This window comes from Serinus canaria, chromosome 5 (genome assembly GCF_022539315.1).
Source record: "Serinus canaria isolate serCan28SL12 chromosome 5, serCan2020, whole genome shotgun sequence".
Taxonomy (NCBI): Eukaryota; Metazoa; Chordata; class Aves; order Passeriformes; family Fringillidae; genus Serinus; species Serinus canaria.
The window spans coordinates 48860546-48932634 of NC_066319.1; positions in this window are offsets into that span (position 1 = coordinate 48860546).

Here is a 72089-nt window from a genome sequence, read left to right on the forward strand (position 1 = left end):
CTGTCAAGTGTGATCTCTTGTATTTATACTGCTGAAACTAAAGGTGTAGGATTTGACAGTGAGTTGCTGAACTCACTCAGCTTTTTCTCTGTTCATTTCAACTTAAGTCTTCCAAGGTGTATGCCACAGTCACCACTTGTAATATTTCTGCATCTATATAGCACACATATACTTTTCATCTTTAATAATAAAAATTATCTTTGATAGGAGCAAGCCAATCTGTTGTATACCATTATTACAAATAATCTACACTACAGAGAAACTGGTTCATGAGTCAAGTGAGTCAGAAAGGTAATTTACCTTTATTTATTATCACTCTGCCAAACAGGCCTTTGGTACATTGAACCCTTTAGTGTTTTAATTAAATAACCTCCAGTGAGAAGCTTCAAGTCTTCAGCATTTTTCTCAAGACTCATCATGTCAGGGGTTAATCTGAATTTCAGTATGTCATAGATTGCATGAAGTTTGAATGGAAGTTTTTTGGCAATAGGCCTGATTTTGTAGCTTGCCAGCATGGATAGAAATGTTGTGTGTTGTAGTTCACACTGCTGCAAATAAAGGTGGCTCTTTGGAAAGCAACCTTTTGAGGAAACAGCTATACAAGAGAGAAATTGTAAAAAAAAAATTGAAACTAAAGCACTTTTACCAGTCCAGCTCTGTGAAATACACAAAAAATTACTTCACTACAATTATTGATGTTTAACATCACTTTTAATGGTGAATAATACCATACAATGCATACCTCTGGCTGCTGGCCAGGTAAATGATTCGTGCTGTACACAAGCATGGGGCACAAGTTTGTTGGTCCAACAAGCCAAAAATATGAAGATTGGGTAAGACATCATAGAGTCAAGACACTGTGCTGGAATTATTATGCAAGCTGGAGTGGATTGCAAACTTTCAGACTTACTTTATATAGAAAGACCTCATACATAAAATTATGTGAAATATATATTAAAAAAGCAAACCAAAACTACTAAACCTTTAACAAATATTCGCTGATGATGTGTAGATTGCTCATGTGATGCCCAGTTTGACACACAAACTTATAAAAGGGAATCTCTAAACAGGGGTTCAAAATTTTACGGAGATACTTTTCAAGCAATGTGGAAGTAAGAATCACAAAAATGTTATGTCACTGCTCTTTAACTTAACAGGGAAATTCTATAATAAATGACTAGATATTAATTCCCATGGCAAGTGCATTTCTGTAGAAACCATTGTATTATTACAGTGGCATACACAAAGAAAGTGGGTTACTGCTGGTCCAGCAGTGATAGCTACCCCTTAGGTGGTGTTATCATAAAGTCATTTTGACAGTTTTCTTAATAATAATTTTCTTTGAAAATTATGTGTGGCTTTTTTCCCACAACTTATATTGTATCTAATAAGATATCATTCTCTTCCTCCATTGAACATATACAATTATACTGTTTGAACTTTTCTAAAAATCCCACTGTATATCAAAAGTAAATTTTTTGAGTTCCGTATCAATCATACTTCATCATATATCCTGCTCTAGTTTTAATTCATTTCAGTGTGTGCCTATTCACACAAGGTGCTTTATTTTTGACATTCTCGCCTATATTAATGAGTGATTGATTTTTAAACCAAGTTCAGAATCCATTCAGACTCAGAGGAATCTTTCCTTTTGAAGATTTCAGATCACGCTTAATCCATGAGATAATTTTTTAACATTTCTTTTGCTGGTCTTATGTTAGTAGACAGGCTGCTTCCAAGTAATTTGTTTGAAGAGATTGTGATCGGCCATTTAACAGCACTCTTCATCTTGCATTCTGGGTCAGCCACATCATGGCACAGAAAGACAACAGTTGCCCTATTTCTGTGGCTATCTGGCACACCATTACCTCATGTAGACAAATGTGAAGTGTTTGATCTTCTCTGTTCTTAAATAGAACCCAAAGGGCTGACGTGAAAAGGAATAACTGATGATTTAAAAAAAAAAGACATTATAGAGATTTCAAAACAGCCTAAATTAGAAAAGTGCTTGTCTGCCAGGTGGGTTTTGCTTTCTGCTTTTTTGGTAGGAAAGATTTGATACATACCTTTTGTAAGTAATTCAGAAGGGATTTGGATAGACTTCACAGCCTTCTGCCACTTTTCCTGACCTGTCCAAACTTCTGATGAGAGGTGCCTAGATTGCAGATTTCAGTTCTATCCACTCAGCAGTATCTTTTTTTCCTTAGATTATGGTATAACTCCAGTTATTTTCCAAAGGTCAGTGCTAAGATCAAGCCTTGAAGAGAAATTCTGCATATATGAATCTAAGACTATTCTCTTGACACAAAACATATAGATATCTTACCAAGCAGTATACAACTTTTTGCAGTGTGAGGGATTTGGGATAATTTTTGATCTTTGTTTCCATTTAACCTCATTGCTCACCCTCTCATCATGTTCATAACAAAGTTGGGTTGATGCTGTGCTTTTTATCTCTACCTTTCAATATAAGTAGCCTTGCTGCTTCATTACATCAGCATTCCAACGTGACTTTTTACTCACATACTCAAACAATACTTGTCTTTCTCCTGCTCTTCCTAACCACTCACTTCCCCTCATTTTAATACTGCTCTCTCAAATTTCAGGAAGGTAGGTTGTGTTAGCACAGTGCAGGAATAACATAGCTATTGAGCTAATGGGTCAAGAACAGTCCATGACCAACAGCTCTGAATGTGGATAAATGAAGATAAGTGCTCAGAGGTCCCACATCTGGTTTTGTTTCTTGGCCTACTAGAAGTGCCATGCAAGGAAATTGGGATCTGGAATAGAACTATTGAGGAGAAAAGTTACAAACTCTGATGTCAAAGAGGTGATTTGAAGTAAAGTGGGTATGAACTTCAGGGCTTTGACTGCTATTAAAATGAAAAGACATAGTGTTATGGAGTAATTATTAAAAGAGTAAACATCTCAGGTCTCTATTTAGCCTTGGAAAGTGAAAAAAATATTTCAAGAGAAGGGTAAAAATAAAGTGTAACTGTATCCTTGTGATATGGAAATTATCGGCATTATGTTCTTCATCTTCTAGAGTGAGACATCTGGAGTTCTGTCTTTATGGTGTGATTTCTCCCAGTGCATTTTTTTTTTTTTTGGGGGGGGGGCTGTCTCACTCAAAAAACAATGACTGAAGTTTAAAAACAATGTTTTTATTTAGCTGCACCTATCCATATTTACTTTTTTCCACCTGGCATTCAGTCTTAGCATTAAATAAGTGTAACTCTGACATTGTTATTTTCAAGGGACACCCAGAGTTCACCCAAGGATCACCACTGTCACCCATGAACCACAAGCCTCCAGCCTGAAACAAGCCTGGCAGAGCCAGTTATGGTTGTGGTCAGCTAAGGCAGAGTATGGCCATGCTCTAGTTTTATCACAGTGAGCAGATGGCTGTAATGCTGGTGAAATGTTCATACTGGTGAAATGCCTCAGGCTCATCCCTTCACCTCAGCTCAGCTTCCTTCCTTCCCTTCAAAGTGGCCCAGCTCTACAGACAGAAACACCCTTCTCACACTGTGTTTCTGATAGATCACAGCTACAGCAAATAAAAGCAAAATCTTTGAATACAGTAGAAAAAGACAAGGGAACAATATAAATTATTTTACTATTTCATAACAATTTTTTGAACACAATAGGCATCTTCAGTTCACTGGGTTTAGGGCAGGTCCTAGTGAAAGATCTACCATTGAATTCAGTGTAAAAAGACACAGGCTCTGCTCTTTAAAGCTATCATCCTATTAAGACAAATGAGAAACACAATCAAAGCTTTGCTGCTCCCATTGTCTCACTGTCTTTGAACACAGCCTCAGCGTGGCATTGTTTTAACAGCGAAGGCCAGACTTACATTTTTAAAGAAGTTTCAGGTGATTTTTCTTTTCATTTGAAAGAGATATTATAGAGAATATTAATAAAAGTTATAAGAAAAATATAGTCCTAAACTTTGTTGTCTCAGATTTCCTTCTAGTAATTAGGCTCCCTCTGTAGCCTTAACTAATAGTAATCACAATAGTAATAATAATGCTTAGAAACTATATAGAAACTATATCTTTGTTGCAGAGATTAAAAACCCCAAGAAACTATGCAATATTTTCTAAAAACCTTTGAGTTTGGATATGTAAGGAACAGCTGTGTCATGATACTCCTATCTGAAATTTCTCCTATTGTACACTGGGGTTTCAGAATATTCTTTGACCTTTAGTTCATAAAGCACTTGGAAGCCTTTTGTGAGAGCAGGTGCTATGGGATGATAATTTTTAACATGTTAAATTGTTTTTAAGACAAGTCAGATTTTACTCTTTTCCCCCACTGAAACCCCAAATCTATGTAATTCAGGGAGTAAACACCAATAGACTGACTTTTACTGATCTTGGGTGATTTTGCAATTTGTCTTAATCTTCCAAGAAAAATATGGTCTCATTCAATCTTTCTCCCACATTTGTTCCCACTAGATGCTGCAAGCAAACCTCTGACTTGGGAATTTTGCTTTTAGGGCAGTTTTTGAACTACAAACTGAAAAAGTAACCACTAGAATGCATAAAAAAGTTGGAGAGCCACACAACTTTTCTTCATGGAGAAATTCCTAGAATACTGGGCTATAGCTGTGTTCCTCCTTCCAGGAAATTTAAATATGGGTCTCTGTATCTAAAAGAAAGCTGAATATGAGGAGGCAAGGGGTTACTCAGCCATGCCTGAATGGAGAGAAATTTGCAGGACTGAGCAGCAAGGCAGAGCTCCTCTGATTTTGGCAGTGTGGTTTAATTTAAGCATATGGTTTTTGTGCGTGAAGAGGTAGGAAGCTACATTTTTATGGAATCAACTCTGATCTTTAACTTTGTCTGGGGCTCTAGGAAGCAACAATCTATGTAGAGAAATGTTACTTATGAAAATCTGGATCAAACTAGTCAATTCATACAGATGTGAGGCAGCTAAAATGCAGGAAGCTTTGATAAAATAAGGTGGAGTATATGTTTGGCAAGAAATTGGGGAGACCTAAGATCACTGGTCTACAGTCAACATAATATATTTAGGAATAATCAGAAGTCAGCTCTTGGAGCTGAACCCTTACAGTTTTCACTGAAGCTATCATGGATTTGGAGGTGTTCAGGAACTCCTGGGACCAGACCCATTGTTTAAGTTACTTTTCCCATGCTTCTCATTTAAAGGGAGATCCGGAATAAATTAGGGCTCAGAGAGTTAAAAAAGAAACAAACTAAACTAGATTGGCAAGCTGGTATTGCATTAAAATTGGGAATCTGAGATGAGACAAAGAGCTTCAGTCTGGCACTACTGGGAGATGGAGGATATGAAGAAGAGGTCCAGTAAAAAGAAGCAGCTCCAATATGTACATTTTCAACAGAGAATGTGTGTTCTAATGAATAGAAAAATATCTATAGGGATTTTTCTGATCTGTGGTTCATTACTCATATTCCCTCCTCAGATTTCACCCATATTGACAATAAATTTATGAGGAAGACCAAAGAGTCATGTATTTGTTAAAGTTTCATGCCATCATCAACATATTCTGCTCTAAGACTTAAGTTACTTCTCTCCAGTGCAAATAATAGTTTCCATACTTTCAATACCTCAAGGGAGTTTGAAAATGACTAATTGATGGTTTTTCCCTGCTTAAAATCATTACTGTATTTCGGACTTAGAAATGTATAGCTAAGTCAGCCAGTTGTCAAGTGAGGAATTAGTCTCCCCAGCACCAGCAGTAAATTCTCCAGTTTGCCCAGCAACCAGTTGAACAAGCTCCTCAATATTTAACCATGTCAATTGTAAACAGGCAGATTCTTTGCCTATGTTGTTTTCTCAGGAGAACCTAAACCTTCCTTGTCAAACTATGTGTTACAATGGACATTCATCTTCCTCCCTCCTAATGATGAAGTTTTCCACATTGTGTATGACAATGCCTGCTGTCATGCATCCATTAAAACCCCATCCATAGAGCCATGTGCAGAACAGGGTGGCTGGCCAGGAGTTGCAAACTTCTAAGGAACTTGTTTGTTGTGATGTGGGGTTTTTTTCATTCTCTTGAGTGTTGGATGCATAATATTTCCAGGTAACTCTGACTGCTGTGTGATATTTAATCACCTCCACTGCCTCCCAGTAATCACTTTTATTGCGTTATGCTAGTCAGCATATTCTGTGCGCTTTAATATACATGAGGTTGAGGGAGGAATATTTTTAACTGAAGGCTTTACAGAAAATTTTGCATTTATTGATTTCTGTTAAAAAAAAAAGGCAAACTGTTATTCTTAGAAAATCGATGGAAATGATTGCTGTGGCCATATTTGTTCAAACAAACAAATAATACAGTATAATGACAACGCTATCTCTCATTTCCACATTTCACCTGGAGAAGGAAAACATTTGATCTGGAAAGCCTGTGTACTATTTCAGTCCACAGGAATATCTTTTATTCATGTGTAGTAAAAAAATATGCAAAGAGTTTGTACAAGCTGGATAGGGGGGGAAAAAGTTTGACAAAAATAAAACAAATTCCTCCAAACAAGCATTGCAGATTTGGGACTTCTGGGGCCAACCTGGCAGAGGCAGTCTTGCTATTCTTCTTTGGATATATACTGGAAATTTTATATGTATAATTTTTCACAAATAAATTTTTGCATTCCAGACAAAGCTTTTCATGGGAAAACTATGCCATGCATATAGAGCAACTCTCACACAGCTGATGATTGCAAATCATCCATTCTCAGTGTTTACCTATTAAAAACTATGGGAAAAAAAGGAATAAAAGGAACTTATGAATTCAAATCAGGTAGCTCCTCTGGCTTCCTATAACACTGTACATGCTTTTTTCCAAGCTTTGTGAACACAGGAATTGCTCATTCAAAACTATGTTCGCAGAATGAAAATCACAATCAAAATGTAATTATTGATATAAAAACAAGAATCTGCTTCATTGCAACACATTTTCTTATCTGAGAATGAACATGTCTCAGGAAGCATTGCATTGCAGCACAACCAGCTCAACATGTCCCTGTTACAGGGCCACCAATTAAGAAGGATTCTTGGCATGAATGATGTTCTGCCCGAGGCCAGGTCATTGTCTGATGTAAAAGATTGGAGCTTCGGGGCACTGGCGGTTCTGATCCTCTGTTCTGTACAAACTGAACGAGCTGATCATTACAGAAACCTTGTGAGCCAAGGCGCTGTTATCATCTCCATTTTACATATGGGGATTGAGGTGCAGTCAAAAGATTTCTTTGAATGTTCACAATGAAAAATCTAGACTCTGATTTTTTTCTGAAGGCTGAAAATTTTTCACTACTTTACACATTCCCAGTGCAGTTCTCATTGACTTAAACTTGGCTTACCTGCAGTTACACTTGATATTACAGCGAGCCCATTTGTGGTGTCAACAGAGTGTTACAACAGCAACACACCCCTGATCATAAACCACAGATGCAGGAATAAGCTTGCTTTCTCCTTGGAGGGAAAAAAAGTTTTCTATTTTTAAACAATAGAATGATTTTGATGCATCTTTTAACTAACCAAAAGTAGCACCTTGACAATTTTAATGGACTAATTATACACTGATGGTCATCTAGAAATGTGCTCATTTTCAGGTCATTATGTCCTGACAACTCTAAGAGTTATCAGCTGGAAAATTGGCATGCAAACGCAGAATTTCAATCACTAAAACCCCGCAGAACTGGATTTGACTATCCTGAGGTTCTGCCTGCAGTGTCAAGGGAGATAAAAGGTTTTTGATTCTCTAGGTGTAGGATCCAGTCAGTGTCCTGATTAGTTCTGCTAAAGCTAAAACCTTTCCAATATATTAAAATGCACAATCAGAGCCCTGAGAATCTCAGAGATTAACAGTAGTTCACAAGGGTTCATACTGACCTTTGTTTCAGTCTCAATTTGCATGAGTTTGCAACGTCTGCATTTTGCTTTGTGTTTCTGGTTGGAAACCTTGAATCCCCTTGCCAGAGCCTGGAGATGGTGAGTGTGCTCATCTTAACCCCACCGTGGCATTCACAGTGTAGCTGCCAGTATCACTTATGCATGAAACCAGTCCTGACAAACAATATTGCTTTAAGCCTCCTGACAGTGTTCTCCTCATGAAATATTGTACCTGTGAGGGCTCAAGCCAATCCCTCTGGCTTTGTGTCTGCCTATTAAGTCTGGTACAGAGATGGCTCTTAAAAAGTTCCAAGGCAGCTCTTGGTTAGTTAACATCTTTATGGTCCTACCTGCAAGATTCCCATCTGCCCCACCGCAATGTTTTCACCACCTTCAGGAGGAAAAATGAGTTTGCAGAGATAACCTTTGTGAGGCACTGACATTTTCATTCACATTGTCCTGGTGAAGCTCCTGCCTGCAGGTGACAGCTGCTTTCCAGTTTACTACAGCAAACACAGAAGGCAGTGGAGGGCTCTCTCATATCCTAACCATTTGGGGCTTTGCATCACTATCTCCTGATTCTGCCAGTGTGCAGCATCCTTTCATGACCATTCAGGCAGTGCCATGGAACTTGGCAGCAACCACAATAATTCCTTCAGAGGGGAAACAGGACACAGAGGAAACTCCCAGCAAGTGTTGACAGTGAATCTGGGGCTCACCAGATTGTCCTGCCTGGGTCTCCCTCAGCAGTTTGGTCTGTGACTAAAAAATGCCCACCTTTGTCTCACATGCCCACCTGTAGAACAAGAAATGGGCTCAAGTACAGGGGTCACAGAGCAAGACAGAGATTGTGGCAGTGGCTGAGGCAAGTCTTGTTCTGCCGTGTCCTTTCCAGCAAAGTCTTGACAAGCTGGGGAGAAGGGCAAGCAGGTTGAGAAGAAAGACTAAAGGGAAGAAGCCTCACCAATAAGGAATAAATAGAATTCCACAGATCAGAAACAAAAAGGTAAAGGAAGGTCATGAGAAGTGTGGGCAGAAAAGCCCTTCATTTCTATGTGTTGCTAGGTCCCTTTTTTCTCCTGGTAACTGCCTGTCACCATAGAGTGGCAAGGTAGGGCTCCTTCAAAAATGAGAAATACCTCTAAATCTCTTTGAATGTGTTAATCATGTAATATAGATTACAGTAGCCAGAAATTGAATGTTGATTCAGATGTTTACAAAATAAAATAGTTGGGATTTTTTTCATCCACAGCTCTTAGAATGAAATATAATAATATTGCTATGATAGAGTCACATCATGAGTTCTAGTTCACTCCCAGTCACATTAAAACCACAGCTTGAATTGGCATCACTCAGCAAAATCAACCTCCTTCAGGAGGTGAAGTGGTGGGGAGAAGCACTGTGTGCAGGTCTGTGAAGGGCAAAATAGGACATAGTGACAGAGCTTATGGAGATGCTTTTTAGATACTGACTACAGTACCCTCGGCCACTGGAAGTTCCCTAATTCCCATGCACATTAGAATTCACCCACAAATTTGGAAAGAAGAAAAAAGAGGAATGGAAAAGTAATCTAATACAGTCTGATATTCTTTTCCATGTTACATTATCCTGCCAACCAATGCCATCAATCATATTTTTTAAGAAGCATGATGACATTCTAAATGGTCTATGAATATTACTTTGAAATTGAGGCTAATTCCTTGGATGAATTTTAACTTTGCTTTCCACCTCCCCCACTAATTTTTTTTTTTTTAGAGAGAACTCTGTCTCTCTCTCTCTTTCTCTCTTTTCCCCCTCCGCTCTTACTCAGGATTTCCATGGCCACTGACATCTCAGACTACTGCAATTAAACTAGTGAAATAGCAGGTAGAAGTACTATAAGAAAGTTTCTGAATTATATTTTAAACCTTTATTGGAAAGTATTTAAGGCTGAAGGAAAGATATAAGTGACCACAAAGCTACCTGGCAATATTTTTTACTGCTCTTCAGTAATTTTGAGCCATCAATTAATATAATGCTTCTGAAAGCAAGATTTTAATTGAACTGTGTAAAAGGTGCATGACTTATGCCTGGTATATGACACCATTTCAAATTAAATCCAAACCCAAAGAGCCCAGGATGGAGGGCTTGCCTGCCAGCTTGTATAAGTCCTCTGCCTTCCCATAAACCAAATATAGATGCTAAGGTGGTGTGGGCATACACATCTCTCTACACATATTTGCATGATAGACACATGTTTATAAGGTATGATTTTAAGAAGGGTGGGCTCTTTCAATATTCAGTCTTTGATTTTGAATAGCTTAAAGCCAACTCACTGGCTGAATAGATTTTTCATATGAGCAAGGTATGACAGGACAGAGTTTGCAAATTTTGTGTGCACAATCTGCAAATTGTTTGAACCACAAAGTATTTTACTGAGCAGGCAGTCTAATGGCTGGGTTGCTCTCTAAGGACAGATATGCAGAAGGAATTTTCCTCTTTTGACACTGAACAAATATAGAACTATGTTACTTAATTTATTGCAAGCTACAGCCAGAGAGGATTTTATAGTGTTTGCAATCTGCCTGGGTGAGTGATAAGCTAACCCATTTCATAATTTTAAGCCTCACCTTTCTGCACAGACACAGTGTGATCCATCCTTTTCTCCTGAGGGAGGCTTGCAGGCAGCACCATTTTCAGATGGGAATTCTGCAGGTACATGTTCCTGCAGCAGTCCCACTTTGCCCCATATCACTCTTTTTTGCACTAGTTTTGATGGAGGGCAGCAATTTTTCCCACAGATGCTCATGGATAGTCCATGCACTTGCATGTGTTTCTTTCAGACAAATATTTAAAATAAGCTGTCCTTCTCAATCATCAGTCAACTTTTAAAGATTCCTAGCTTTATTAAATCTAAATCTATTTTATCTGAATGCACTGTCAGATACCAACTGATGGATAGGCCATTTTTTAACATTTAATTTTGGATTGACTTTTGTGACCTGTGCTTAGACATCTTAAGGTGACAAACTTAAATTTGGAAAGACTTATTTGGCAACAACAAAGAGTATATTATTTCAGGGCCTCAAACCTATAGTAATTATTTGCACTACCTGAAGGACTGAGTGAAGTGTTTTTTAGAGGTCAGTGTATATAATTAGAGAGTACATGATCCCTCTGGCCTTCACTATCCCTTAAGAGGGTGCAAACTGTCATAGATCCACTGAAAGCCTTGAATTGTTATTATTTATAGAATATCTGAGCCATGAAGTCCCAACTGAAATTAAAACCTAACTTTATTATAGACTGTAAGTGCAACAAGGCAGTTGCTCTCTGAAGAATGTCCCTGTTTAAACATATGAGGGGAAAAAAGGGAAATGTACAGGCAGGTACAGAAGATAAAAGAGCCTTTCTCAGGGGATGCCCCAATTTTCTGAGGCTTGGCACAGAATCTTGTTCACTGGGCAATGCTGCCTCTTCAGTAACTTTGCCACTCTGCACCAGTGCAAGACTTGATCTCATGGATCTGTTTCTAGTCCCTCTTTACATTCATGCTGGCAAAATTAAGTTGGTGGGAGTTGAGGGGAGGGAACACCTGGACAGGACCCTGGGGTCCCAGGATAATCCAGACTAGCATGAGATTCAGAAGGTCCCTATTCAACCTGCTGCTCAGAGTAGGCTCATCCATGAGACCAAGTTGTTCAGTTCTTTGTCCTTTTTTGTCTTGAAAGGCTCCAAGTTTGGCAACTGTACAACCTGTCCAGACAGCATCTTCCACTGCCTGGCTGCCCTCATAGAGAAGTTCATTCCAGCATTCATCTGGAGCTGGTGTTTGCCTACAAATTTCATTTGGTAACATTTTTTTACTGAAAAATTAAAGAATGAGAAACCCTGAAAGCAGTTTCCTTAAGTTTTTCAGAATTTGAGTCTTTTTAAGGCCAAATTCATGAACGAGTAGAACATGTGACCTGGGACAGACCTCACTGGAGTGGGGAGACTGCACGTGCTCATGTGCATGTGCCAGGAGAAAGTGGGGACAGGCCTAACATTTAATACTTACTGCACTCAGCAGGGTACAGAAGGGGCAGAACTGTGCAGGACTAAACTAGCTATGGGACAGATGACTTTCAGAGGTAGCAACCTGCCATCCCACCTGAGAGGCAGAACGTAATATGTCAGATGCATCCTGAAGATAGTGTGACCACGCAGCTTTCAGACCCTGAGAAAGCATCTCTGAATTTAGGATTGTACCTTCCCATATATGAGCTGTCACTGGGCTTGGCTTCACTAGCCAAAATACTCCTTTCTTTTACAGTGCACCTGAATAGCAAAATTCAGTAATACAAGCAGCCCTAAGAGATGAGCATGAAAAATACCGACCAAAGGTGGCTTAAGGAATATTTAAATTATATAAGTAACACCCAGAGTACTCAAGAACCCAAAGTCCTGTGCTGAATCATGCAAATAAAGGTTTGAAGCATGGCTCCCCCACACCACAGAATAACTCCTCTGAACTGGCCTCACTGGCAGAAGTATAGCCCTTCTTAGTCCTGTGGTTAGTTCTTAAATCTCATTATGAGAGTAGCCTTGCATTTCCTAAATTGTTTGTTTTTTTAAATTTAATTTAAAATATACCAAATTTAACTGACACATTTTGTTCCAGACTGAGGAAACCTTTTGTTTCAACCAGAAGTACTGTTATGCAAACCAAGTGGAATCCTGAAAATGAAAATTTCAGAATGCTCCAAAACAACAGAGCATGTACATGTGAGCTGTGATGAATTTTTGTGTAACAGCCAAAGAACTGAAAAACCAGTTACTTTCACAGACTTTAGCCTCTGTCTCCTTGAAACATAAATTTCCTGCAGATCAAAGGACAATATTGAAAAGTATTAGTCTCAAAATAAGCTTTCAAGAATATATAGCTATGCCAAAAACATTAGCTATAGTGGGCATTACTTAGCCCACACTGTAAATGAAATATATGCAGGTACACCAGATAGCAGTAAAAGATAGAAACATGAGGACTAGATTAGTATTAATGAGAGGTCTAACCTTCTAATCCTTTATTTCTCTAGTTAACCACTTTGTGCATTAATGACAATGGAATATTTTATGATCAGCTTCTACTACCTATGTTCACTTAATGCACTCATCATTTTTTCATCTAAAGGTAATTGTTTTCATACACATGTGGTTTGCTGGGTGCTGAAATAACACTCAAGCAACACTGATTTTTCTCTCCCCAATTTTATTCCCCTTTGAGAGATTAGAAATAGGAAATTCAGTTGTTTCAGGGCCAGTGCAAAACATTACATTTTCTGACAGCTTGTGCCATATGACTCTTGTAGCAGGGCCCATAGAGCCTCTAGAGCCCAGTGAGGGCTCTGATGGGGAGCAGGAGTTACTGTCTGGTTGGTCTGGAGTGGCACTTTGCATGCAAGGACAGAGCTTGGCATCTTTGCTCTCAGAAGAGGGAGAAGATGTTTTTGGGCTCATGGTTTGAACGGCAGCCATCAGTTTTTGACTTCACTGGAGAGTATTCAGAATCTCTTTGCCCATTCCCATCGCATCATCCTGTGAACAGGGGGCTTGCACTGGTCCCTTTTAGTTGGTCCCCAGCCCCTCCAGCCTGATCCATATCTCCATCCTGCTTTGTGTAATGCATCAGGAGATGCTGGACTGTTTTGAAAGACAGAATATATATATGACAAATTGTTTAAAATGCTATTTATGAGCGCTAATATTATGAAAATAACACAGATAACCACCCAGTCTTTGAGATTCTGTGAGCCCTGAGTGGTGCAAGACTTAACAGCACTCTTTTCTTGAGCAGCATGCCCTGCAGATCCAGAGAAGTTATGGATGACCCATGTCTGGAAGTGTTTAAGACCAGGTTGGATGGAGCTCTGAGCAGCCTGGGCTAGTGGAAGGTGCTCCTGTCCATGGCAGGGGGGGTTGGAATTAGATGATCTTTAAGATTGCATCCAATCCAAATAATTCTATGATTGCAAGGTTTCTCAAGTTTTGGTCTGTCAAGTTACTACAGAATCTTCTTAGAAGGAAATGACTCTACTTGTCATTTTTGCAGTCAAAAGGAAAGGAGTTTCCCATGAGAACTTCTTGCTGCACTGTGAGATAAAGGCAAGGCCAGGCAGGTGGTGAGGGGGCCAGGCCAAGGGAGCTGCCCACGGGTTCCTGTGGCACAGCTCTCTGGTGGGGGCTGACTTGCAGCCAGGGATTTGGCAGCAAAGGACCATGCTGCCTGTGCCTGGGTACACTCAGGCCAGCTGTGCAGTGGGTCACTGACTCCCCCAGGTACAATGGCCCTCCTATCAGGATCACCACTCTTTCCTGTTTACATCCCTCAGGGTGGGTGAAGCTGCAATGCTTACATGCCTATTAGACAATTTTCTTATTTCTTTTTCTTCTTTTTTTTTTTTTTCTAATCCACTGAAACCAGCCCCTTCACACACACTCTTTCTTTAAACCCTAATATCTGCCCTCTCCCCCACGAATTGTATTTCAAGGCAGCACTAAAGGAGGCAGTGCCTTTTTCACAGGTGTTGGGTGGCCTTGGCTCTTCTCTGCATCTAGAAAAAACTGCAAAAGCAAAGCCCACAAGGACTCTTACAGCAGGAACACAGAGCTGCTCAGTAAACTGCAGATTAAGAGCCTAAATGCTGCCAGGCTTTTTCCAAGGCCCTCTTATTCTACATGAAAACAGGTTAAAACAAGTTGAGCAGTTAGGAATAGTGGACTTTATGATTGCCTAGTATCACTGCCTGGTAATACAGATGTTAACTGCTGCACTGTTTTCTTTTTCTAACCAATTTGTGATACCCTAGAAGTGCCTCATAATAGCACTTCTAGCAGTTTGTCCTACTTTTGAGGTTAACGACCAGTGAGATGGTAGGAAGTGATAAAAGTACAAGCATGTAAGAGCAGCAGCACTGAATATCCTTCCTTTACCAGACTATGTGCAGCCCTGCTCATACCTTTCCCACGAACCTCTTGAGAAGAGTTTGCTATGCAAACCTGCAAGATGTTCACACGGTACTGAATAAGTCAGTTAAACTTCAGGGTGTGTTATTTTTGCAGTTACTTACAAAGAAAACTCTTCTTTTCTTTTTTTTTTTTTTTAATGGCACATCATACATGAGAATGTCCAATGGAAGTGCAGCAGAAAAAAAAAAGAGATAAATTACAGAAAAAGTTCCTCTTCACAGAAAAGCTATTTTCAGGTATCATCATCCAAGTTTTTCGTCGTAGACCAAAAAAATAAAACAATTTAATATTTTACTACCAGACCTTGGACTTTGAAGTAAACTCATAGCATTTGCCAAAAGCAAGGAAAAAAGGCTGTTCATGAACCTTTTTTTTAGGACTCCATAATTAACAATGCACAAATACTTGGCAGATGCATTTGTAATAGAGGTTTGGTGAAAGATCTAATGTAGATAAGAAAATAAAAATCAAGACAGAGAAAAAAAAGAAGAAATGAAAGAAATACAGTGTTTAGACCCTTATCAACAAAACAGAACAAATATAAATATGTATTTATATACTCAGCATATTTCTGGAAATTTAGAGGGCACGTTCCAAAGTTAAGGAAGCAAAAATATCCAGGTGTAAGGTGAAATGCCTAACAGAGTGTGCAAAATTTACAATGACTTTAATAAAAGCAACAAATTGTCAGGCGTTCATCATGGACTTTGTGTAGTCCATGATGTGTAGTGGTTGAACTGGGTTTTTTCCCTTATTTATGTTCATGTTGGGGCACAGGGTAGTACTGTTTATCAATGAAGAATTTGTTCTCACCTCCAAAAAGCAGAGGTATATAAAGGAATGTAGCAAGCATGACTGCGCTGCATCCAAGCTCTGAGTTCAAAAATAGAGAGTAATGGGTCAGGAAGGATTATTTGGGTAATACTGGGCATTTCTAAGACACTACTGTAATTAAAGTACAATACACCCAGTCTTTCAAGGAATCAAAAAAAGAAGCTTATTAATGTCTTCAAATTAATTAAATTTTGCAAGTTTGCCTGCCTTCAGAAGTATTTATACATTTTTTATTACAAATGCACATTGATGTGTGTTACAAGTATTTACAATCCGGAGAGTGAAATATGGAAAACTCCTGGAAAGTCTCCACCAGCTCCTGCAATCAGGGCATTTTGAGGATTGTCAAAGAAACAAATGAAAACCGTCCTGATTTCCATCAGCCTAAAGGAGCCAATGTCAGTCTCACAGTTGGGCGCTTCTCTGGCTATTACACTTCCACCCTGTCATCAGGATGAGATTGTTAAAATGTGAAGTTCCTTCCATGTCTGTATTAGCAGTTTCACTAGCTCTAGAATTTGCTTTTGTAGAAGCTTCACTACCTATTATGACAACTAAAATATTTTAATGAAACCTCTTAAAGGCAGATTAAAAAGCATAAGTTTTTTTCAGGCCACTTGTGGAAATTAACTTCTTAGCCTGCTGATTTACTGTCACAGTTTCTCCCATGGTTAATAAAGGGCTAACAAGTCCTTTCACTCAGAGAATAATTGTATGTGCTATTGCTGGTTATGCCTTTATCTTTAAAATAAATGTTTCCCCACTTATTTTAAAGAGTAAGAGAAAAGAGGAGAGAGTAAAAAGGAAGAAAGAAAGAAAGAAAGAAAGAAGAAAGAAAGAAAGAAAGAAAGAAAGAAGAAGAAAGAAAGAAAGAAAGAAAGAAAGAAAGAAAAGAAAGAAAGAAAGAAGAAAGAAAGAAAGAAGAAAGAAAGAACGAAAGAAAGAAAGAAGAACAGAAAGAAAGAAAGAAAGATAAAGGCAGAGTTTTTGTTGCAATCCCTTCTTCTCAATGTGTTTGCCAAAGTTTCCAAGTGATGCATTTCATGGTGACATGTCACATGTTGTGTCAGTCATACTGTATTACACTAGAAGACGTGACTGACAATGCCCAAAGTGACAGCACAATACAACACATCATCGAGGAAATTAGAAAAAAAAATGTTTCCCCAAAGTATAATGAAAAGAATGCTTTTAAATATTCCTCCTAATTGTTCTCTCTTTGCCTGCTAAATTCTGTAGGACTGGTGAGGCTTTTGTGAATCAGGCAAGGGAAAGAGTATAGTTTTATTTAAATCTGAGTGTCTGGGAAATGGATAAAACTATGGGTATGTGATCTGGGGTGGAGATTAGAGCTTTAAAAAACTGTTCTTTCACACAGTTGCATTTGTGGCTGGCCTGAAACACACAGGTAAGTTGTATATTCTGCTACAATTTGGTCATATTTCATCTTTTTTTTCTTGCTATTTAATGAAAGATGGGCTGTCCTAAGGTAGTGTGAACAGATGTGCTCTCCCACTGTCCTAGTTTTAAGCTGCCCAAATATAGTGTATTGTAGCTTGGCCTCTGTTTTGTTCCACACTGTGAAATAGCTGCTCAGCTTTTGCTCAGCTTTTGCACAGCTGTGAGCACAGGAAAACTGAGCCTGTACTTTTGTGCTGTTATCTCGGCTAAATTCATCTCTGTGACCAAACTTTTCTCCTTTTGTCTCATTCAAAAGATATGCTTAGCTGCAACCTAAACCAGGCCTGAAACAAAGACCTGAGTAAACTTAAGTATTTCTGGTAGAAGACTGTTGATTTTTTCTAAGCCAGACCACATTGCAGGAACTGTATTTGTGGTCAATGGAATATTTTGTTATTCTGCCACCTCTCAGACAGGGCAGTGGGTAACATTCATTAGTCCCTGTACTATTTTGGCACTGCTCCAGACACACACCCTTGCCTAGGACTCTACCTGACAGTTGTAGCATACCTAGACAAGGAGGAAAGCAAGTCAGGGTAATGTAAATCAAAAAAATGACATCTCTCTCAAGAAAAGTCCAAGATGGAAATGATGTAACTAAGGGGGAACAAAAGAAGGATGGACACTTTTCCACTTGATTGAAGTCTGATTACTGTTGACAGAGATTAAATCTTAATTTAACAGGGTTAATTTAAATTGACAAATGTGACCTTTAAACTGAAATAACAGGGGTCTTTAGCTGAATACAATCAGTTAAAGTAACACCATTTGAGACTTATACTCTAATATATTTCTGTTATATAATAAATAACATAAAGTGAATTGCCACAACTACGCTAGGACACAACTAGACCACACTAAATGTAAGTGAATGAGATATTTTCTCAAGATGTAGTTGTGTCTAAGTCCATACACATATCTAAAAGCAAACATCATGTACATGGCTCAGCTGATCTGACACACATTAACATGTTAAGCTATGATTACTAAACCATATGTCTGTGGTTTCAAAAGAAGTATTTTCCTGTATGAAGGCTCGATTTATACAGTAAATATTGCAGGTAAATTGCACCAATAGGGTTTAGTGGAGAGCAATGTAGTAGATCACATCAATGAGAATTTCAGTTGGTCACACACAGTCAACTCTTGAACTCTTACAATGATCATATGGTAAAAAGCATAACCTGCAGTCAAACTTGGTCCATAATATATGTAAAAAATTACCTTACTTTTATATTTGTTTCAACACCTTGTTGCTTTATGTTGCTCCTTGCTGCTTTCTGTTGTACTAGACTCATAGAGTATGATTTATTTTAGTTACTGGGATGTTATGGGGCAGGCAAAGCACAGAGGATTTAGGAGGCTGTAGAAAAGGCTCATCCATTTTCCAAATCAGCCAGGAATAAAACATAATGCATGAAAGTTCCTTCTGTTCTTGCATCATCCTCTTCTGATTTACTGAGCTGGGGCAATGGACCTAACATTTAAACATAGGTATTATGATCCCGTTAGACACGTCTAAACTTTTTGATGCACATGCAAGTAACGGGTGGGATATGGAAGGATTAAAATGTAACATTCAGCTGCCTGAAATTGATGTGGGCAGATGCCTGGTCTTAATTCTACATGCCCTACTTAATCTGTGTGAATATGTGAAAACTTCATTCTTCCCATTCTTGCTGAAAGTCACTCTTGCTCAGGTTTCACTGAGAGGAATTATCACTGACGACTTTGCTTGAAAACATCTGGCCCAAAGTTTTCTGTTAGAGGTGTGTTTTATTATGAAAATATGTTGTCCTCTGGTTTATAACAGGAACTAATAAGCATTGGATATAACACACGCTTCCTAAGCAAAACAGGTTCTTTTTGGCATACACAGCCTCTCCCTTCCATCAGTGACTTAAACACAGACAGTGTGCAGTCTTTCATTTATTGTGCTGGACGAAGCCCACACAGGCTAAAGGACCGGTGAAGTCGTTAAGAGGTGCACGAATTCAGGGGGAAAAAGGGGAGAGAAGAAAAGAAAAGCTGCTTCAGAAGACCTTTTCTTTCAAGTAGTCCCTGTTCCTTGTCAAAAGCTTTTGGATGTATGGCCTGCTCCAAAATCTTTTCGTGGATTTTGCATACAAATTCTGAAGAGAGCAGAGGGAGAGGGGAGGAGGGTCAACACAGCAGGGCCTGAGATGTTAAGATGAATCTAAAGTTCCATTGAAACATTTTGCCTGTCTAAAATAGGATTTTTATTTTTTCAAACTACAGAGGAATAAATGGATATTAAAAAAATACCTACTGCTTCCTTTTTCTTGTCACTCTGCAAAGAACCTGCATGGCCGTAGGTTGACATGTGACAGATAATTAGTGTTGGGCAGACTTAAAATGTTTGCAATGTGAGTCTAAAAACTTTGCGTGTTTACACAAACTTCTTTGGTCTAGAAACAAGCTTGAAAGACAAGCTTTATTCTTAGGAGGTTCTTGCCACCACCCAATTGTCAAAGAATCTAAAATGTTGCAAGAATAAAGTGCTGTGTGATGATTCTGTAATTAGGCTTTTCAGTTTTGTTTGGATTGGGGTCATGCACATCAGCATCGCTCTAATGACGTCAGCTCAGGATCTGCCTCATAAAATTCAAAGGGAAGTTAAAATAAGTCAGCATCAATGTGGTTCAGTCCTTCTTTGTCTTCAAGGAGTGATCACCCTAACTTGGGTTTAGTTTGAGATTTCAGCTGCTTGTGCTGATCATAGAACAAGCATGTGATATAACCCTTTGATCCAAGTACCTCACAACTTCAGTAAAGTGCTAATCTAAATCACCTGAGCCACCTTGGCCACAGTGGCCATTGGCTACCATGGATTTATCCATATCACATGACTGTGCCAAGGTTCATTCTGTCTGGTTTTTCTGTTTCTGTTTGCTAGCTAACCACTCCTGGTTTTGCTTTGCATCATTTCTGCAAAAAAATAATTAATTGAAACATCTTCCTTCATCTTATACTATGCTCTGAATGACATGACTGTGACTTCATACTGACTGAGAACCTTCTTTTCTCAGCTGCTGCACTGTTTGGGTACACCACTAAAGAAAATAGCTGGGGTTCCCCTAGAAGAAGCCAAAGCACCCCCAGTTTTAGCCACTTGAAGAGAAGATGAACTCTAGAGCATGAGCATCTTAACTGAGGGTGATGGATGTGCTTTGCAGACAAATATGAGCACCATGAAAACAGAGGAAGATGTGAGATTAGTGAAGAGGTAAATTAGTGTGGTAGAGTAAGGATTTCAAATTTGAAATAAATTTTCTGCAACTATTAGGAATAATGACAGCAAAGGACATCTTTCTCCCTTGTCATCCCAACAGTGCTACAAATATATCTGTAGCCCCAAAGCCCAGGTCTACTGGGACATGAAGAAGGGGAAAAACCAAACATTTCTATGCCCAAAGTATGCTGGCAGACTGCTGGCAGGGAATGCCACCTTGGTCATCCTGCTGACTGTCCTCCTATTGAGCATGAGTGGAACTGAGAGCATCACAATGGCCACAGTGAGGCTAAATCTGACTGGAGATCAAGAAAATCTAAGTTTATCTTGATTCCACATTACTCTCTGGAATTTGGCTCAGCTGAATGTACGCACGTGATCCTGGGACTGATTTCAAATTTGTGGCTGCTCTTTTGTCTGATTTTGTTTTCCCTCGGAAAAGTATCCATGCTTTAGTTCCTAATGCTCTTGCTTGGGGACAACATAGCCACAAGGGAAGGCTACCTGGTTTGCTGTCAAAATGTAACATAAAAACTGTTACTTTCATTATATGTGTTATATAATGGGGTAGAGGTTTCATCTGGGTAGGGTTCAGTTTAAATATACTTTAAAGTGGTCTTTAAAGGGAACGAACTCCACTGTGAAGCACTATTATAACACCAGGGAGTCCTCATTTTGTGACCACTCTGCTTGATGGATGTGAATGTTCAGGTCAGTATCCACAGAAAGCCAAATTCAGGGCTTTGAAAAGAAGCTGTGATATCTTTAGTTTATTATTTAATCAGTGCGCCAGTTTCAGGCTTGGTTTTATACTCATGACTGACTGTTGAAAGCCTGAATGATAATGTTCAGGGGTAGCAGAAAGGGAAGCAGGCTGTCATTTCTCCTATCCATTCCCCTGACCCACCACATGCTCAGACAAGGATGAGATAGGCTTATCTGCATTTTGATTCTATTCAGTAGTCATTGTCTCTGAAAATGTGCAAATAAAATAATGAAGACCATGATAAAATAGAGCAGGAAAAATATCTCTCTATTTAAAGCAGCTGTTTGGGTGCCAGCTGCTTAGTAACAAATACATCTTTAATGAAATCAAACAATCCAGCAGGATTTATTGATTGCTGACAATTGTTTTAAATACAGTCTGGTAGGCTGGGCTGTTTGCATCCTTTTTTGTCCAATTAGTTCAGTTGGTTTGAATTAGACATACTTTGCTATTATCTTAAAAAATATGGCTCACTAGACAGTGCATTATTTTCCTTCAGGATAAAGTGTGGGAGAGATGCGTAGAATGAAAGATTTTTGACACTATTCCAGCTGTTTAGAGGAAGGCAGCAGTGTGCCTTGTCAAGCTCTTTCACCTCAGCAGCTTCAGTTCAAATCCATCCTGAGATCTTGAATGAAGAGGATATGGTATTCGCTCCTTGGAGCCTGTTGAACAGTGGAAAGAACAAGAACTCCTGTGTTTTTGTGGCACTTCAGAGCCAATTTCTGCAAGAACGATAAGAGAGTCCTGCGGAAACTTAAATCTTAGGGCTGACCTCTATCTGCCTGTAGTTCTACTCTTGCTAACATCGAGGGGAAATAAATCAGCAGTATTGCAAGCTGATAGACTAGATGGCAGAAGAAGTACTTTCAGCCCTTTTTTCTAGGAACTTGGGAAAATCTGCCATTGACTTCAAGATTGTAGAAGTTCTACTCCAAGACAAAACTGTGATCTTTCACAAAATACCAGTCATCAGTCATACCAGTACTGGTTGGAAATCTCTAAGCACCAAGTTATTTTCAGTATGCCTGCACAGCCACTAAAGTATTCATTGTGAGCCTGATCCTTAATGATCCCTGATTCTAGGGCTTTTAGATTCAGTAAAGACTGTCACTGATTTGCTGGGAATTTTTATTATGAAAGAATGGCAGACTCAGATCCAAACATGCATGCTGAATGAATTGGTGCTGATTTCAGCTCTTTTTTCTCTGCTTCAGTGAGCATGAGAAATAGCGTTCTAAGTGTTGGACACACCTCACAGAACCACAGTAGCATGCTAAGATAACCATTCAAAAGCACATGCAGATAAGAAACAAATGGAATAGATAATTGACTAAAAACACTAATGTGTTTTCTTGAATGATGTGTTTAGACAAACAAGTGCTGGCATATGATGTATTGAGACTAAATGGTAGTTTGAAACTGCAGATATTTGGGCCCCACACTGTGGGGTAATACAATCAAAATGTTGACTGTTCTGCCCATTTAAAAACTATCCACAGAAACAGACCTTGTGGCATTACAGCTATTTCAGTGTAAGCATAAGGACTGCTGATACCAAGTGTGCAGGATGGGGCTCATGTATACCAATGGAATGGTTCAAATGAAACATCCTGCCTTATTTGAGACTTGCCATCCTTTCAGAGTGCATTGTGCTTAATTCTGCACCCCTATATTACAGTACCTTTTTGATCTGTATGTGAAGGTGGAAACAGTATACACCAGAGAGCACCCTGAAACTTCATCAGCAAAACAACTTCTATTATCTTTATATCTAAGATCTGAACCCTCCATGTATTAATCTGCCCCTGTAGTGAAATACAGAAGTCCTTTTCTTCATGAAACACATAAATCCCTGCTTTTTCCAGGCATTTATCCTAATAGATTGCATGGCTCAAGTTTTTATATTTGTTCTAAAATGGGTGGCAATCTTTTCACTACTACACTACTGGCCAGGGTATTGTGGTAGAAAGGTATAATCATTATATGGGCAAAAAGGGTGTACCCAGACCTGTCACCACTGCAGCGAGGTTGGAACAGTGGGACAGCCTCTTGCCCCTCAACAAAGTTCCAGCATGTCTTCCAGCAATTTAGCTGTGGTGAGAAAGCAGCCACTTACCAGGTACAGCTTTTGCTTAGCAGTTAGCTGACACTGCAAATCAGTAAGACCACTAAAACCACCAGCCTAGATCAGCACCTGATAAAAAGTCATTGGCTATTGGTTTTGATATGCTTTTTAAAGGCTGTGCAGAGCAGAAAATCATCTATTAAAATATATGCTACTAGCAAGGAAAGTCTTTTTTCACAACATGAGCTGATGTTCACAAGGAGGAGTAGCTTTCCATGGGCTGCAGATGTTCCTACTTTTTTGCTAATGCCTTCTCTTTCTTTCTTTCAGATGGAAAGATGCCCCTGAGATGCTGCTCTTTTTAAGATGTATTCTTGTATTCTTGTCCTGGCTTTCACTGTATGGGATTTGTGGCTGCTATGAGATCAGCTGGCATGTCACTGCATGGTGGCAGGAGCCTCTGAGAAGGTGAGGGTGCCCAGGTGTGAGTGAAAAACTTTATGACCATCTCCCATGACTGCTCAACATCACAGTGGTAAAAGGAAACCTTTGCAGCTAGTGCTTGATACAGCTGCATTTTGTATTCCAGCAATCTAATTTCATTACTTGAGTGACTTGTAAGAGTGTACACTGCATCATGGTGTTCATTCACTGATACTTCACCTCCATTCAGTGGCAGGTCCTGTGATAGATTTTTAGAAGCAGTTTTGACTACAGAAGAGGTGAAGGATGGCCTCCTTGAGCCAGGTGCTGTATAAACACTTGACATTAGGCAAATGTTGAGTTCCAGTTTGTACACATTAACTAGATGAAAGTTGGGGTGTGAAACAAGGGCAAAAAAGACTAAATTTCTTTTCAGACTCCCACATTGAAGGGATGCAGAGTCCCTTTTGAGTCTCAGAACTAGTAGCTCAAAGGCATCTCTGAGGATCAGTTCTAAATTTTATACAGCATCTTACATTGTCACCTTATCACTAATGCCAGCATATAAACCTGTAAACAACAAAAGCCTTCTCTAAACAGTTTAGAATAGTTGGAAAACTGTTCTAAAGACACTCCAGAATTGAAGGATGTAGCAAAAGCAAGGCTTTCACTGTATTTGAAAGACTGAATGGAAGGATTGACTTAATATTTAAAATTCCCATGATGCAGAAATAGAAATTAGTGGCCATAGACAAACACATCTTAAAGAAATATTATTTTTATTCCATAACCCAAAGAACTGAACTACAGTTGAGTCCCTGCTGTGCTATGTGTTAGATATAAACATATTCTTACTCCTACACAAGCCAAAATCAGAAAATATTTATTTTCCATTCTATCAATTTGTTTAAAAATGAACGCAAATTAAAATTTTTACTGACTTGCAGGTAGTACATTTGTGACCTGCTCTCCAGCTGAATAGAGAAAACAGCTAATCTGACCTTGTGCAAACCAGCTGCATTTGGTAGCACTCATCTTTTCTGCAGAAAAGTCCAAATAGCAAAGTCAGGTAAAAGCAAAAGAAAAGGCCCAAATACATAGAAAATCCAGTGGTGGAAGCAGTCTGATAAAGTGCATACTTCTGAAACTGACACAACATAGCTCCTCTTGAAGAAGAAACTCAGCTAGATTAAAAAAAAGAAGAAAAAATTTGTAAAGATACCTTTTTCTCTTAATTGACATTAAAAAGGTCCATGGGTAACTGGCTCAGGTGTGTACACTGCAGAGCTTTAAAGTTAGATGAGATCAACCTCATGAGACATGAGGTCTCAGGTCACAGCAGAGCTCTCTGGTAGGATAAGGACAGAGACAGATCTGTAGTTCAACTTCTCACCAGGAACCATGAGATTGTCCTTCTGTGCTTCTAGGAACATAATCTTATATTATTTGCATCACCTGGAGAAAGGGCCAAACTGAGCTCCTATTTGCTTATCTTTAACCATAGGGATCCTGACTTCCCTTTCATGAGAGACAAATCCAGGAAGGTCTCCAGCTTTCTCCTTCCCTATTTCCTGGATGTTTCCTTCAGTGCTAGTACTAAAAACTGTGATGAAGGGAGAAGAGTGACCTGGAGAAAGGTAAATGATTTTAGAAGTGCTTTTGATACCACAGTCACAAAGAGATTTTCACTCTCAAGTGTGTGGGGGTGGACTCTAATCAGAAAGTTTTCACATTCCTTAAATGCATGACTCTGAGTGAAGCCATCTTATGTTAGAAGTGGTTTTGTCACTTGGTGGGAAGTCCCCTGCTCCTGATTTCCTAATTTATTTTTTTTTTTTACTTAATTCTCTGCATCAGTCATTTCCCCCAAGCACATTTGTTTCACAGAGTCATAGAATAGAAAGGAACTCTAAAGATCATCCAGTTCCAGCCCTCCAGCTGTGGGCATAGACCTTTTGCACTAGGATCTGATTACTCAAAACCCTGTCCAGCCTGAATTTTTTCCCCATTTTCTGCTGAGATGCCCTTATAATTTCCATGGCACAAAATTCCCCCCAAAGCTGGCTAACATGGCAATCAGGAGGCTCCAGATAAATGGAAATTGAAAAGCCCTCGATTGCCTTTGGGTCATTATTAGATTAAGAGGACATTGAATTGTATATTTTTATATTACATTTTGCAGCTTTAATGGGATATCTGGAAACTGCTGTTCCAACATTTTGCCATATCCCATCAGTGCAGTGGACGTGAATCCCAGTGTTTATTAATAATTTTTATCACTGTCTAAAATTACTTAAAAGAACTGATGAGCACTTTCAGATGGATTGGTTTATAGCACTGGCCCAGGCTGGAAAGTGACAGAGGGTTTAAGTCCTTCCTATCTTTACTCTTTTTGGGTTTTTTTTAACCTGTGATATGAAAAGAAAAGAAGTAAGCATGTTTCATTTTAGGTGTTCAGGCATGTAACAGCTAGTCATGCACATGAGACTGGGGATCTATAAAACCAGATGTCTCTTTTAAAAATCAGGTCCAAGTATTTTATCCAAATTCTTATGAAATTCTCTCAGTTTGTCTACTTAAGGGCACTTAGCATTGCAAATTCACAGGAGTAAAATTCAGTCTGGCTTCAAAACCTTGCAATGTAATTAACTGAGACTTTATAAAAAAAACATAATTTGCAAGCCAGCACACTATTAACATATTAATACTCTGACCCTTTCTGTATGAGGCTCATGAATTCAGTTGTGCTACATCTATAGGATGCTGTGACAGAAGTAGAAAAGTGAGGTAATGTAGCTCAATTACACCAATCAAAAGGTTGCTGTGTTCAAAGACAAGGATTAGTGTTAATAATTTTTCTCCAGGGAAGAAAATGCTCGATCCAGGTTCCTTTAGGGCCTGTAGATCCTTGTCAGGATGCAGAAGGGAAAGAACTCACATAACTAGGTCATTTCTGCTCTTTTGTTTGTCAAGGCCTATGAGATAAAACATTAGGAAAAAGCCTTTCCTCCATAATTGTTATTTTGTTATCATTGACTACATTTACTGAGGTTGTATAAATACATTAGTAAGTAGATATTGCTTAAACCTTTAAAAATTGTCATTAAAAACGCATAAGGATTCTTCAGTATTGGTTCAAGACTCTCAAATAACATTTATTATTGTACAATGAAATAATAAGACAGTGCAAAAATGCACAGGTATTGTTGCATTTCTCTTTGTATATGCTATTTTTAAATTATTACAGTAACACAATGCACCTGAAACTGGAACAATACATCTTAGACATGATATTCACATTTGAAATGGAAATAAATATCTCTGCAGTGAGTTTATAACAAGTTTGCCTCCCTTTTTCATCATTACAATAATTTTATTACAGGAAGGAGGTGCAGGCAGTATATGAGATGCGTGAGTAGAACTTGCAGCTCCAGCAGATGAACAGCTCCTGTAAGTTTGATGTCACTGATGACTTTTAAGGAGGCTAATAAAGGGCAAAATCAGAGGGGAATGCATCCAAGGCTGATTAAGCTGAATCGGGCAGCTGTCAAAGATAGTAAAGGCTCTTGTCAGTGCCCCTGTAGCTCGTGCCACTAGCCCAGGAGAGTGATACCCCAATTTGTCCACCTCCAAATAGTTTTCCCCATCTGGTTTCATTAAAAAATTTACTGATGCTGTTGTGATGGGTTTGCTGTTTTTCACTGGAAGCTCTGTCTTAGATAAGGCGAGTATTGGAATTAGGGCAAAATATGGTGGTAGATAATGGAAAGGAGGAAGGTGGAGGTACCGTCTGTTAAGCCTATTTATATTCTGATATATTATTAACACTTGTCTTGGATTTCTTTGAAATTTCAGGACTGAAATTCAGTCCTTGATAAATCAATGACAAAACTGTTTCTGTGTCGCTAAGATCTTCCTCTGATAACAATCACAGGGAGGGGAGTGCCAGGCAGATTCCTGTGCTTTTGTGTTCTCTGTGTGCCTGGTAATTCTTAACTTCACTCAGATAGTGTTGGGTCACATTATAAGCTTGTCACATGCAAATATATCCATTCTTTTGTGTATCACCATTTTCAGTTGTTTTGAATTCTTTAGGGGAATTAAGTGGCCACTATGACTTTGAAAGAAATTGTCAAAATATATGCTGTACTATTTCCCCATTAACAACACACAATTATTTGGGAAGAAATTTTTTGTGCACTAGTATATGTATATAGGCAAAATAAATAATTCATGCAAAACATACTGTGCATATTGTGTTTTTCTCCAGTTATTACTGGAATATGTTATTAACATGCTTAGGCTTCTGTAGTGGTTTCATTTTTCATGTATTTTCTACATACTTCTAGTTTCCTCATCCTTATGAAGTTCCTAGCTTCTAAATAAATTATGTCACATTGAAATGTTTTATGGGAATTAGAGCCATAAAAATTAGGTCTTTGGGGGTATGGGTTTAAATGACTTCCTGGCTTCTTAGGTGTGTGATTTTTCTCTTATTCACTATAGATTTGTGTTGTTAACAAGGTAGAAAGAAGAGTGATATTTTTGTTTAAAAAATAAGTATTGTGGGTTTTTTTTCCTTCCGCAAAATAAACAAAATCAATGCTTTCGAATTATTTCAATGCTTTTCAAATTTTGTGCATTATAAAATGTTCTTATTTAATTGCCATGTTTTGATTAAATCATATTGCTTGTTTTCCTACTTTAACTTATTTTTAATCACAATGCAATAGTAATTCTAGATGACAGCTAACAGTAGTGGTCAAAATGGAATTTTCCAATTTATTGTAATGTATCATTATATTTTTTAGATGACATTTCCTCACATTAGACATGTTTCATAGAATTTGTCTCCCATGAATTCTCATTTCCTACAAAAAATCTGTATCATCTAGTGATTTACAAGAGCTCTGACAATAGTTTATTTTTCCACAAAGTATTGTGTCACTACTGATTTATACCAATGAAAAGGAGAGACAATTCCAGTAATGCTAATTCCTTATACGAAGCAGTGTGTGGAAATATTCAAAAGAAGAGTCCAGCGGTGTGAAAATTGTATTTGCAACATTTTTTTTGTCTCTCTCTGGGTTTTCAGTGGATTTTGTTCAATTTTTGAGTTTAGCAGCACAGTTTTTCAGAAGAGCAAATTTTAGAGATGATTAGCTGATATAAATTTTATGGGGTTTGTATTTATTTGTATGCCAAGTACCTCAAATCTCTTACTGCCTGTATTCCAGTCCCTCAGAATCAGAGCTTGCAGGTACATAGACTTGCCTGGCTAGATTTAAATCTTGTTTTGGTCTTGGACTTTATGTTGTAGACAGGGTATTGAGTGTGACTTGCTTTTTGAAACAGACCTCTGTCACTAATTTCTGGTATGAAAGGAAGCCAGGAGACTCAATCAAATGGTTACACTACTCTTTTCACAAATAAAAAAAATAAATCTCAAACTTCAGGAAAAAGGGTGATCCCTTTGACAGTTATAAATATTTCACAAACTCTGAAACTATGCAAAGTCAGAGAACTTGCAGAGAAGAGTTTTATTTTCCAGTCTTATCCAGTGACATTCACCTAGCCAAACATGGATGTCTAAAATGTGTTTCTGAGTTAATCAATATGAGCCTCCTTTACAGTCAACAGAATGAAACAAGTATTTTTCTGAGCAGTGTATCTCAATTAAAGGTAGATCTCTGAAAAAAAGACCAATGTTTCATGCCTTAAAAGTTCTTATAAAGTTCTACTGAAGAAACGGACTCTAGGCTGACTATCTGAGAGATAAATATTCTGTTTGTGGCTGATGCTGGGTGAGATGAGTCCTGCACTCTTCGTCTACCCACAAGAATTGCAAACTTTTTGCCTTACAAAAATGTGCTGACATATCCTGCTCTATTTTAAGCATATTTAAGAAACTGAGCGATGTTTCTCTAGGTCTGTCAAAAACTATTAATAGACATCAGCAAAGAGGGGTGGTTTATGTTTAGTTTCATCAGCACAGATTCATTTTGTGCTTGAAGCAGTTTTGAGCACTTCTGTTCAAGGCTACACAATGAGGTCATGAGAAGGGGAGAAAGCAAACCCTGAATCCATTTCCCCTTGTGCATTTTGAATAGGGTGTGAAATTGTGCTAATATAATTCCAATAAAATCAATCATTTTTAGTATTCTCAACCTAAGAAAAAAAATTGCCATTTGCCTCCATGTAAGACTGCATCTCTCAGCTTATTACCAGCAGTGTGAAAAAGACACAGATGCAAACTTATCAAAGACTAACCAAGACAGGATATCTCTGATCCCTTGATTCCCTTAGGGGAACTCCTTCCACTTAATGCTGTGCAAGCTAGTTATTTTCTCAAGCTCTCTGGAGGCTTCTGAAATTTATTTCCAAAGGTGTCTATTCATAACGCGTTGCTTTTTTTATACTGTTTTGCATTTATTTATAAAGTGGAATTTATGCTTTTTTTTAAATCTTGTGTGGGTGAGATATTTCTTTCCTCTTGATATTCCCCTACTGCAAGATAACCCCTTATGAGGGGTGAAAGATGCACTCATTTTTCAAATTTTCTACTGTTTCTCATGGAGGATAAATGTGTGCTGACTCACTTATTTTGCAGAAATTCAGTTTAAAATTTTCTGATTTCTGCAGTATATAACCATATCTCCATCTCAAAGGAAATTTAGTTTCAAGATAGCCTTTTTCAGGCATTAGTTTCACAGAAGCATAGTTTTCAAGTATGCTAAGTCGTATTGATTAAAAAATCTCAGAGCCACCTAGTAGTACATCAATGGCTAAGCCAATAAAAACAAATAGCATTGTAACTGATCACACACATAGGCAGATTCTCAACGGGTGTATATCATCTTTGGTTCATTAACCTCAGTGAAGCTAAATGGATTTTACATCAGCCCCAGATCTAACTTTAATGTGTGAATCTGTTACCAAAAAAAAAAAAAAAAAAAACACCAAAAAAACCCCGAAACAACATTTATTGAGAGATCAGTATTTGTAACATTTTTAATGCCTGTTTTGCAGAGTCTGAGTACTGCTGTGTGAAGGAATCCTGCCCTTACTAAAATATTTCTGACACTTCCTGACACCTAAATTCTTCAGAAGAAAGAAGAAAATTTACTCTTTTCTTATCAGACTTTCATGGACCTGTCTTCATTTTGGTTTAAAGTTCTTTGAGGGTCTGTGAAAGTTGCTACACAAATAGTTCTTGAGGCTGAAATGTTGTTTTGCTGTATCAGAGAACAGTAGCTACACAGTGTGAGTTCTGAAAACAGAAGCCACAAAATAAGGGGTAAAGCTAGCAAAAAATCTGGGCTGTAAATTATTATCAGGGAAATAGAGATTGACTCTTCAATTTTTCTACTAGACACCTAACCTTGCTTCAGCACTGAGCCCTTGTCAAATCTTTGGATTATTGTAGAAGCATAGGCTCTACCCAAATCTCATTGCTGCTTCTGTTGACAAAAGCATTATGGACAGTCTGGTTTTGAGGTGGTACAGTTTAGCACATGTCTTTTCTCTAGAGTATGTGCCTGGTTAAAATCTCAGCCAAGAAATTTTGGTGTTGAATATTAAAAAAAAAAAAAAATAAATAAATATTCCAACAAAACCAAATGAAAACAACATACAAACAGACTGAAGTGGAGAAGAAAATCTTGTTACTTAGATGAAACATTAACAGCTCTTCAAACTATTCATAAAATAGCATTCTGATGAGTCAGACATAGCTCAAAATAAACTGAGGAAAGTATTGTGTCATAATTCTTTAAAACATTGCTTTTACTTCCTGGCTTTAGTTAAATTATCATTGACACAAACAACTGTATAACTCATGGGTGAAATTGTCTTCTTTTGTACTTAGTGTGCTCAGGAAAAAAAAATGTATTTAATCTTTAGCTTCACAGGTGGCTAATACTGGGACAATATTTCTGTGATGAGACTGCCTTTAATAGTGTGTTCCCTTCTCTGTATTATAGACTTGTGATAATATTAGTGTAGTTTTTGTATCTGTGTGTTGAATATGTCAGAGTATATGCACAGCAAAATCAATGTAGATGGTGTTAATGAAGTCAGGCACAAGGTGCTTGCATATGTGACAAACTCACTGGGTAATGTTTCAACACTCATGTTTCATATTAGTGGCCAAGACAAGAAACTTGACAGAAACTTTTTTTGTTCTTTATATCTACTTACACTACTGGTTGAAAAATACTGCAGTTAATAACTTTATGCAATTCCTGCTTGTTTTTATTTATGTGAAGTGAGGTTTAAGATTTACTTAACGTATCTATCAGACAGGAAATGTTCTTTTCTGATTCTGGGTACTTCTAAAACTGAGATAAAATTGATAAAATCCAGAACCTGTCATGCCATTGTAATATAGTAAACTAGATGTAAAATAGAATAAATGGGTGACACAGAAATGCAAACTGTTTCTGCTAATCACATGCCTTGATATCCCTCCTGTATCCTGTAATATCTGATATTTTGATGCCTATTCTGACATTTTAGAGATCCTTCTCCAAGGAGCATGCTACCAAGTAAGCAGCTTAGATTAAACAGGGCAGTACTCAGACCTGTGTTCTGGCGCTGTTTAGTTTATGTAGAGAGATGCAGACATGGTAAGCTGGGCTGGGTTTTCCCAGGCCCAGTGGTGGGAGAGTTTCAAAAAGACTAGGAAGACTGCATTTCTCATGGGTCCAGGATGATTAACTAAAGGGGACAGCTGTAGGATGGAGAAAACTACATTTCAAGGAATGTGAAACCTTCCTTCCCACTGGATACACACTGGAGGTCTTGATGTTTCCTTCTGGTCAGCCTGTGCTTCCAAGGGCTTAGGAACCCTTGGATATATAACTCCAGGATATATTTTCAGGTGAAAAAATTTCTCAATTTTAAATAGCCTGAGAAAGGTTGGATGGCCCAGTGGGAGATCACCAGCAGTCCATATGACAATATTTACAAGTTAAGCTATATTTTTTGCAATTGGGAAAATTTACCAAGGTCACCATCTCTCTTGCATGATGGGCAGTACCAGTTTATTTCCAGGAAAGTGTAGGAAATCTGTAGACAACATTTTGCTGCTTTATTTTTTTGATTATTTATTATTTCATTTTGTTTGGGGGTGGCATTAGCAGATGACTCAGGAGTGTGCTAAAGCCATATGGTCTCATGTTTGTGTTTGAGGACAGGCACTCAAGGGATCCCCTGCTCTTCTACTACTGAGAATGAAGAATGTGCACTGTGAGCACTTAAGTGTCCTGGTCAGCTACATCAGCTCTTGCAGCATCTGTGAAAATCTAGGAAAGTTTCTATACTTTCCTTACAAGGTGAAATCATAAAAGTTCAGGAAGAGAACAGAGCTGACCCATACAAAGGCCTGAACAGAGACCTTTTCACTGTCCATACAATTTTCCTAACACTGAAAGTAACATATTTTGAAACACTGTTATATTGCTTTATCCACAGGAAAAAAAATACAATGTAGATTGAGATGAGGTGAAAAGCATGTATAGCTGAGAATAACAGTTGGCTGCAATTAAGTTATGACAATGAATAGTCACTCCAGAGAACACTGTGGGATAAATGGCAGAGGATGGCCAAGGACTAATCTCATCTTCTTCCAAAGGTGTGACCTCCCACATTAAAGAGTCTTCAACACCATGCTATGATATTAATAACTCAGGTGAGTATCAGTAAATAACAGCAGTTTAGAGGGCTTTTTTTTTGCTTTCTCTAATACAACAGCTGGCCAGACTTATTCAATTAAGGAGCCTCTGGCAAAAGATGAGCCTTGGTTAGATGAACCTTGGAGGAAAGTATGTCACAGAAAAGAATATAAAATACCCTATGTAGACCACAGTCAGAAACTTCATTCTATTTTTATTTTGCATTTTGTCTAATGTTTAGTTACCTACATGCTGGTGCGTCCAACACACAAGGATCATTTCAAATTGTCTTTTTCCTGTTAGCATCAAAACCATGCAAAACCAAACAAACAAACAAACAAACAAACAAACAAACAACAAACAAACAAAAAAACCCAACAGAAAGTCACAGACCGGCACCACCAAAAAACAAGACCCTGGAAGATGTTTTCTTAAGCCTCTAGTTTATCTCAGTTGCAGAAGTGAAGGTGCTGGACCCATAGCAAAAATCCTCCTCCCACTGCAGACTCAAATTTGAACAAGTATGATGAGTCTTCCCTACTTCTGAGTCATTGTCAAACGAGACCTACAGAGTGAAGTACAGGAATGAACTGTATGAGGTCTAGACTGCTTTCAATATGTATGGAGCTGTCAGGTCCACAGCTTTCAATTCTCTTTTCTATCTGCAATCCGCATCAGGTTGTAGCACCCTTCCTGGAGGAGGCAGAAAATGAAAAAAAGAGGGAGGCAGTTTTCTGTATGAGTAGTTTCTCTTAGCACCTGTTTGCGTTGCTATTCACTAGAAATGGTGGAGGGCAAGTGTGAATTGAAGCTTAATCTGGATTTCTGCAGAAGAAGTTCAGGAAAAATCTATGAAGAATTTGCAGTAGTTGCAAGGTCTGAAATGCAGAACACCAGAAACAAAAATAAAAAATATTTGCTCTGTAGTTTGAAATCTAGCTGCTGTGTGCTATGGTGCATGATACAAGCACGCCAATCTCATTAGAAATAAATGAAGTCTAAAATATATATGGAAATGAAGTATAAAATACATATGGCTGAAGAACTTTGGGCCTTTGGAGAAGCAAACAGTACTCTAGTTCTTGATTTAGGTTTCATTCAGATTTGTCTGCCTATTATGTGCAGATTTTCCCCCCCAAACTTTCTTCCAGGGCTTTTACCTTGTTTGCTAAAGCTTCGTTAATAGAGACAGCTCGTTCTCTTTCCTGCTTACTCACAAAATGGAGGAACCACCCCAGCGAAAATATTTTATCTTCCATGTCCTCAAATTACTGAGCAAATCATTCTCCCCCAACAGAGAAATTTCTACTCCATCTTTTAGTTTCAAGATATCTGGAAATCCTGCCCTGCTGGCAAGTTAGGAAGGACAAGCAGAGATGACATAAAAGTTTCCATTAGGAAGTTTTACTAAATCATGTTTAACTCCTCCCCTCATGTCTGACACCACTCTCAGATTGTTGAGAAAGGACTTAGCAAGGGACAAAAAGCCAAAGTGATTCTGTTTGAATGAATTATAGGTGCCAAAGCTTTTTCTCCCATCCCAAGATCCTGATCAGTCCAAGTACTTGTCTACATTGAAAGAACACAAGTGCATTCACACACTTACACATATCAAATGTGTTACTGGATAAAATTACCAGCCAGCAGAGACCAGAACTATAAAGAAGATCAGGGCTGAGAAGCAACCTGGGAATTCACGGACCTCCCCTCCACAGACTGAGCAGGGAGACCAGGTGTTTTCAGCCTCAGCGGCCCACCCCCTTCAGCAAGGGTGAGGGCTCTGCAATAGGGCACTGAGAGTGAAAAGGAAGAAAATTGAATATTTGAATGTGGGGGAATGGGTGGAAGAAGCTGCCTAATGCAGGGACAAGCAGGCCAGTGTTTTTGGAAGTCTTTCAGTGTGAGCCACTTGTCTACGCCTGTCAATGAATAAATAAACTGCAACTTTTTAAAGGATGACTAACCTAGACTGAATATCTAAAAGCTACTTAAAATTTTAACTTTAATGAGCACTTTAAAAATGTATCTTTATGATACTAAAACTAATATACATGTTTTTTAAGGGGGAAAAAATTATAAGATGATGTTCTTTATATTTATGCTGTCACTCATGCTTTGACTCTGATCACTTATCTGGATAATTAAGCAGTATCACTGAGGAACCAGATACCAGAAATCTGATATTAATCCATCCCTCCTAATAGTAACGCAAAGCCACTGGGGTGGAAAGCAGCCTAGTCTTCCTAATCCCCTTTTACCAACATTTCGGCATCAGCATATCTCATTTATTTTCAAAAGTGGTTCAAGACACACTATCGCTGGCTTAAGTCTAATTTAGGTTTTAAATCAAAATATATTAAGAAATGCAAAAATAGTCAAGATTACCAAGATTTCTTGAGGGAATGATTCACAACCAGCTCATGTCCCTCTGACAGGAACTGGGGACAGCTAAATGATTGTTGCATGTCTGCATTGCTTTAAGGTACATCACTTTCCTTTGAATTAAAAGAAGGCAGGATTACGGTGGAGACCTTGAGATCCCACTGCCATACTTATCAGGAATATGTTAATGATAGTCTGAGAAACTTCTACAGACATAATTCCCCTGCCAGTCCTGAAGAGGCCAAGGCTATTCAGTTCTCTCCCTTGTGTGTATGTGTCAGTATTTATGAGAGCCCTGTTGTCCCCTTCAGAGTATTCTTGGCTCCTCAGAGTATTTTGGGTTCAGTTTCAGGACTGTTCTAAAGCCCTTATTAGTCACTATTGCTCCCATTATCCCCTTGTGCATTTTGAGGTGGTTTGACTTGAACCCACCATGAATACACTTCGACATGTACCATAGCAGAAAAGGTGGTGGGTAATTGTCAGCAAAGGAAAGCTGCACACCTCTCCCTTCCCTGCCTCCTCCATGCAAACCAACATGAAACAGATGAAGAGCACACATCCAGACTGGACAGCATCCTCAGGCTGTGCTCATGGTGCAAAAGCACAACCCCATTGGTGACATGAGGTTGGGCTCTGCTCCTGGCTTGTGTTCTGAGGCAGGTCCAGCCATCCCACTTCCTTTGGCAATCTCATCCATCAGCCCTAGTCTCAAGGGTCTGGAGTTGGCACTGGGCAGTTGCCTCTAAAGGCTGACAAGCTGCAGATATTGGTGTGTTTGAGTCATGAAGGGGAAGTTTGATTTTGATAGTTAGATAGTTATCTGACTACAGGTTGTGTACTGTTTACTGTCATATCATTTTATTAGCTACTGCTGACATCTCCTTGTGCATATTGCAGCTGAAATACTTTGAACTCACAGCAGAAAAACAAAATATGACAAATATATTTTACCATAATATATATTATGACAAAAACAATAGAAACCAAGCTTAGCCATCTACTTTAGCCCCAAGGTGATGCCTTCTAGTTCATGAGGGTCTTAAGGGGGAACTGAGAAGACATATGAGTCCATTAACCTTGCCTACTAAGTTTTCAAAGACAGTGTAATGGGGACAGAGTCCATGTGTCATCATAGGGAAAGTATGAGGCACTTTCACCTTGTTTTTGTGGCTCTGCCATCAGAGACAGACACACTTCAGTGCAGGAGCCTTCAGGAAACTGCTGGTTTCCCATGTATATTTTATTAAGTGTTAGTGCCACCAAACACTGTACAGATGGGGGAATCTATCACTTTATAAAATAATTAGTCTGCTATTTCCATGACAAGAAGAAACAGCAGCATGTAGGCAGCAAACTGTGGTGCTGCTTTTACCTTCCTCATCGTTTTTGTATTTTTACCAAAACAGGAAAATATTTTTACAGGATAGGCCAATAGTGCCACTGAAATTGAATTAGAGCATCCTTAATTAATATGTCAGAATATGAGAAATGATGAAAATATGTATAATTAAATTCTTGCACTAAAAACAGAATTATAATATGTGACTAAAATAGATCAGGGCTTTTTTATTTTTTGTGCATGTGTGTGCTTTTTTTTATTTTTTCCCCTTATATTTTTATTTTAATTAAAAAAAATATGAGTTCTAGTATCTTTGCACTGCATCTTGATTAGCTATTACATGCCTGGCTAAGAGATGGGTCACCCCAAAAATTACACACTATCTGTGGAAATGAAAAGAATTTTCCCAGTTCTATGAGTACAGCGTTATTTGCAGGCTAATATACAGTAGTAATAGCCTGGTACTGTGGCAACCTACATTGTCCATAATAAGAAGCTGTTTGAGACAGGGGCTTGAAAGAGCAAACTTCTTACATAAATTAAATACCTATTTTCAACTACATGGCTCCAATTTTCAAGGGCGGTGAGTGATTCTGGGTATTATGGTCTTCCAGGGCTCAAAATCAGACATATGCAGAGGGTCTGATTTTCTAATTTTCAGTGTTTATGGAAGATCCAACTTCATTAAAATGTCTGAGCGCCTCTTTTCTTCCCCTGTCACTCAGGAGTTCAATCAAATAAGTCAGTTTGGATGCTAGGTCACACCTATGCAGTGAGTAACCTCACAGACTATTTTACATTAGACATATTTTACTCTGTTAATCTCTTCTTCTTGTGCATGGGTTATACTTTTTTTTAGTTTAAGGGATATATTTTAAACTGAAAATTTCTTTTTGTCTCCACTTTATGGAAGATTTACAAACACATGTGAAAATTAATTGTAGACTAAAACTGATGCAAAAATATGTGGACATGCAACTGATCTGTATGAAACCAACAAGAGACCTTCCTTTAAAAATCCCATCTGGTACTGAACCAAATAAAACATTATTTATTCAATTACTTGAGAGATCAGTCATATAAATCTCCCACTTCTTTCACAATTTGTCTTAGCAAAAGTTGCCACTCTACATCCCACTCAGATCCTCAAAAGACTTCAAAATCCTGAACCCAGCCTGGATGCCAGCATTATAAGGGGAAATGTCCAGATGCATCCAGTGGCAACAGGAAACCCATAAACTACATACAATGAAGAAGTAATTGTAGGAAATTGAGTTTTCTGTTCTTGTTCTTTCCTAGCATTCAGCTCTTCAAAGAGATAGCAAATATTCTATTGGTTAACATTTAACCCAAACTAATAAGTCCAATCTCACACACTCAAATAAATCATAATGTCTTTTCAATTACTTTGCTCTTTTGCTCGCTGCTGTCCTGAATAATTAGGAAAACAATTCACATTTCGCTAGGAGATAATATGAAGTGTTATTCCTGTGATAATTACTAAGCTGCAGTTCAGTTTCCCTGACTCCCACCAGGTCACCAGGGCACAAAAGAGGACACCATGAGAGCATTAATGAGCTCTCATTGAAGATGTTAAAAAGCTTGTATTGATCTGTTTGTCCAAGAAGGAGATATTTAAGCCTTTCTGCTGAGGGCAGGAGAGACAGAGATTCATATCACAAAGCCTTTTATCCAACCCCTTCTGTTTCTAGCTTCAATATTGCCCAGTCTCAGCATGTCTGGTTCTGGAGGTCATACTTTTAAACTTTCACAACATTTTTTTTCTTTTTCTCTTTCTTCTTTTTTTTTTTTTTTTTTTTTTTTTTTTTGTTAGGAAAAAAAAAGGCAAGAGAGATAACATACAGTGTACACTTAACCTTTACTACAGGGATCCCTTTACACAGCTAGCTATTTCTGAGAACAAGCTGCAGTGTAGTAAGATCTCCCTTCTCACTATACACCACTAACACACATCTCAATTAAATTAAGGACACTCCATACAATGCAAAGTCTGACTCAGTGCAAAAATGTTGATAATATTTTGAAAGTGGATCAAATCAAATCCTGTTTGTTGGAGGTCGATCAGACTTTTTCTCCAACATCACTGCCTTTTTGTGAACTTCTGCACTTGCTATTTCTGACTGGAAGCAGAAGTGGAGGAATTGTAAGGTTACAGAATCACCAGTTCCTGTGGTATCTTCAGAGGAGACTCCTTTCTGCAGGCAGGGAAGGCAAATCTTGCCCTGCTTTCAGCTCTCTGCATTGTTATGATATATTGCAGCTGTAAATTAGTTCTGGGTACACTTTACTACTCATCAATTTTGTCTGCTTTCTTTTAAATGCCACAATGAACTGTCAGTGAGCATTTGCAGCCTGTCTGGGATAGAGGATGGGGAAAAAAACTAATGTAACTGTAAAAGTTGTATTTTCTTTGTTTACATTTGTCACCTGATCCAGCTGGTGTCTGGTTCAGCAAAGTTATATCTCTCTTTTCACATTCATCTTGGTATGAGCAACTCAGTGAGGCCACTTGTGTGGGTCTATTGTAAATGATTACTGGAGAGACACATTGGGATATTCATGGATATTGTTAAGGGGTGTTCAGTATGTGCTTCTTTCTTAGCATACAGCAGAGGCCATCAAAGCTGAAAATATCTCAGAGTTAGTTTAAGCATCTAGATCAATGCAATGATAGGAGCCTGACAGAAGGGCTGGTAAGAAAGGACTTCCCAGCATATTAGACAAGGCCACTCCGTCTTGAGGCTGTAATTAGGGTCTAAGATCAGAGCTCCATCCTTCCTGACTTGCTATTCTCTTCAGTCTTGAGGAACTTGAATACCATGGCCAGTTCTAAGATGCTTTTTTGCTGAGAATATATTTCATAGTCTACTATTCGAGAATGAATGAACACACAGATCACACTCCCAGTGGCCTGATGCAGTAATCACTACTTCAGGGATGGAGCTGGCAAGAGACCCCGTGCATGTGTGGTAACCACTTAATAAAGATATGAGGGAAAGATTCAGGAGCAAATAAAATTGGACACGGATAGGAAGTAATGACCCTTGAGTGACAACTGAGGTGATGTGGATGAATATTAAATGTGAAGGGTCTGAATTATTCATTGAAGGTTCAAGGTAAAAGGGTTAACCTGATAACATCCTCTTACTGACACCTCACTCAGGGTAGAAGTCCCAATTCCGTGATGCTTTTCAAATTTGGAGTCCCTCTGTGCATAGGGAGAGTCATGCTGGTGGTCTTGCTCCTTCCTACTGATGGTAATTCATAGTGGACCAAGGTCATCTTGCCAGGGATGACCACAAGACCAAGCTGTACAGCTGCAGTAATATTCAAGACAGCCTCTGGCTGCCAGGGAGGCAGGCTGGGGGCAGGTTGGAAAATGTGTCAGAAGTAATGTGGCCAGCAAGGTCAGGCAAAATTTGTGTCTCTGTGCTTGGCACTGGTGAGGCTGCACCTTGAGTACTGTGTCCATTTCTGGGCCCATTGCTTGAAGAAAGGCATTGAGCAGAGCAAAGGTGCTAGAGCATATCTAGGGAAGGGCAGTGGAGCTGGTGAAGGGTCTAAGAGTGCCATATAAGGAGCAACTGAGGGAATTGTGGGTGTTAAGTCTGGAGAAAAGGAGGCTCAGGGGGAAAACTCTCACTCTCTACAGCTGCCTGAAATGAAGCAAGGTAGGTCTAGGTCTTTTCTCCCAGTCAGCCAGTGACAGGACAAGATGACAGCCACAAGCTGCACCTGGGAGGTTGAGGTTGGACATTGGGATGAACTTCTTCTTGGAAAAGGTTGTTAAATATTGGAATTTGCTGCCCAGGAAGACCATGGATTCACCACCCCTGGAGATGTTCAAGTGATGAGTAGGCTTGGCACTTAGTGCCGTGGTCCAGCTGACAGGGTGGCTATCATTGAAAGCTGGACTTGATTTCAGGTGTCTTTTCCAACCTAAATGAGTCTGTGATTTTGTGGAGCTAATAGGGCCCTCCAGCTGTTATGACACATGTCCACACTGCCTGACACTATGCATGTCATCTGCTCACCTGCCTGGCATGACAATCCCCTACTGTCCATCCTACTCCATTTGTAATTACATGGCATCGGAGGGAGATGAAATAATTTCCAGCTCTTTCTGCCCTGTCTGTGCTGCTTCTGGGAGGACCTCATGCCCAGTAGGCTAAATACCATGAAGTCCTGAATGGTCAGCTAAGCTGATGTCCCCTGAAAACAAGCCAGGTAGGCATAAGGGTGTGGGAGCATTCAGAAGGATGTCTGATCGGGGGAACAAACACAGAAATGTCAAGACTAAAACATTATGAAATAAAAGGGTGCTCTGCAATGGTTTCACTGACAGCACCTTGTCAAAAACCAGAGATTGCAAGGAATACAGATGTCATGTGAGACTAGAGTTTGAGAGGTGACTAGAAAGTTCCTCCTCACCTTTCTGCTCCTGCTGTTTTATAGTACTTCTTTCAAATAGGTATGGGCAAGGGAACTAAAGGAGGATGGTTTGAAAAGTCAGTTTCTGGCCATTTGGCCAGACATTGAACAAAGACTCTAATCACAGACACTTTACAGCTGAGTGAAAAATAGAAATTGTGACCTAAATGGAGGTCATTTAGGCACGGGATTGCTAAAATCACACCTTTCACTTTTCCCTTATATTCATTTTGGCTACATCAAACAAAAAACTTCTGTCTGCATCAAGAGTGGGGCTCCCGAACCTCATTGATCCCATTGTCTGGGGGCTAGAATGAGTAAACATTGTTGCCAGTAATCAAAAGTAGTTGAAGTGTTCAGTAATACATTCTGGAAGTAAGAAAAATTCAGACTGAATCAGGAACCCACTTCTTATCATTATGTTAAAATGTTAAGGTAAATGTGCCTTGACCAGGAAATGCACACAGTAGAAAAAGAAAGAGTAGAGAAGAGGAGCAGAGAAGAACTGGAAGGCAGAACAGGCAGGCAGCCAGCAGAAAAGGTTTAGTAGTACCTATCACCTTCACAAAAAAGAATGTTTGAGCAACTAAAAAGGTTGTTCCTCTAGAAAAAGCTTTTCTTCAACACGAAAAAATAAATATCAGTATAGAAAAATGCCTTTTTTTTGTTGTTGTTGTTTGCACCACCATCAGCAGAAATGAGATATCAGTTTCAGCATGAGCAAAGTTGTTCTGGGAAGGTGAATAATTCCAGAGTGAACTAGATGTCCCGATTTTACACTGTCTAATTATTGTGGTATGATTTGATCAAGACCTGTACAGAACTTTGAAATTCTCCTCATTCTCTGACATTTTCTGTTTCTTCAAGAATATCTACATAGCTGGTACCTTGCTGGTAAGGTAGCATAGCTTCAGGAAGAAGCTGAGGCAAACAGAGACTGCTTCTGAATAAAAGCATCCACACAGGAATCTGGCATGTTAAACTAATGTGCTCTTTCTTAAATCTTTTAGAGATTTACTTTAACTTTCTTGGGAATCTTTTAACATGAAGAGAGTAGGATCCTCACCAGCAAGAAGAACTTAGGTGTACTTTGCCAGACCTTGCTACTGCAAACATTAAACTTAATCAGTTGATTTTTAAATTTAAACCTTTTCCTCTCACTGTCAGGTTCAGTTTCAATAACTCCTTTAGTGCTTTTCCTCAAAAGATGCTCACTTTCATCATCACAGCTTTAAATTTCTGACTGAAACAAGGAGGACTGATCAAAGGTACATTTCTGTTAAGTGGGGAGGGTCAGACCTCTCTGATGGTTCAGTGGACATACTAAGTGACTCTTACTAAGTTACTGCTCTGAGATATTACCAACAGCCTCCTACAGGCATCTTGGAGACTAGTTATATCAGAGCTATTAAGAACTGGGAGAAAAAAAGTCATGGAGATGGAGAAATAAATGAAAAATAAAGGAAATCTGATCTGTGCTGGAAGAAGATAGTGAAAATATGCTTAGTTTCTGCATAATGAATGTGCTATAAACTTGTATGTGCACAGAGAGGCACTGACCTTAGAGACCTGTACAGATAAACATATACTGTGGGAAAGTTAATCAAATTAACTGATCTTTAACCCAGCAATGTCAAAGTTTTCTTCTGACTTCAGTTTTCAGCCTCCTATTAACAGTTATTTATAAAAAATAAAAAAGAAAATTAAAAAAAAGAAGGAAAGGGTAAAGTCAACTGTGGAAAGAATTGCAGCAGTGGCAGAAAACCCTTAGTCCCCTCAGTTATAATGTCTGTCTACCAGACTGGTTTTCACATGACACCTCTCTATAAATGAATCCTTCTGTACACTTAGATCATCAAACAGACCAAGAAGACTGCAAGGTGCCTGACACGCTTTTCTCAGGATTCAAATTAAAACACTGACTTGAGATTTTATTTTAAATAGTGCCCTACTTGCTTATTTTGCTGAAATCAGATGGTTGGGAACTTGCAATCTATACACACTCTTGCTTAATGCAAATTGTACATTTTTGTCATAAAGGTTAACAGAGAGGCAGGCATTTCTGATTCTAAATTCTCATTTAAGTTTGAAATTAAAAGACTTCCCATTCTCCTCCACTTTGCAGGAACTACACACAGCACCACCTCTACTCCTCAAGCTGCAAAATTAGTACATCAGGGAATTGGGCTCTCTGCCTGACACTAATCAGTGAGTGTTTGGGTTTAACCATCTTTTCAAAGGATGATTCTTGCAGTTGTAGCAGCCTAGGTTGTACTTGACAGCTCTCCTGCAAAACAGCAGCAGACAAATCCACGAGGTCAAGCACTGTTTAGTATCCCTTATTAGTTGAATAAGAACAATTCTCTGTTTTGGCAAAAAGAGCAAAAATATTAGTTTGAACCTGATTACTGTTTGTCTAGTGGAAGGCTGTTTGGGGCACTCTAAATAAGGTCTGTCCCATTACATGCTGCCTGCCAAAACTGTAATTAACCACTGTACATAGGAAAAAAAAGGGGAAAAAACCCAAGAAAACAGGCTTCTTTTTGCCTTTCTTTCAGTAACTTTCTTCCTATAAAAAAGGTTCTATCCTTCCCAGTCATCAACTACAGAAAACTTCCTGCAAAGGCAAAAAGGTTGGAACTGAATAACTCAGAGGGACTGGGAAGGAAAAAAACAACTGTGGTGAATTTCCATCCAAATAGCTATTATCACATTGTTATAATCAGTTAATAAAATTGCAGCCTGCAACATTTAACTTGCTCCTAACATTTGAAAGTGTGAGAAAATTGGGAGAAGAAATATAAGAGCTCTAGGTATCCTCTTAATCTAAAGCTACCATCATGGAACTCATGTGCCTTGACCAAAACTAGCTCCTGCTAATCTCCAATTCACTGTAATGTGGGAAATAAGGTCATAAAGACAGTCTGAAAAGCATTAGGCCATGTCTTGCTTGCATTAGAAATAGAAAAATGTTTAAATAAAAGCAGAAATTAAATAATTGAGACAAAATACAGTCAGAATCACATGGATGAACGCTGATCATGGGTTATCTTTTAAATTTTCAAATTTTCCTTTTCAGTAACTTTTAACAAAAAAAAAGTGATGAGAATTATTTTAAAATATCTGAGCTTTAAACTTAGTCATCTCAAGATTCAACCAATGCATTTTTGTTATGTGACTTTACATGATTTGCAGTGATTATCCTTCGACTGTTGAATGAGAATGGTGCTGTGTTTTGAGGGGTATTTTAATTTTTTCAGCTTTTGAAAGTGGAGCTGGTAAGGGTTTCTTCAATATTTTCTTCTCTGCTATCTTCCAAAATACTGACTTGCCAAGAAAAGGTTTATCCCCTCTGGGACACAATTTTTTTATCCCCTCTGGGACACAATTTTTGCGAAGAAGATTTCAGAGATTTGCCCTGCAATAATCTGTAACTCGGTGGTCATTCACTGAAGTGGAAGTGACTTAGATTAAAATCAGAATACCGTATCAGGCACTAAGAAGATCTGAATGTGAATCTGCAATATCCCAGGTGAGTTCTGTAATGGAAGAATATGCTGGACTGTGGGGAGCAGGTAAAGGGGTATGGTAGTCATAGTGTGCTCTTATTCCTCCTTTCTTTTGACGAAAGAAATATCTAGAAATTTTGGATTAATCTGATGGAGATATTTTGCACAGATATTTTTTTCATAATTAAACTTCTTTCTACCCTTTCCTATCTTCCCTCGGCAGTTTGGGTGAGGTCTTCTGAAATTATTTATATTTGGCATACATACATTTCATTTTATCCAGAAAAGTGAAAAAGGAAAAAGAAAGACCTTTGCTTCATCAGAGCCCAAGAGTCCCACGTGATAAGAGGTCCATGAAAACAATAAACAGTCCCCTAAAATAATTGTGGCATAATGGAGGTCAGAAGCCAGTCCTCTATGTGCAAAAAAAGAGGAGTAACATTGACTATTCCAGAGTACATGGGGAACACAATTTCATGTGCAATTGTAAGGTTATCAGGAGATCCTCAATCAAAACATGTTGTAATGCATAAGTGAAAAATACACAAAGTCTTTCCAGAGACCTGAACAGAACATGTTTAGATACCTGACAGTGTGTTTTCACTGTAAAGGACCTAGTGTGTGTATATGTTATTTTAAGACTACATTTCCTCTCTTATTAGGTCCAGTGATCTCAGGAATGCCATTTCCTCTGTGCCACATGGTGCACGGATATTGCAGCTTCTAGTATTTGTTGTAATCTGGGTGTCTGATTCAATTGCTTGGCTATCTTTGGAGGGTGAATGTGATAAAGAGTGAGACCATAACCCAATCTTAAAAGCAATGGGAAATAAAGAACAGGCCCTGTTATAATATATTTTTGGACAGCTTTGGATGACTACTTCATAGAAAAATATCTTCCTAACCTCCAGTCCTCCTCTATCAGTGCAGATGTGCTATGGGTGCCTGGAGGTGCCTGTATCTACTGAGGTGTAAAAGAGCACAAGACCAAAGGTAGAAAGACTAACCCATCTCCTCCTCTCCCATGGCTGTCTGCAGCTCAGCTCTGCCTCTGACTCAAAGCATCTTGCTCCTGCTCAGGAGAAACTCAAGTCTAGCCAGGTTTCCTGGACCACGTGGGTGAAATGTCATTGCCATCTGGATGCTGAGTGCTCCCCTCCCATACCAGTGTGTGACCTGTCTCGTGGATACCTCTGGTCTTGAGCACAGTTTTCACCCAACACTCAGCAAGCAATGGCTGAGTCCAAGTTGTGAAGCAAGGAGAGATTCGCTGCCATCCCCAGTGCACTCACTGATGTGCACCTGAACTGTTCTTGGCTGGGGGGTAGGGAACACAGTGAAGGTAAAGCTGGGTGTATGCTGTATTGCATCTTCCTAAATTTCTTTCTTGTAAATTTATGAGTAATTATCCTGATATACGCTTGAGACCAACTACCATACATGGTGCAGAGAAGGTTTAAATGCTGTGAGAGACTGAAACATTAATGATTAATTGCTCAAAACAATCTCCCATTTCTGGAGTTTTCAGGATGCTTTACTGAGGCCAGGTTTGCACCCCCTGAGGGAGAAGAAGTGAATTTTTGTGTGTGTGATGGTGAAGACTCTTGTCTGCATAAAACAGAGGGGGTGAACACCTACCACCAAAGGCTGTAAGAAGGGCTTTGAGCCAGATAAGAAGCAGATCTTGAAGGTGTCAGTGCTTTGTATCAAGCCACTTGTCCTCCCTTCCAACTATTCACAAGGAAGGTCACATTCACAAGGGACATTCACATTTACACCTCAGCCTGAGGGTGTTCACCCCTTCTGATGGGGCATCAGTGTCATTTCACTCTAACCCACCCCAGATGATCTTTTACTAGAACAAGGGTTACCCTCACCTTCAGGGCCAGTTCCTAACACATGCACCCACGATGTTTAATGGGTCAAGGACACGATGCATTGAACACAGACCATCTGCACTATGTTTATGTTCAGCAGCCATCAGCAGGGAGCTTTCAAGGAGGAAAAAGAAAGACACCTAGCAAAGAAAAAGGACATTGCATAGCCTAAGAATGAACACTTCCTTGGTCACAAAACATGGCAGCATCACATTCTCTCTTATGAGCTTTCTCCAGCATGGTCTTGGCAACCACTGATTTTCCACTTTTTAAAGAATTAAAAAAACACCAAGTAAGATATGGTGAATAGCAAGGGACAATCTTCTGATACTATCCATGTAAAAGACAGAAAAATAAAACCATTTTTTGCTGTCCTCAGTAAAAAACAGGGGAAAAAAGAGAGGTGACAGGCATGTTCCTGGTGAGACATAAAAGGAGGCTTTCAGGCCAGTCAGAGGCTGGGTTCACACAATACTGTCAAGGTCCCAGATTTATTCTTGACAGCATTAGTGCCAAGACCACTATTTATGTTGCTTTAATCAGTCACACTTTTAAAATCACCTATGCTCAGCATTTATATCAATGAGGTGATAATATTGCTGTCAGGCACCAATATCGATAGTTGTGTCATAATCTAAACTCTTTTAATCTTCTCCTATGCTTGCATTAATGAATCTGCAAGCCAACAACTACTACTACAACAACAAAAAATATAAGGATGGTTCTGATTATGACAAGTGACCATGGAGGAGAAAAAAAAATCCAGCCTTTTTTTTGCTCTTTGCAAACTATTTTAATTTGCCTTTAGCCTTCTCTTTTTCTGTCTGACTTTGAAGGCATTGTCAGCACATCCTACTGATTTTCTCACAGGCTACTTACATCTCTGAAAATATTTTTAGGGTCTCTGAAAGTGTAAGGCAGGTAACCTCTTCCCTAAGTGGTTGGGGAGAGGGAGACAGGGAGGAAGAGAGAGGAAAAAAAGAAATCTTGGTCTAATTCTGGTATGGGGAGGCAACATTGTGCTTTTCCTTTGTCCTTTTTTCTTTTTTTTTCTTTTTTTTTTTCTGAGCCCACCCTTATAGCTGTCAGCCTCAGTTCTTTTTCTATTGTAAATAAAGTCTTTCTTGGGTTATAGCTTTAAGCAATTTTTTTAATTAAAATTCAATTCAAATATGAAAGTCAAAGAAACTTTCAAAGCAAAATCTACAAACTGATTCACTCAAAGGGTCTGTTTTCATTGCCATAGCTACAGATTACTATAAAGAAACTCGAACCAGACCTTTGACACCCAGGAAGGTCAAAAGTCCTTTCTGCCTATGCTAGGACCCTTTTGACAACTTCCTGTATAATTTGACTGTTATTTGCGTGTCTGGTCACCGTCTGACCCTGAAGTCTGGAAAAAATTGAGAGGCAGCATATATCTCTCTTGCATATGGACCTCAAAAGGGGCATTTTTAATTACATTTTGGTGAGAAACCTATGCATACAGGCTGACTCAGGCAGCAGCTGGGGAAGGGCTTGGGCTTATAGGTTAAGGATCAGCTTGCCTCATGCTACCGTAGTTCAGTGCATATGAGCTGCTCTGTGCTGTGATCTCCACAGCAAAAATGGATGTGTTTCACAGGTTACACAGATTTCAAACTTTACAGCACTTGCCCCAGTGCTACAAGCTAAAATTGGAATTACACTGCTTTGCCTTGAAATCTGTGCATTTCATATGTTTCCAATTTAAAGCCCGTTGTGCTTATGGGTCCTTAGTGTGCCTGAGACATTTTAAAGTTCCAGTCCTAGCTCTTCATTTTAACTATCCATGATCTCACCCTGATGAAAACCTGAACTGACAGACCAAAAGGATCCATGGCAATCTTGCCATGTTTCCACATGGTATATTTGGGGTTTGGGGCATGTTGCAAGGTAACATAGCTTAGAAGCAGACAGCAGTTTGATGCAACGAGATCAGGTACTGTCAGGGTGTTCTCCTTCCTCTTCTGCCCAGCACACCTGGTGAAAAAAAAATGGAAGACTCCAATACCTCAATAACAGTAAGCTGTAGCTTTTCCCAAAAGGGTGATGCTTGTCCTACACTCTACATCCAGAGATGGGACTTGTCAAAAGGAATCAAACAGTGGTGTGTCATGCTCGACATGGTGTTTCCTAGAGCTGCTTGATGCCTTAGAAGTCACAGATACCTTAGCAGTGGCAGTCTATGGGTTGCCTCTTCCCACGGGCCGGCAGTGCTGCTTGAGCAGGAAGGACAACTAGGTATCCAGAGACATGGAGAGTGCTGTGAGGGTAACCATCCAAACAGCACAGGAAACATGAGGTGATCCTTGCAGGGATTTAAAAAGTTCGGCAAAAATACCAACAGGTAAACACGCAAAACAGCTTCAAGTTTGGGAACGTGTTTTTGTACTGCTTTGATAAAAGTGATTTATTCTTTCATCCCGTGAAGACACAGTGCTGACCCTTGTCGTTTTACCTCGAGAGAGCTGTTTATCACTGTGTTTGAAGTTTTGGAGCCTAAAGCTGTGAAAGACGACATAACAGACAAACACATTTTCATGAATAATGGCCTTTCCCATGCAATCCTTTGACCCCTTCACTTTCCATAGGGAGAGCCACTTTTTGTGTCAGAAAGCTATGCAAATTGGATGCTGAGACTAGCTGTGTCAAGCCCCTAATGTGTCTCCTTATGGACAATATACGTATCCATAGAGGAGAGGGATGTTTAAACATGCAGCTGCTGGACAAAAGGAACAGAGTCATCTTCTGTTGCAGGCACTGACACAGCAAGCACCCATGAAAAGGTTGTGAGGGGCATGATAGATCAGTGATTTGATTTCTTGTGTCAAATCCCATCTCAGGATGCAGAGTGAAGAGAGGCAACACAGCCAGCCTTCTGCTCAAAAAATTGCTAGGGATAGAAAAGATATGTATGCATAAATTAAAGAGAGAGGGAGAAAAGTGGAGAAAAATTCCAAAATAGTGCCTCTGTTCACTAGTATTAACTACAAACCACTGTGCTTAAAACTGGTAAAATTACATAGGAAAGAAAAAAAAACCAAAAAAGAGCTGTGCTTTTATGCGTTATTTTTTCAACCAGTTAATGATGCACTTCAGTTCACTCTGAAATAGACACACTTGAATCAATAAAGAAGAACTAACTGAACACAATCTATCTAAAAGGCACTGTGTGTGCATCAATCCTGATGCATGACGGCACAGAGAGCTCTACTTGTCCATGCTGGGCTGAGGAGTCCAGGCCATTGCTGTTATTTATTGATGCCTGACCTCTTTGGATCAATGGGGCTGTAGGGTTTTGCAAGGCAAACTGCAGGAGCCAAGCCTTCAGTTCCTCACAGCAGGGGTATGGCTGGACAAAACAGTGCCAGGGTGGGCATCAGGCCCTTGCTTTGTGGGTAACACCATGGCATAGCATGGGGGACAAGGTGTTACAGCAGCCCCTGAAATCTGGCTAAGCTCTGAAGGGTGACATCAAGACAGGACAAAGAGGGGAGGACTAGACCCATACTGAGACACTCCCTCTTATCAGGTGGGCTGAGATCATGGGGGTGTGCTTGCATTGGTAAAAGGGAGTGATATTTCTTATGGGAAAGGTGAAAAGTTTGGGTTGTTTTGGTTTTTTTTTTTTTTTTTTTGTTTATTTGGGGTTTTTGTTTGTTTGTTTTGTTTTTGTCTTTTTGGTTTTTTAACTTTTAATGGAATAAAACTATCAGAGCAACTTTTGTGTGGAGCCCAGAGGGAGTGCCCCTCTAACCAGACTATGTTTTAGTGGGGACATGAAGGTGTTTGTAGCTCTTATTCCCTGCCTGACCATTCCTTTGGGTGCAACTGGCCTCGAGCAAGAAGAAAAAGGAGAAAAATTAGAGAAATGTAAATAAGGAAGGTAACTTGCCATTTGTCACTTGAAAGTCCTTATTTCATGGCCTGTTCCCTGTACTCCTGGAATTTTGTGTCATTATCTCCTGTTAAAAGGATTCAAATGACATTATTTGCATGGAAACTTGCATACAAATGATGTCGTCTGTGCCACAAAGTTGCATTACAATGAAGGGAATGATGACTGTGTCACATGTACGTGACATTCTTTGTGTCATTAAATTTAAAGTCAATGCTGGCAGTTATAAACCACTCACGTCTCAAGCAAATACATCACTTCTGATCTGAAATGAATATTTTAAAATGCCAACTCCAACTGCATCAAACAGCAATAACCTGCAATGTCATCTTAAAAAAAAAAGGAGGCAAAGACTCTAAACAAAGGTGGACTTAAGGGATTGCATTATACACCACAAAGGAAAATATTTTAATAAGCTATAATAATTTCCAGGCAAACAGAGTCCTTTGCTTGATGGTTAGGCACTAGAAATGTTTTTTAAGTCCGTTCAATATCATGTGGGTTTTAGGAAGATATATGCTCCTAGAAAGCTTGAGGAGTGTTAATTTTCAGGCAGAGATGAATTGTGGAGCATGTTCCATAGCACAGACCTTTCTGTATGTTGTTACCTTCCATTTCCTTGCCACAGTCTGACACTGACAACAGGCCAAGCCTTTGAAAGATCTCCAAACTCTTCCAAAGAGTCAAGGGCAAATGATGACAGGGAAGGCTCAAGCAGTTATCACTGTCAAAATGAATGAGAAAAGAGGAGGGACAGTAGGTGGATTAGGAAAGGTTTCATACTACTGCGATGATCAGAGGCACACAGCAATGAGAGGCAGACGAGTAAGTACATAGACGGATCTGCTCTCTGATTGATGCATTGTTTGTGCAGGTCAGTGCAAGGTAAGGGATGGGCACCGTGTTTTTGCAGGAGCAGTGGTAATTGTGCCCGCAGTCACCCGCACTGACCCTGCTGGTTCAGAGCCAGCTACTGCCATTTTTCACTGATACAAAGAAGGGCTCTGAAACACTTCCTTTAGAAAGTTATTGTTTTAACAATAAAACATGCTGTGCACTGCTCAAAAGGTTTAAAAAACTCGGTTAAATAGAGAAGATCAGTCATCTAAATACCTCAGAGGTGCTCAGTGTCTGGCTTAGCTGCTGTGCAGTTTAACCTCTCCCTGCTTGCCCCCCAGCCCCATGCACACTCACCACAAACACAGGCCCTTCTGAAAAAAAAGTTTCTCTGAAGAGTGTGTCTGCATAGGCCCAGCAAGGGAACAAGCAGAGAGGAAAATCTCTGTGCATGGGTCACTTCTTTTCTCTTATTGATACCATTTCAAATCTAATTGAAACATTCCTTAGAGAAAGCTGTGCTACCCACCCCTTCAGCTTTGATATGGCTTTTTAATCAGAGGACATTGTTATTTCATAATGAACATGGAAAGCATTTGAAACATTTTCTAAATGGAGTGCATTACTGCTGACCACAGCCAAAAGACCACATTAAAAGGAGTTCAGTGGAATTTACTCTTCATAATCTTCTTGGTTTGAAACATTGGTGCACATGTGGAATATGCTAAAATGGGCCTACTCATTGCAAAGGTTTAAGCAATGAGCTGACTTAAAAATGGAACAAGTCCAGCTGCACTCACTGGTGAATCCCGTCCATGCTCAGGGAGGTTTGATGCCACTGTCAGGCCTGCCCCACAGGTGACAACGTGAGTGCTGCCATCCCATCAGATTGAGATTGGGCAGAGTTTTGCACAGCTCTCATGGAAGCCAGACCAGAGTGAACACAGCAGTCTGATCCCAGCAGAGAGCTAAAATGTGGCAGCCAGATTAGCACTCCATTGCCTGTCTCTTGGTTTAGGACCAGAGCAGTGGTTGGGGGGGTGGACTCAGAGCTCTTCCACTGCCTGCCCTTTCCCTGTTCCTCCAAGGCAGTGACTGATTTCACTCCCCACTGCCATCCTGCAAGCTGTCATGGTGCAAGTAAACCACACACGGGAAGAAGGGCAAAGTATGATTTTTTTTGTTTGTTGTGCACTGGGGATTTTAAATGAGCCCTTAATGTCTACCTCATTTTATATTTTAAGATGTATTTCTTTCCTGTAAGAGCACAGAATAAAAGATTAAAAGCAGGATGTGACTGAAATGATACATTGGGTCAAAGTCCTTTCATCCTTTTGCCCTAGTCTGTCTAGCATTTTCTTAAATCCCATTCTACCCGAGTACATTCAATTGCAAAAGTGACCAGAAATAAATCATACTAAACTACATATATATCTATATATATCTATATCTATCTATATATATATGTATGTATATGTGTATGTGCAGGTATACATATATATATGTACAGAAAAACACTAACATAAACCAAAGAATTTATTAGATTAAGATGATTGGATCTAAGACAGCATGAAGCCCAAAGTAGGTGTAACAGTGTTTTTGAGGAGTTCAATGCAATCTTAATTGCTTACTTTATAACAAGCAGACATTGGTGAGATACAGTGCCTGTGAAGTGACAGAAGAAATGTTTTGGCTGCTCTTTGATGTAGAGTTCAGCTGTTCTGGTTTGTAAATATAACAGAACGAAAGGATATTGTACTCAACCCACTTCAATCAAGCAAGACACTCTGGCGTCTAAACTGCCGTTCTTCCATTGCTGAGGCTGCTGCTCAGAACAAAGACAAAAAGAAAGTGAGAGAGACAGAGGGAGGAAGGGTTGTAAAGAGAAAGACGCTTCTGCATCTTTAATAATTAGCAAGGAACTGCAGTGTTTAGCCTGGAAATTATGGTACATATGCTGTCCACTTGTTCAGGACCCCTGTATCGTGAGAACACAAAAACATTCATCATCCACAGATGTCCGCCAGGCCCAGGTGACTGAAAATTCAATGCACAGGCTTCTCACAATGGGTTCGAATGCTAATTGGGCGGCTTGGGGAGATTAGAGTAGCCCTGGAGCTATTCTCTATCTGCAAAAGTCTCACAGACAATAGGGAAGTCAACATTGTCTTTCTAAAGCTCTGCTTAACTGATGTTTATCAGAAAAATTAGGACAAGTAAATACATTAAAAAATTCTGCCAGTTCCCCTCTGTTTTTCTTTCCCAGTTGTGAGCTAGCTGGTTACTGCCTTTCCTTTTCCTTTCCTGCATGACTACCTATAAATAGGAAATAGAAGAAGGGAGGGGAGATTGAGAGCAGGTGGGAGAAGAGAAATTGTACATGAACTATATCAGGAAATGAGAATGGGTGCTGAGAAGCATATTTAGCCTAGTGAATACTTCAGAAATGGAAGTAGGTTTCCTCAGTGCACCGTCTTAAAAAAAAAAAAAGCGGTGTTTATTTAAAGTTAAATGAGAATCAGGGCAGTTTCAGAGATGGGCTTGAAATCCATCAAAGTGGATTTTGTTCCTGTGTTTGCTTTTGTCTTGTGGGTCCTTAGAAAATTTTTGTTTCTACAAGTGTGAAATGGGTCAGATTTTCCTGATCCAAGCTCTGCAGTGGTCTCTGAGCTCTATGGATGTATTTTTCCTTCGACAGAACTAAGAGCAGCATCACTGGAGATCTGCTGCTGGGTGGTGGGGTGCCGCAGACTTGGATTATTTCAAAAGATTGGTCAATTCTGACATACTTTCTCAAGTTTATTTTCTAATGCTAAATGCTTGACTTATAAAACTGCACTTGTCAGGGTTGTGCAGACATGGTCAGCATGTGAGACATAATAAACACCTCAGCTAAGTCCTCTTTCCTTGATAGGGATTTGATAGGCAAAGTCTACATTTCCATAATGGACTACCATGGTGGTGAGTCGGGCCTGATGAATTTAATACTAATTTCACTGTGAGGGTACTGGTGTGTAATTGTGAGATGAGTAAGGGTGTGATGACTTTAGCCTTTTTCCATTCATCTTCAACATGTGGTTAGGGAGAAGTCTGTGTGTGCTAAGTGAGGCTGTGAATTACTACCTTGCTATCTTGTGTTTATGAGGAAACTTTCAGCACAATTGAATGTGGGGTAGCTTGTTCTACTTACAAAGAGAAGCATAAAGCACTTTTGGTCAAGCACCTTTGTCTTTCAGTGTGGTGCATACTAAAGAGTGAAATATATAGTGTATCTACTCAGTTATGTAAGTTTTTTTTCTTTAGGGAGGCAAACCCTACACTCGTATGGGTTTCACCTCAGTATCACCCAGGTTGAAACTTTGAATCTTAGCAAAGATGTCTTGAAATGCTGATGAGGTTAGCTGAAAAGGTAGTCAGCATCAGCTAATCTTTTGTGGAATCTGGACCAGTTTCCAGCAAGAAAAACAGCAAAAAACCCAAACGGGGTGAATTCCCCTTGCCTTCAGGCTTCATTATGAAAGATCTGCCGAGCTCGAAGAACTATGTATTTTATTATTCTCTCAAATCTGCCCTTTCTAAATCACCTTATTCTGATTTAACTGCAAAAGGCATTACTATTTTGGGTTCTTCCTATGTTAAAACTGAAGCAGTAAGCTAGGGACTTTCATAAGAGACCGTTCTGAAATGTCAACAGATGGCTTGCTAATCATGTTAAAAAAATACCCATTCCTTTTCTAAAATGGCATTTTTTTCAGTAAGTAAATCAGAAAGGAATGTTTATGATATAAAACATATTACTCACAACGTCTTTTAATTATCATACTTAATCATCAAGGTCAGGATGATAATTGTTTCTAAAAATTAACACCTCATTTTTCTGAGATGCTTACCAAAATATACGGTCAGAAATATGAATTACTAGTCTGGAACCCAGTTAGGAAAATGCATCTTCTGTTCACTAAACCAAATGTATACTTAAATACCATGAAGCCCTTTAAAACTAAATACCTATTTAAGGCACAGTCTAATTAGTCCACTCGCTGCCTAGTAAAAGCATACAGTACCATATGCCCTAGAATAGGGTGCCATGTGGGTGTTCAGCAATGACACATATTTGCAAGTACTTTATTATGAGATAACGCAGTGCCATTAATATATCTTAAACATGAATGTTTTTTTGTAACCTATTGGAGACAACTATGGTTGGCAGTTAACACAAACTACCATGATATCTTGGCAGCAACTGCACTCCATTTGTAGAGGGATGAGCAATTCATACAGACCACCACCTTATATCATTCATGCTACTCCACAGCAGCATTTTAAACATGTTCAGACTGTTCAAGCCATATCTTCTGCCTAGAGATGTGTTCTTGCTTGCTTGCTTGTTTTCCTTTCTCTTCTTGGTCCCAGACCAGTCCTGTTCTGGAGGTTGCTTCAAAGTGATAACAGCCTATATTATAAATACCAGGGTTCAATACAATTATTTATTTTCCTAATAAAATCCTTTATTAATATCTCCAAACAGAGACAGACTAAGGCTCTGAGATCCATTGTTTTTAAATCCAGGAAGAAAATTATGACCATCTCTGGTCACCCAAATGTGGTTCTTTGGTCTTCTTAGTCAAATGCTTTAGTGTTAGGCAGTCCTGCAGGGAGCAGGGAGCTCAACTCCAATGCAAGTTTATTCTCATTGATTTGTGAGTCATTATTAACTCAATTTTATTTCAGATTGTTGCAGCCAGTTCTGTGTGTTCTGATTCAGTTTTGAGAGCTCTGCTCCACCTGTTCTCTAAACAATGTGCAACCTTTCTGCAGATTCATTTGTGCACTGAGAGCCCACGTTGAAAAGCAGTGTTCTATCATTTTTCCCCACCATTTACAATATTTTCCAGTAGAGGCTGTTCAATTTAGAAGATTCACTATCACAAATAAAACCAAGCTCACATGCACATTTTTAAAGGTAGTCACACTGCAAAGTATAAAGTGAAACAATACAAGAAAAAGCCTTTATATGAAGTAGCTGCTTACAGGAAACACGATGTGTAATCTTTGGTCATATCAGAATTTCAACTCAAGTTCAATTCACTCAAGGAGTTAAGCGTGTGGGAGAGAGAGATGACAGAGAGACACCCTATACTCCAGTTCTCATTTATCACAGAAATAAATGTAACCTAAAACCTTCTACAGTTCCAGAAAACATTAATGAAGAAGTAAAGAGTAAGAACAGTGTTTTAAGGCCTGGCGCACATATTGTTTTCCACAGAAGAGTAATATTCTAGAAAAAACACTGGAACACACAAATGTACAAAAATACCATTATTTTTTGGCAAATAAATAATGTTTTATTGGTGAAAAGTCTGATGCTACACAGGCAATCAAGTAAGAACTTCTCTGGGGAATGCTGATGTCAGTGGGAGCATTTGCATATATTCCTATGGTTTTGTAATCCAGGTAAAATCACAAAGATATCACAGATTTAATCTTAATTCAGATTTGTCATTTACTATCTCTGACAATGGACTTCAGTGAAGTGATTCTATTTTTAAATATATGTATGTGGGAGCAATATATATGTATGATGGAGCAATCACAATGGGGAAGATGTTTCCAGGTGAGGAAGATGGATGTCTCCAGGAGCAGGAAGTGTTACCATTTTCTTGCCAGTTGGTCCTATTGCCACAAATAACAGTGCAGACCAAACTCTGATTGTGACATTTGCTTCCAGATTTTTTTTTCTGCAGCTCTTGGAAGAATGTCACTGAAGATGCAAACCTGTGGGGCTTGTTTCTAAACTGGAAAAAGCAAAATTGGGTGATGGAAACACCTTACTGCTTTTAGTCATGCTAGCTTTTATCCTGTTGGGTTTTGTACAGGCACTAGTATTTAGCATATACAAAAATAAACACTCAGTGACAGTGGCTTACTTGATAAGGCAGCTAGAACACTGGATTTTATTCCAAGCTCTTTTGTCAACACACTTGTGTGGACTAAATCACTTATTTTTATTTGACCCCAATAACAGTCTATATGATAAAATCTCCCATAAGAAAGTTCTATCTTTCACAAAATATGTGGATAGCACCTCTCACATCAGTTGTGATTTCAGTCATGGTCTCTGTGTGCTCTGCTGACTGAAAACTAATTAATAGTATTGAGGTTGATATTTTCACATAGTTTAAAGGTTAGAAACTTTTTACCCTAAATATGCTGTTGAGAATTTTGGTGTAATTTTTTTAAAACAAGTTCAGCAGTGATCCTCAAGCTTTTCTCTTCCTATTTCTAAAAAAAATATTTGGAAACTTATGTAGAAAATTATAACTTGATCTTAAATATATTCCATTGTGACAGGAGGACAGATATCAGTGTCTTTTTGTTATGTGAGTTATTGAAGTTTGACATCCTTTGAGGAATATTTTTCATAACCCACTGTTTGCTACCCTGTCTATCCAATTATTTAGAACAAGCAATCTGTCATTTTATTGTTTCCTTCCAATTATATAACTTTGGTGACAGTCATGGCAGAGTATCCTCTTCAAGTAAAATCAAATCTCATTGTGGATTCCAATTCCAAGGGCTGCAGAGTGTTTGCACGTGTCTACATGTGCGTGCATTGTGTGGAAATGGAGTGGAGGTGGAAATATTAAGACAACAGTTGGTGAGTGTCATTTAAAAAATAACTGCTTGTACACACTGAAGAAGGTCCAAAAGGGAAACAAAATGTATTTTTCTCATTCTCAGTTCTCAAAAACAGAACATTTATAAGCTGTACAGGTAGTGGATGCTCTACTGCAAACAGTGAAGTGAAGACCACTCTCTCACAGAATTGTACAGCAGTTAATGTATTTAGCCTAAAAAAATTCTATGAAAAGAAAATATTTTGTTTTCAGGGTTACCATTCTCTCTATCTGTCCATCTGGGATATTAGTCTGCCAGTAAAGCCATAAAAAAGGCCAGTCCCTTGGAGCTTGTATCAGATCAGGCATTTAAAATAAGTGAGGGGCAAACAGGTTCCTCAGCTCCAGCATGTTGCTCCCTTCATCTTCAAAAGCAGTTGCACAAGGTGCCAGGGATGAAGCTTACTCTATCATTTTCGTTTAGTAACTGACAGAGTCAGACTGGAAATTTTCAGCTTCATGTACTAAATCTGAAACTAGAAGCAAGTCACTAGGTTGTGCTGTCTTTGTTGGCGGCAGAGGGAAGGCAAAAGCATTCAAGTGGCAGTTGGGTCCAACACCAGTTAGCTAGTCAGAAAGTAGAGAACAGCAGTGAAGCTGAGAAGAAACAGCATGCAAACAGCTGCAGTGTGAGATAGAATAAGTGAGTGTCAGTGGTGTTAGATGGTAGAGCTGTATGAACACTTTCACACTCAGAGCAAAATTGTCAAGTTATCGTGTCCAATTGGGCATGGATTTCTTATTATATCACTGTGGTGCCACAAGCTGTACTGGTTGCAGAGTCACAGAACCCTTAATTTAAAGAAAAAGGGGAGAAAAAAAATTAATAAAATTATTGGTTTTATTTGAGATGTTTGAAGAAAAATTGCACTCTGCTTTAAATCCATTTTGAACAAAATTATGTAAGCATATGCTTATGCCATAGTGAAGTCATGCTAAAGTGCTTTATTGATTTTGGGCTTGTTTCAACCATTTAAGCTGCAGTTACTTTCATATAGTATTTTTTTTTTCTTCTGTCTGAACATTCAATGTGTTTCAGAGTCAGCACTGGCCAAGCCAGTTCTGTGTATCTTACTTACACTTATAATTTGGGAAGATGCTGAGGCTTTTGAGGGCACTTCAGCAGGAGCTGATAGAATGATCAGAGAAAATTTTAATGACTACAGGCCCTCTGAGGGAGCTGACCTTTTTCAACTCCACAGTGATTTTTCAGACCATTATGCAAACTTTATTAAGAATAAAAACTTTTAATTGATGATTTGGAGTTTATTTCCCTAATCTGAGAGTATACCCTACCAACATTTCTGCTAGATGTTGCTCTTGTTTGGCTTGTGTACATCAGACACTTTCTAACAGAGTGAGAAAACTTAAAAACTGTTTACAATTTCATTTAAACTATATTTCAATAAGATTTTGCTGTAGCTTTAAAAGTGGTTCAGTCCTCCAGTGTAAGTATTTTGACATATTGAGTTGTTGTTCTTCCCCACCCTGTTTTTTGTTACAGCTATTTGAGGCATCCAGCTGGGGTCCCAATATTAGAATGCTGCTGTCCTGATATGTAGATGAGAGGTCTTTATATATGAAAAAATGTAGTATCCCATTAACATGGACAACTAGGTCAATATGCCCACAACTTGTTAGATATTTATGTAATTTTACAAAATAATTGAATCTAGAAAATAAATCATAGCTGTCAAATCAAATAGAACCCGAGAGACCCCTGAACCATGATGGTGCCCCAGACCACCAAACATTGCTTTGAATGAGATGTGAGGAACAAACAAGCTGGAAAGTTTTGGGAACGTGACATTTAACAAAACCCCAAGGAGGGATTGCTAGTTGCAGTAACCTGTAAGAGGTTGGGCACCATGGGTATTACTATGCAAATGATCCCATCATGAAGTCCAGGGGTTTCCCAAATTTCCAGGTGTTCTGCTATTGCTCCTCCTTGCTCCTCCAGATTCTTATGCTGAAATAGAGCCCTGCATCACTAATTCTAAATAATAAAATCAGCTGAGACTATTTCTAAACCCAGTCTAAGTGCCTTGAAGCCAATGTAGTTACAAGTATGAATTTTGCTGGCTATTTCTGAACTTTTTATTTTATTTTGTTTATTGGGTTTTTTTGGGACTGATCCTTCTGCTTTTGAGCATGGTAGTAGGTATAAAAACAACATTATAACCATGTGGTAATGGCACTAATTTCTATCTAAGCCAACCTACAAGACCAGGGCTGTTACAGAAAACCTTGACACTGGCTACATTGAACTTGGGCCAGGGATCACTAGAAAACAGGACATTTCTCAGATCTCTTAAATACCTAAATCAAAACAAAATGCAAGCCTCACTCTAGTTAAAAGAACTCTGACTGGAAATTCTCCATACAGCATGGATTTGCATGCTGGATGTAAATTTTCTAGGATGTTTTTCCAGAAATCTGCATTTAGATAGAAGTATTTTACAATGTCTAAGCCCTACGATTTTATATGTATTTCGATCTTTATTTTCCATTTTCATTTGCCTGTGTGTTCTGCAAGAACATAAAAAGAAAAAGGTGGGGTTTGTTTGACTGTTTTGGATACAAAGAATCCAGAACAAATTCCAGTATATGAAAAAAAATGGGGAAAAAAATTCCTTCTTTAAATCCTGGGCCCATATGAACGAAATATTTGTGAACCTTCAGCCAAATAGATGACAAGGTTTCTTGAGGACCCAATTCACTAAACCCTAAACAATCTAAACTGGGTTTTTTTCTTTCATCCACAAGAGAGATAAAACCAAAAACAATCCCAAAATGGAATAGCTTAGGAGATGCTTGGTTAATGTACTTGTCTTTTATATTCAAACTCCTACTATTTGTTTCTTACACTTTTACACACATTTGGAAAGCTACCTACCCCTCTGTAGCAACACATTTTTTAATGCAGCAACACATTTTTTAATTCAGAAAAAAAAATTAACCTTGGCAGATTTTTTTAAGGTACTAACTCTATTCCCTAGCAATTAGGTTTGCCATGATATTATAAATATTTATCTTGCATTTTTATTCCAGGCCATTCTTCTTCTCCAGACACTGTATGTCTCTTTAGTCTGCTCCACACAAATTTCCTGTGCCAGAGAAGCCTCAGAATTTATTTTTAATTCTGGAACTCCTTCTGTCCTCTTCCATCTTCAGCTATCAATCTTTGGAGGTGCTGTGTAGTTTATGATACAACAATGATTTTAAACCCAGAGAGTGGCACAACTGATTCACATCACAGCTTGTATCTCTGCACAGTGCAATCAATAGGAGTGCATCAGCTGTGGGGGCAGACACAGGCCTCCTCTGTAGTGCCACAAACAAGGGACAAAATTCAGCATGCCTTTTGCAGAGATAAAAGCCATGGGCTGTCTATAAAACCATTAGTTTAGGCCTAGACTAGCAGCCACGTTCCCTGACCTCTACACAAAGGGAACGTTCCCAGAGACTTGTACCACTTTCCTGCAAACCAAAAGATAAGTTTTTCATAAGGGAAGCAGATATACTGTAGGTTCCCTCAGGGAAAAAAATCAAATCAACCTACTGAGTGGTTTTGTCAGGTCAAAAAAATGGACTTTTTCTTTCAAAATTATTTGTAATTTTTTCTTTAGAAATAAATATTCCCTTCTTGTCTTCTTATATTCATGACTTTATAGAATAATACAGGGATATCTCTGAGCATATCAGAACTATCTGACCACTCAAACAACATTGTTTACATGCTAAAGGTGAGGGCTCAGAGTGGGAAGTTGAGTATAGAGATCTGTTCTCTTTTGCCATAATCTCCATCTCCAACCTCAGTCACTGACAGCAGTTTTGCAATGCAAGCTGAACAAGATAATTTATTCATTATAAAGCACTGTAAAGCTGTACTGAATATATTCCTGGAAAGTCTAAGACTAGTTAAAGTACACATATTCCTCTGTGTGTGTGGCAAGTGAAAACATTTTTAATAGCATTAGGGGCTCTAACCTGGAAGGTGCTAAGTATTTTTAGCAATGTGTTTTGAGCCCTTCAATCTGAGGATGATTGACAGCTCTTAGGATCAGGGCCTCATTTTTCACCCAATAAATGAAATAATACAACAATTTAATTTGAAGTGACTTTGCCATAGACTTATTTCTCTTTCATTATCGGTCAGATATCAGTAGGATTAAATGTTCCCACTATAGAAAGAAATTCCCCCAAATGTAAGCTTTTAAATGCCCTTTCAAACAATGATCAGATGTGGAAAGTTGAGATCTGTTTTCAGTGTGTGGCAGACTGGCAGCAACTGGACCTGGGCTTAGAATTTCTGCCTTCACTAACAGAATTTTGTTAGTAAGTCTGCCAAAACCAGGAAATTGCTGGCAGCTTTGGTGGAAAGTGGAGCATTCAGTGGGTTTTTGTCATACCAAAAGGTTTGCACTTACGAAGTGGTCTCTTGTATAATAAAGCCCATTTGCCTGATGTAAGAGATTTCAACAGCTTTTCAATGTTCCACAAGAAGCAGGAGAAATTTTTGAGTTGCTGCTGTATGTAGAAGTGATAAAGATGCTGAAATGCCTTGCTTTGTGCTCCCTTGTTTACTCGGTGTATCAAGGATATGTAAGCAGAGTGAGAATGTAATTTAATTTGAGGTCAGCCACAGATGTTACATGAGGCCTCATAGAATGAACACATGAATAATAAACAAATTAAAAGTACCTATGACTGCCTTTATAGTCTGTTTGTTTGTTTGGCACAGTGTATTGTGGAAAGTGGGATAAATTACAGTTTGGTAGGTCAGGTTCTTTTTGTTTGATAAACAAGAGATGAACCTAAGGATAAGAAGGTTTAGAACTAGTATCAGAAAGTGGGTTTTTTTGGTAGAAAAGTCTGTTCATCTCCCAAAGGAAGAGATAGAAATCTGGTCGCTTGATGCAAGTTAAACTTGAAGTGGACAAAACACTTTAATATATAGATAGAACTGGGGCATTCTGTGCTCTTGAATCTTTTCCAGCTCCACTTGCCATAGTTATCATTTGTGAGTCCTTGCCACTCATGTTTGGGAGGGTAGAATTTACCCTGACAGTTGTATGCAAAAATTTAAAAAACCCCATTAAATTATTTTGCCAAGAATCATACTGGTGTGTCCTAGAAAAAGAGAAATGTATCAAAGAATCCAGGTTATAAGACATTATTTATTTTTCATTTGAAACTAGTGTCAAATGGCTCACTAAAGTTTCTGAAGAGTTCTGTGGGCTGCTGTGGCTCCTGTACATAAATATTATCAGACAAAGCTCATGTGTATAAACATTCCCAAACTTGGACTCATTGCCAATTCAAATCCTTTTATATTGCTCTTTTCCTTATGTAGATCTAATATTCCCACTACATTTCAGCAAAACAGCAATTTCTATTTATAGTTTCTCTAGTCTATATTTGTTATAATGAATATGGATAATATATGCTCACAGAAGTTATTAATACTACTGATATTACATGCATAGCAATTGCATGGTCCTGTTCTCTCAGGCATTCAGATGGAAAGAATAGGAGAAAAATGTTTATGTTTCTCTACTTCATGAAAATATAACAGCAGCAGGACACCCAAAGTGATGATGCCTGGATTGCTGTGAATTGTATGCAGAAAATCTTTTGTTTTTCTACTGGAACACACTGTGTATCACTAGTGTTCCCAACATGTATCAGGGGCTTCTTGAACATTTCACGTTACACCTATGAATGAATATTGACTAACAGCACTATATCAACATTGTCAAACTCCAATCCAAATATTTGACAACATCAAAGGGAGATAGAATGCATTTGCTGTGATGGAGCTTGGACATGAGGAATGATGTGTAGAAAGAAGGAGTGGAAGAAAAGAAGCCCTTGATATCAAAAAACTAACATTCAATGTTCTTAAAATATCTGACGTGAACCATTAGTGAAGTTGATTTAAGCAAAGCTGAAATGTTCAGCATAGCACATTCCTAATGTGTCTGCTTAACTGAGCCAGTTTGTGTTATTGTTGAGCTACTATATGCAAATAACAAATAGGGCTGTTTGGGGGTTTTTTCTTTTTTTTTTTTTTTTTTTTTTTTTTTTAAATTTTCCTGAAAGAGTTTCATAAAGCTGGGCTGGATGGTCTTTCTTAATGTAAGTCACTGATTAATAAAATGTGTTATAATAGGTGTGACATGCACTTTAAGACTTTCAAAGCTATGTAGTCTCCCATTAAATCAAGTGCAAATTGGAATATGGTTACATTCTGTTGAAATAAAGTGACTGAGACTTCAAGGGTCCCATTTCACTTACATTTATGGAGTTTGTGATAATTCACCACAGCAGCAAAAACTGGCAAGAACAGAGAGATTCAATTTGGTCTCTCTCTTTCTCTCTCTCCTCCTGTTCCTAATGCTTAATAAATTTTCCAGAAGAGAGATACACGTACTATCTTCTCAGGACTGTTAGTTTAAGAAATGTACTGTTTGCTTTTTTCTTTTATAAATTAATTACGGTTGAACTTTCTCTTAAATCCAGAGAAAATATTTCTGTTTGTAAAAAGGTTTTTCATACATTATGGCTTAATCCCGTATGATTTAACTGTGGTCATGATCTTTTTCTCACACTGTGGAAAATATGATTTCACTACAAAACCTTTTTTTTTCCCTGATATACAGTGTCTTTCTGGAGTGATACAAGTTTTTTTTCTTGAAAAAATAGTACTTGTGTGGGGAGAATCATGAGGAAGAGCTCAGCTTAGTCCTATTCAGCCTAGGAGCCTTTTAATCCACCCATTCTAGGTAATGGTTTTGTGCCACTTGTGGGTTTTTTGTCTGTAGTTGTACATGTATTCTCATACTTTTCTGAGTGCAATCCAATCAATGTCTAATTTCTAAAACTGGCCCACTGAGATTTATTTCATTATGTCTGTCCTGCAAACAATATTTATTCAGAAGTTTCAGGAAAGGTTCTCAACATACCTCATGAAAAAAAAAAAAGAGCAAGAGAAGGGAAGGGGTTTCCCTAAGCATTCATTTGAATATGCATGTAAAGAACATCTTGAGGTCCTGGGACAGGCTGAGGTTTCAAAGAGCAGAAGAGTGTTTACTGAGAGTATTCACAAGATAGCTGCTATTTATAGAGTGGCTGTCTCACAAACAAGAAAGAAAAATATTTAGGAGGAGAAATGGGCACAAATCAGTGACCAACTGTGTCTGTCATGCTTTTACTTGAAATCAGAAATTAAGGCAAATCCATCCATATTTTAGAGGTTATAGTTGTGCCTAGAATGAGGGAAAATGTTAAAAATTGTGCAAGACGGACCTTCCTTAGTCTTCTACATTTAATTTAATGTGTTGATCTCATGACACTGTACCTGTCATACCTGGTATCTGTAGATCATGGAAGTAAAAAATGGTCAAGGCATCCAATAAAAACCAGCCCTAAAGTCCTATTTTGCTTCTTATTCATGCCCTTGCTAAAAGTACTGGCGTAACAACTTTCTGGGGGGGATCTCAGGCACTGCACAGATTCCCAGAGTGCTCGTGAAAGAGCAGCTGATACTTTGTCCATCTCTTCCTTGAGAAAGCAAAGGAAGTTGCATGGTTTTTTCACAACAGAAAGCTTGTGAAATTAACCCTGGAAAATGCCACTGCAAACTAATTACCTTAAAATATTGGTCAAAGTTTGGGATATCTAAAAAGTACTCAGATTTTTAGAAATCAAAATATTTTAACCTATTAAAATTGATAAAATTAATGGAAGAGCTGTGTGTCTGGGAGCAGCACTCCAGGCTCCTGCTCTCTTTCTCTAAAAGATGCGTAATCTTGCCTTTATATCAAATGTGTGAGTGAAATGAGGAGAGCAAGGTGATCCTGCTGGGCTATATCATACTGCTTTGCAGCATGTATGGGAGGTACAACAGAGGCAGAGGTTATGCCACTGTTAAAGAAATCTGTTTTCAAAAGGGGCTGTATTTCATAATGAGACAGTAAACTGGAACAGAGAAAAATGTCCATGCCTCCTTCATTTCGTAGGAAATACTTTGAGCAGCCTGCAAGCAATTATTTCATTTGGTGGGTAGATATGTAATTGCACTATATAGTTTTTAAACATGAAGGCGAAATAGCCCCACATGAAAAGGAAAAAGTCCTTTTTAGTGGTTATGAAAATAAACTGTAAAGCACCCAGCAGTGAAAGGGTCAAAATGGTTGTATTAACTGAACTCTCCTGAGGACATATGTTGTTTACAGTATACGTTTAAAATAATATTCCTGGCTAGTCAGGCTTTCCCTCAGGATAATGCAATTACAACAGTAACAGAGGATTAATTAAAGACTCTCCCATAGGTGTTGCTAGAGATCTTGAATCGACCAAAGGGGGATACATTACCAACTCAGCACAGAGGTGAACAGACCAGAGCTGTTCAAAATAATTAGTTAGGCATAAGGGCAGGGTTGAGCTTTTTGCCTCATTTATCTGATTTTGATTAATACTGTAATTTCTTTTTTTTTATGCAGAAGAGGCATATTGGTTCCCATTTGTGTATGAGAAATGAGTAAGGAAGATCAAGCGTCTGAATAAGGAAATCAATAGCAAATGAATTTATTCTGGTCCAGTGTCAAGTAGGATATAATTTTCTTTTCTTTTTTTCTTTGACACCTGGTTTAAATGCTTGGCACCAAGGGGTAATTTTTCTGCCATGAAGGGAACAACAGTCCTGTTCATGCACAGCACAGGGAGTGATGCAGTTGCATGACAAGCAACAACAATGAAATGAGAGAGTGTTAGAGCTGGAGGCTCACTTCCCCAATTTTATTTTTTTTTTTTTTTTTGCCTTCATAATCATCCATGCATGTACTTACAAAGTACATGAAGATGGAAGCTGAGTTATAGTACTCAATCTGGCAAGGCCACTAATTTGGAATTACCCAGTAAAGTTGAAAAAAGTGAAGGTAGTCCCTCTCTCCAAAGACCTTTTAATACAGAAAAAAATATAGCAATCCACAATGTGTTATTTTTGAATAAACTGTTATTTTTGGTTCATTTCTGTCTTGAAGTTCCTGTTCTGGATGAACATTCAACAGAAAAGAAAAGAGTGATCAAAGTTTAGAGGAAGTGTACAGAAATCTGCACTAGAAATGGATGAACACTTCTCTCCAATAAGTGATTGGGGAGATCTGAGCTGGATCCCTCATGCATCATAACTTATCAGCAGACCTACTTTGGGCTGTAAAGCTAATATTAAAGGTCCTTGGGCTGTTTTGGACATATATGCCCTGAGGTGTGTCAAGGTATTCTCTCATTCTGATGTTATATGTTTGTCACATTTTTTCCATACAAAACCTGTACAACAATTTTAAAAAAGAATATTTAAATAAATCACAGAATAATTTATTTAGAACCTACATGAAAAAAGCTCATTAAAAAAAGTGATGACTTCTTTATAGAGAATGTTTTATTCTCAAATTTAGAGGTCAGATTCTCATATGGGGCATATTATGCCTATCTAAGCATCTGATCCATTTTAAATATGTGGGAAATCTTTTTTGTCTGGCTAGGCTCATTTTGTCATAAGCAAGTACTTTGTCTGAAAGGAGCTAGAGTAATTTGAAATGAAAATTCATTTATGCAATGCAAGTATTTGCTCTTTATGAAGTTTTATTTCAGATAATATCAATATGAGGATTAGACTAATATAATATATTTTACTTATTTAGCCAAAAATGTGGAGGAAATTATGGTGTCCCAGTTTTTCTTAATGGGTAGGGGCACTGAGCCTTTTAGCTTCTGAAGTAACATGAGAGAAAGAACAGAATTCTAAAATGGTATAAGGATATTTTTCAAATTTAACTCAAAATGTAAGAAGAATTGTAACCTAGAGGAGAAGTTAGGTTTATTTGTGAAGGAAGTCTGAGGAAAGTGCTGCCTAATTCACTGCATCATAAATGTTCTCTTTATTGATACCAAGGCAGGTTTAGTAGAGAGTATTCAAGAGAATACTGCAAGAAGAAAATAAAGGAATTGCCGTGAAAAATATTAACATGTACACTACCCATAGTTTTCAAAGACAACCATTAGCAGCATGATCCTGCAGGATTTTTATGTGCCATCATGTTTCACAACTTCCCTCCATAAAAGAGAGACATTTCACTGAGAATCAGGGATCATTTGTGTGCAGATAATCACACTTTTTAGTGATCTAAGAAAGTACAGTACCCCAAAAGAACACATTTGTGTCCCACTGATGGAGTAGGGGCTTGTTCACATTTCTGTATGTGTGGGAATGGAGATTTTTCATGCCTGACTATGGCATCCATGCCTTGGAGGTTTTCTTCTGTCTCTGTTTCAGATCTTGTCTTTTTATTGCACATTTGCACACACCTAGCAGTGCCTCCAGGACTGATTGCACTGCTCAACCTGCGAGCAGTGAGTGTGCAGGGCAAGTTTGACCTGCCTGCTAATGTCAGAAGCATGCACAGCTGTGTGTTTGTGGAGGTTTGTAGATCATGTATGATCACAATCTCACGTCTCCAGAAGACGTACATGAAGTTGTGTATGTGCAGGCATGTTAAAGGTTTTCTTATTTGCAATCTTTTGCATTTCTGTTTGTTTCATAGGCTCGTGGGCTCTCATGTTCTTGCCTACTGGAGGTCCCTTTGGCAGCTGTCACTAGATGGTGCTAGCTGTATAAAAGAGATGTCCCCTCTTTCCCTTCTCCAATTCATACCTTGCTCTCTCAATGGCCCTGAGTGCTTTGGCTACAGAGCCAAAGAGATGCATTTCCACTGAGTCCTGGGAATCCAAAGTAGATGCTTTCTCCCTAACAGCTAATAGGTCAATAGGGATTAATTAGGGAATTGCCAGAGGTTTGGATCTACCTTGCATGTGGGTTTCTTATGAACACAAAGGAGATTTGTTGTTCTGCCAGCAATTTCAAAGGAGTTTAAGATAAGTAGAGGACCACTAGTTTTATTTTGGCATTGTCTCATCTTTGTCCAGAATGAGGTTTGTCCTTTATCAAGTCTTCTAGAAACTAAATTTCTTTCTCAAAAAGTACAGGAATCTCCTGTAATTCAAACACCAGCCTGGCAGAGGACTGGGAGGCCTGGGAGTGACTGATTGTTGGAGAGGTGGAAAGGGGAGCACTGCATCTCAGAGAATTGAGCTTTGCCCATTATATTTTTCAGGGCATCAGAGACTGTTTGAACAGTCCCTTTGAATCCTAGCAAATATAGAAGCAAACCTTAAAAAATTATCTTTTCTTACTCAGAAAGTGTTTGGAGTAGGCCCTGGATTAAGCATGGTGGAAAACATATGGAGGATGGAAGGACTAGATAGACAACAGTGTAAAATGAGTTTTCCCTCCTGTAGGTTTTCCTCACTATTTTTATTGGCATCTGTCTGAAAGACAAAACCTTCCTGAGACCAAACCTTCATGTCCTTGGCCTCAGGAAGAGCTTAGCTAAAGAAGGCACCAGTCAAAGACATCAGGTTTTTCACCCTTAGCAATAAAAGCCTTTTCCTTCTTGTAAAAGCAGGGCACATTGCACTCAAATGAGGAGAGATGCTAAGTGCAGTGACAATTGTTTCCCGGGGAGAATGTTTCGGCAGGAAGCCAGTATTTAATCACATAGCCACATCACATCATTACAGAGCGTCACTCAGTGCAACCACTTGATGCAGTGCACCGCACCTCCACAGCATAATGCTGGCTCCCTGCCAACAATTTAGAGAAAACAGCTATCAGCTTTTATAATTGCTTTCCTTGATGAAACAACCCGGTGAAATGGCAGGGCTAGAATGGGGACGAAAGGGACAGCTATGAGACCACAGAGTTCCCAGATTTCCAAGTGGCACCTGTTAGCCACCAATTAATTTACTGGCCAACTTCAAAAGTCCACCACAACTGGAACTAATTGTCAGCCTTGCTGGCAGTCTCCTCATAGAAAGCAGTGAATAAACCTCCATATAGATAGAGCAGCTCACTTTGCCTCAAAAATGATGCCAGCACTGGGCAATATTTGACCATTCTACGTGCATCCTGTAGCTGAGCTGGCTGCTTAGTGCTTATGCCATGTATGCATGTTTATAGTATTATTGCAAAACATTGTTGGCATTACATAGAAAGTATAAACCTGCTAAAATGATTATGACAATGTATGCTCTCCTACATGCCATCTACATAATTTTACACATAAGCCAGCAATGTCACCTCTCCCAAAAGAAGGCTGCAGGTATACTGGACTACGTTAGATAAAATATTTCCAAAGAAAATCCTTCTTCTCTACTCAACACTAGTGAGACCACCCTTGGAGCACTGTGTCCAGGTCTGGGCTGCCCAGCAGCAGAGAAATATCCCCAGTAAAAGAGAGACGTGGAGCTATTGGAGAAAGTCCAGTAAGTGGCATTAAGATGGTTAAGGGACTGGAGCATTTCTCATAAGGAAACACTGAGAGAGCTGGGACTGCTCAGCCTGGAGAAGAGAGGGCTTGAGGGGATCTTATCAATGTGTACAGATATCTGAAGAGATTGTGTGAAGAAGATGGAGTCAGGCTCTTATGGTTTTCAGTGACAGGACCAGAGACAGCAGGCAAACTGAAAGACAGGAGTTTCTGTCTGAACATCAGGACATGGGGTTTTTGCATGGTGAGAGTGACCAATCACTCTCACAAGTGGTACAGAGAACTTGTGGAGCTTCCACCCTTGGACATATTGGAAAGCTGGCTGGACATAGTCCTGGTCAACTGGCTCCAGCTGACCCTATTTCAGCAGGAAGTGTGACCTCCAGGGGTCCTTTCCAACCTCAGCAGTTCTGTTATACTGTAATTCTGTGACACTTGTTACAATAATCACAGATGTGGAAAAAATTACCAAGACCATGACTGAAGTAGGTAAATTATCCAGTTTTAAAGCCACAGTATCCTTTCTTGGTATTTGGTCTGGCCAAATCTTGAGCATGTGCTGTTAACTCTATAAGAACACACATTGATTCAGGCTGAAGTTTGAACATTAGTCTGTTAGCACTACTCTTCTGCCTACACCTCTTCACTCTCATGATCAGTAACATGACTTGAGGAAATACCATGAAGTGGAGCAGGGAAGGTTTAGTTTACACATCAGGAAAAGGTTTTTCATCCAGAGAGCGGCTGAACACTGGAACAGACTCCCCAAGGAAGTGACCACAGCACCAAGCCTGTGTGAGTTCAAGAAGCATCTGAACAGCACTCTCAGACACACTGAGTGATTCTTGGGGTGCCCTGTGCAAAGTCAGTAGCTGGCCTCAATGATCCTCATGGGTCCCTTCCAACCCAGCACATTCTTTGATTCTGTAACAGTGGTGAGTAGATGATACATAGGAACTGAAAAAGAACAGGGCTTTTACAAAGGGATATTCCCAAGGTATTCCTGCTCAGCTTCTCACTGGCATAATCTGAGGAATTTAGTGAGCCCAGACTTGCATCTACCCCACTGGGCTTAATAGACACCAATGGTCCTATCATCCATAAATTTATGTAATCCATTCTTAACTGTCTTTTTACTTTTAGCTATCTTTACTTGACATGACAATGAGTTTCAAAATTTAATTTTTTTGCTGTATGGAAACAAACTATTTTTTTTTTTTGTGCATTTTAAGCCTGCAGTCTTAGAGTTTCCTCAGTTCATCGTAGCACTTTCATTCAAATCAAGAGGAAGGAAAATGACTCAGCGCCACATGGGTTTGGGTCGTTCTGTGTTTTAATTACCTGAATATAAT